At 46.3% G+C, this 72,089-nt stretch overlaps 1 long non-coding RNA gene across 2 annotated transcripts; it reads right to left on the bottom strand.

Moving 5' to 3' along the window:
- Positions 1 to 40,366: 40,366 nt before the first annotated feature.
- LOC142728044 (uncharacterized) lies at positions 40,367 to 48,196 on the bottom strand. 2 transcript variants are annotated; one of them, XR_012877446.1, is made up of 5 exons: positions 47,832 to 48,196; positions 44,770 to 44,890; positions 44,428 to 44,630; positions 43,267 to 43,361; positions 40,367 to 40,874 (listed from the first exon to the last, which is right to left on the bottom strand). It is a non-coding gene; the product is annotated as an uncharacterized LOC142728044 (long non-coding RNA). The 2 variants fall into 2 exon arrangements; XR_012877445.1 differs by lacking the exon at positions 47,832 to 48,196 and having other exon boundaries at positions 44,770 to 45,701.
- Positions 48,197 to 72,089: the final 23,893 nt, after the last annotated feature.

Below are 72,089 nucleotides of genomic sequence, written 5' to 3'. Positions count from 1 at the left end.
ATTGGTACCATTTTGGGGTACATGCAACTTTTTGATCACCTTTTATCCTATTTTTTGGAAGGCCAGGTAAACAAAAAAACGCAATTCTGGCACAGCTTTTGTCTTTTTTTTTATACAGCGTTCACCATGCGTTATAAATTACATGTTAACTTTATTCTGCGGGTCAGTACGATTCCGGCGATACCTATTTTATAGGACTTTTTTATGTTTTACAACTTTATGCACAATAAAATTACTTTTGTAAAAAGAATGTATTTTTTCTGTCGCCAAGTTGTGAGAACCATAACTTTTTAATTTTTTTGTCGACGGAGGTGTATGAGGGCTTGTTTTTTGCGAGACGAGCTATCGTTTTTATAGGTACCATTTTTGGATACGTGCGACTTTTTGATCACTTTTTATTCTAACATTTGTAGGGCAAAGTGACAAAAAAACAGAAACTCTGGTAACGTTTTTTAAATTATTTTTTTTACGCTGTTCACCGCGTGCAATAAATAATATAATATTTTGATACCTCAGGTCGTTACGGTCGCGGCAATATCAAATACATATGGTTTATTATTATTTTTCAATAATAAAGGACTTGATAAGAGTAAAAGGGGGATTGTGTTTTATTTGATTACTTGAAACTTTTATTGTTTTCAAACTTTTATTATTTGCACTTTTTTTTACACTTTTTTATACTTTTTTTACACTTTTTCTCAAGTCCCACTAGGGGACTTGAAGGTCCAACGGTCAGATTTTTTTTTTTCTAATACATTGCACTACCTATGTAGTGCAATGTATTAGATCTGTCAGTCATTCACTGACAGCAAGCCGATTAGGCTTCGCCTCCCGGCGGGGCCTACATCGGCTTCCGTAATGGCAGAGCAGGAGACCATTGTGTCTCCTGTTGCCATAACAGCAGTCGCCAGTCCTGATTGCCTGTCAGGGCTGGCGATCTGCTAGTAACCGCTACGATGAAGCAATCGCTTTCGATTGCTGCATCGAAGGGGTTAATGGCAGGGATCGGAGCTAGCTCCGGTTCCTGCCATTACAGGTGGATGTCAGCTGTACAGTACAGCTGACTTCCACCGCTGATGACGCCGGATCAGCTCCTGACCCGGCGCTATCTTGCCGGCAGCTACGGAAGCCGATCAGGCTCCGCCGCCGGGCGGATCTTGACCGGCTTCGGTGCTAGGCAGACCGGGAGGCCAGTATTAGGCATCCGGTTGCCATTGCAGCCACCGTAACCCCGGCAATTTCATTACTGGGGTTCCGATGAGCTGCAAACACCTTAAGTGCAGCGATTTTAGCGCTGCACTTAAGGGGTTAATGGCGGGGATCAAAGCTAATTTCGGTCCCCGCCGTTACAGCCGGATGTCAGCTGTTAGATACAGCTGAGATCCGGTGATGATGGCACCAGCTCATCTTCTGAGCCGGTCCCAAACATTCGGCGTATATGTACGGCAAGATGCGGGAAGTCAATGCTTTCCATGACGTACATTTACGGCAAATGTCGGGAAGGGGTTAAAGGTTATGAACACCTTTTGAAACTTTTTTTTTTTTTAAATGTCAGTCAGTGTGTTTTGTGCAACTTTATAATTAGTTTTTATTAAAAAATCTTTTTACTTTTTGAGATACAGCTGCTCTGTTACCTGTATACAGAGAAGCTGTATCCTACGCTGAATCCTGAACTTGTCAGGTCTGTGGGACTGATGGGTTCAGTGTCAGCGGGTCCTGTGTGTCCTGTATGTCTGACATGCTGGATCCACCTGTAATACATCACATCTAAGTTAGATGTGATAGATTATAGGTGGATACAGTCGACTACTCTATTGATACCGCCAATAAAACGAAAACCTTGTGAAACGGAGACAAACAGAAACCATTAGCAACGGAAGCGTTACCATTGAAATGGTAACAGAATGCTATGGTTTCCGTTTGGTTTCCGTTCGTAGGTTCCCCTGACGGAAAGGTCTGACGGAACCCATGAACGGAACCACGATGCAGGTGAGAACGAAGCCTAATTATTACTGTATGATCTTTACAGATGGTGGAGGGTACTATTTTTTGGGGTATAAGCAACTCCCAGAATATGATTACCATAATTCTGGTCATACTGGAAGCTGCTAACCTGACTTTGCAAATGATCTCTGTACTGAAATGTATTTGTACTGAGCTTTGTTCTGGTCCTGTATTCATGTACTGAGCTTGGTTCTGGTTCTGTATATATCTAATGAGATTTGTTCTGGAATTGTACATATGTAATGAGCTTGGTTCTGGTGTTGTGTATAGAACTATATTGCTTGTAAAATGTACAAATGTTTTTATGCTCGGGTTACATAAAAAAAATTTGGAAAATAAATGACACGTCATTGATTGGTAGAAAAAACAAACATGGCGAGGGTGGAAGGAGATGTCGGGAAAGAGGTTGGGGGGGCGCCAAACTGAATCTTTGCCCCGGGTACTGGAGAACCTAGCTACGACCTCTGCTATGTGTGTTGTATGTATGTGTGTGTGTGTGTGTGTGTGTGTGTGTGTGTGTGTGTGTGTGTATATGTTCCAGTATGTGTGTGTATATGTGTACATATGTCTCTATGTTAGTGTATATATATTTATGCCTCTGTGTGTGTTTATATATGTGTGGGTATAGTCAGGGCCGTCGTCAGCACCCTGCGAACCCGGGCAAGTTCCAGGGCCCATTACCCTTGGGGGGGCCCACTCGGCCGACGGGTGCTGTCGCTGCTGTCATCACGGCATCACTGTCCATATATGGACAGTCCGTGAAATTCATGGACAGTCCGTGAAATGAGAGGACTTTTGGCAACTGTCCGGAATAAAAAGAATGCGTCCGTGATTTCTATATTTTTTTGTTGTGCAAGGAGCTGCACATATGCCAGTTGTGGCTGCGTGATGACCTCTCATGTAGAACATTGTTAGCAGCCTTCCCAGCCTCCGCGCACCACGTCTGGTCTGTAGTACTAGCAGGAGCCTCCTACCCGCCAGAGAGGACAACGGAGAGGAGGAAATCCGACAGCGGAGAGAGTGCGGCTTGGCTGGGACCTGACAGGTGACACAGGAGAATCTATGCAGAGCATTACGCTGGGCTGCCGTTACTTCAGCTTGTACTGCTGATATGTGAAGCCCCTGCCTGGTGTCTTGCTCTGTATCTAATTCACTGCCCAGCAGTAGAGATGAGCGAACTTATCAAAAGTTAGGTTCGGCTAGTTCGCCGAATTTCACAAAAAAGTTAGGTTCGGACCGAACTAGTTCTGACCGAACCTGTCACTTCCGTGCGCCGAGCATGCTACTGTCCGGGGTGCTGATAGAGTTAATGGGCTGCTCTAACTCTTTCAGCAACCTTCACAGTACATGCTCGGCGCGCGGAAAATACAATTTAAATGTAATAAAAAAATAAAAATTATACGTTCGTACTTACTTTCCTCCTGTCTGGCCTCCAGCGATGACGTTTCATCCCTTTCGCCGCTGCAGCCAATCACAGGCTGTAGTGGCGGTCACGCACGTCAGGATGACGCTTCATCCCACGTGACCGCCTCTGCAGCCAATCACAGGCTGCAGCGGCGACATGGATGAAACGTCATCGCTGGAGGCCGGACAGGAGGAAAGTAAGTATGAACGTATTATTATTATTTTTTGGCATGTATGTATGTTGGCATGTATGTATGTATGTATGTATGTATGTATGTATGTATGTATGTTGTCATGTATGTATGTATGTATATCTGTGCATGTATGTTGGCATGTATGTATATATGTGCATGTTTGTATGTATATTTGCATGTATATATTTGCATGTATGTATGTATGTTTGCATGTGTGTATGTCTGCATGTATGTATTTTTGCATGTATGTTGTCATGTATGTATGTATGTATGTTGTCATGTATGTATATATGTGCATGTGTGTATGTATATTTGTATGTATGTTTGCATGAATGTATGTATGTATGTTTGCATGTATGTGTGTTTGCATGAATGTATGTTTGCATGTATGTATGTATGCATGTTTGTATGTATATTTGCATGTGTGTATATATATATATATATATATATATATGTATATATATATATATATATATATGTATGTATGTATGTTGGCATGTATGCATATATGTGCATGTGTGTATGTATGTATATTTGCATGTATATATTTGCATGTATGTATGTTGTCATGTATGTATGTATATATGTGCATGTATGTTTGCATGTATGTTGGCATGTATGTATACATGTGCATGTTTGTATGTATATTTGCATGTATATATGTTTGCATGTGTGTATGTTTGCATGTATGTATGTTTGCATGTATGTATGTTGTCATGTATGTTTGTATGTATGTTGTCATGTATGTATGTATATATGTGCATGTATGTATGTTTGCATGTTTTTATTTTTGCATGTATGTTTGCATGTATGTTTATATATATGTGCATGTATGTAATTATGTTTGCATGTATTTATGTTTGCATGTATATTTGTGCATGCTTGTATATATGTATGTATGTATCTTTGCATGTTTGTTTGTATGTATGTATGTTTTCATGTGTGTGTGTATGCATGTATGTATGATAGTTTTCATGTATATATGTGTGTATGTTTGCATGTATGTATATTTGCATGTATATATGTGCATGCTTGTATGTATGTTTGTATATATGTCTGTATGGCCATGTATGATACTGTCTGCTGGCGCCCTGTATCTAAGTCAACTTCGTGGCAGGCTTCTATACATGGTATAACAGTCAGTATCACACATTAAACTGAATCTAAGCCTACGACATGTTTTATTTCATTTTTTTTTTTACAGGTTTGGTGTTTGGACTACGTCGGTTTCGAGGACTACTTAGATGACGTTTTTTTTTCTACAATAAAATGGTTAATGAGGGTTGTGTTGGGGGTGCTTTATTTCAATAAAATATTTTATCTATATCTTTGTCTTTTTCTTTTCAAATTTTATTACTACCACTTTAGTAATGGCCGCTGTCTGAGTGACAACATCCATTACTAAGGCGAGGCTTAGTGTTAGCCGGTGCAGAGGCTAACACTAACCACCATTATTACCCCGGTACCCACCACCACCAGGGGTGCCGGGAAGAGCCAGGTACGATCCAGTACCCGACCAACTGTTGTGATGGTCGGGCTCTGGGGCGGCCGCAGGCTGGTATCATGAGGCTGGGAAGGGCCAAAAACAGTGGACCTTCCCACCCTTGTAATGCTAGGCTGCTGCTGCTGTGTTGTATCTGGCTGGTTATAAAAGTGGGGGGGACCCCACGTCATTTTTTTAAATTATTTATTTATTTAAATTTTTTTTTTTAAAAAGACATGGGGTTCCACCCAATTTATCATAACCAGCCACATACAACACAGTGTTATTAGCCTGGGAATGGACAAAACCAGTGGCCCTTCCCACCAATGTAATGACAGACTACTGCGGCCTTGTATATGGCTGGTTATTAAAAATGTGGGGGACCCGTCTATTGCTAAATTTGTTAAATTCAAAAAAAAAAACTACGTGGGGGTCCCCCCCATTTTTATAACCAGCCCGATACAACACAGCAGCAGCAGCAGCCTAGCATTACAAGGGTGGGAAGGTCCACTGATTTTGGCCCTTCCCTGCCTCATAATACCAGCCTACGGCCGCCCCAGTACCCGACCATCACAACAGATGGTCGGGTACTGGATCGTACCAAGCTCTTCCCGGCACCCCTGGTGGTGGTGGGTACCAGGGTAATAATGGGTGGTTAGTGCTAGCCTCTGCACCGGCTAACACTAAGTACCGCCTTAATAATGGACGCTGTCAATCAGCCAACTGCCATTATCTAGGCACTAATAAAGTTTAAAAAAAAACACAAAGACAATTCTTTTTTATTGAAATAAGAAATCCCCAACAAAACCCTCGTTAACCATTTTATTAAAATTTGAAAAAACGTAGATCTACGCAGTAGTCCAACGAATCGAAGATGTAGTCCAATCGGTACATCAAAATCTGCAACAACATAAAAAAACAGTTATCAATGTGAACAATACCAATACTTCTACTCACCTACACACAAACAAACAACCATACACAGACACACACATATATACACAAACACAACAAGATATACACACACACACACACACACACACACACACACACACACATAAACAGACAAACACACACACATATACACGAACTCACACATATACAAACAAAAACACACATATCCAAACACACACACACACAGTTATACACACACATACACGAACACATATACACAAACACATATACAAACAAAAACACACATACCCAAACACACATATACACAAACACACCCATATATACACACAAACACACCCATATACACACATATACACAAACACACACATATACAAAAACACACAAACATCTATACACAAACATATACACAAATACACCCATATATACACAAACATATACACAAACACATATACACAAACACACCCATATATACACACACATATACACAAACACACATATAAAAACAAAAACAGACAAAGTCACATACCCAAACACACATATATACACAAACACACACATACACAAACACGGTTTCTTTTAAATGCTGCTGGGGAACCCGCTCGATCCACTATATAAGGCTGCGCTACAGTGCAGCATTTAAAAGAAACAGGATCCTGACCTGTCCATATGGTTTAAGGCAGCACAGAGGATTTCAGGAGATGAGCGTGCAGATTCAGTGCTGCTGTGAACTCTGCTCTTACCATTACGTAGCTCTCAGTCTGTTACCTCTCCTCCACTCCTGTCCTCCAGAACACCTTCACATGATTGGCAAGTCACCACGTAATGGTAAGAGCAGAGTTCACAGCAGCACAGAGTATTTCAGGAGATGAGCGTGCGGATCTTGTGCGGGGTGGTGACTTGCCAATCATGTGAAGGTGTTATTGAGGACAGGAGTGGAGGAGAGGTAACAGACTGAGCTACGTAATGGTAAGAGCAGAGTTCACAGCAGCACTGAATCTGCACGCTCCTCTCCTGAAATACTCCGTGCTGCTGTGAACTCTGTTCTTACCATTACGTAGCTCAGTCTGTTACATCTCCTCCACTCCTGTCCTCTATAACACGTTCACATGATTGGCAAGTCACCACCACGCACAAGATCCGCACGCTCATCTCCTGAAATACTCTGTGCTGCTGTGAACTCTGCTCTTACCATTACGTGGTGACTTGCCAATCATGTGAAGGTGTTCTTGAGGACAGGAGTGGAGGAGAGGTAACAGACTGAGAGCTACGTAATGGTAAGAGCAGAGTTCACAGCAGCACTGAATCTGCACACTCATCTCCTGAAATACTCTGTGCTGCCTTAAACTCTGTGGACAGGTCAGGATCCTGTTTCTTTTAAATGCTGCACTGTAGCGTAGCCTTATATAGTGGATCGAGCGGGTTCCCTAGCAGCATTTAAAAGAAACAGGATCCTGACCTGTCCACAGAGTTTAAGGCAGCACAGTGTATTTCAGGAGATGAGCCATTCGTTTTTCCGAGTCGTGCTCCGATTATGCACACGACCGTAAAAACACCCTTTATTGCGGGTCGTAATTACGACCCGCAATAACGGGCTCATAGACTTCTGTTACCCACGGGTACCTTTCCGTTTTCTCACGGGAAGGTGCCCGTGGCGTTAAAAAAATAGAACATCTTCTATTTTTCTATTTTACGGGCCGTGCTGCTATAATTATAATGACAGCACGGTTCGCAAAAGCGGCCGGCTGCCCGTGGCCGGCCGGCCGTGCTCGTAGTTACAAGTCGTAATTAAGAGCACGGCCCGTAAAATAAAAAAATAGAACATGTTCTATCTTTTTAACGGCACGGGCACCTTCCCGTGAGAAAACGGGAAGGTACCCGTGGCTAACAGAAGTCTATGGGCCCGCTATGTCGGGTCGTAATTACGACCCGTGATAACGGGTGTTTTTATGGTCGTGTGCATGAGGCCCCGTACTGACCGGTGGCTACATGTATGCACCCGTCATTACGGCAGCGTTGCTAGGCGACGTCAGTAAGGGTATGTGCACACACACTAATTACGTCCGTAATTGACGGACGTATTTCGGCCGCAAGTAACGGACCGAACACACTGCAGGGAGCCGGGCTCCTAGCATCATATTTATGTACGATGCTAGGAGTCCCTGCCTCTCCGTGGAACTACTGTCCCGTACTGAAAACATGATTACAGTACGGGACAGTTGTCCTGCAGAGAGGCAGGGACTCCTAGCATCGTACATAACTATGATGCTAGGAGCCCGGCTCCCTGCACTGTGTTCGGTCCGGTACTTGCGGCCGAAATACGTCCGTCAATTACGGACGTAATTAGTGTGTGTGCACATACCCTATAGTCACTGTCCAGGGTGCTGAAAGAGTTAACTGATCGGCAGTAACTGTTTCAGTACCCTGGACAGTGACTACCGATCACAGTACCTGTAAAAAAAAAGACGTTCATACTTACCGGGAACTCCCTGCTTCCTCCAGTCCGGTCTCCTGGCCGTTGCCTTGGTGAAGCGTCCCTCTCGACATCCGGCCCGACATTCCTTGATGACGATGCAGCCCATGTGAGCGCTGCAGCCAATCACAGACTGCCGCGGCCTCTGCAGCCAATCACAGGCTGCAGAGGCCTCTGCAGCCAATCACAGGCTGCCGCGTCAGAAAAGGTCGGACTGGAGGAAGAAGAGGGACTCGTCACCAAGACAACGACCGGGTACGTATGAAATGCTTTTTATTTTATTTTTAATCAGCAGCCTCTTTTCTCTATCAGTGATTGATAGAGATAAGTGGCTGCCGATTTGTATAATGTTTTTGACCGGGTTCGGTCAAAACGGGTTCGGAGAACCCGGTGAAGTTCGGATTCGCTGCGAACCGAACTTTTCCGGAAGTTCGGACCGAAACCGGGTTCGGTTGTCCCGGTTCGCTCATCTCTACCCAGCAGCTGTACATGACTTGGATAAGTAGAGTAGAGTGAACCGTACCTTCTTTAGCCTCCAGAATAACACACATGACACCGAGGTTGGATTTTAATGGCCACAGCAGCCGTTTATTATAAATTTTATGCAAATAAAATTTTATAACCCAAATATTATAAAACACCCAAGAATTCCCCAGAATTGGAATTCTTCCAAAAAACACATCACAAAAAACCCTTAACAGGGTCAACATAAATAACAACATGACCAGGGAAGCCCTTGAGGTTACCGCCAAATCGAAACCAACTAGCCATCTGCCACCACCACTTGTTTTTACCTCCAGCCGTAACCCGGCTCGAAAGCACCGCTCACTTGCAGATGGCTTTTTCCATAAAGCACTTCAAAGGGGTAACACCCTAAGAAGCCTTCCACATATTTTGGGGGACGCATACCCCTGATGCGACCTCCCCCACCAGTTTTACTGACCAACCTCAAGGACTCCCCACGCCAGCCACCGTGACAACATATTCCCCCCTATATCATTCACCATACACCCTCCTGATCACACATCTTCATGCAAAACCGAAAATAAAGGGCGGGTGGGTGGGAATCCTTCTGCTGTTGTTCTTCTCGCTGTCTCCCTCGCACTGAGGAAAACAGCGGGAAGCCGTTACTCTCACCCCCTCCTCCCTCCGAGCCCCTCCCCTAACTACGCTTATGCATGCCTCCCTTAACTACCGTTATACCTATTAACCCTTTACTTCCCCCTACCTCCTATCCTGTCATGGCGGCCTCCCCTTATGTCCTGCAGTCGGCAGTGCGGCCGCTCCTTGACTTGGATAAGTAGAGTAGAGTGAACCGTACCTTCTTTAGCCTCCAGAATAACACACATGACACCGAGGTTGGATTTTAATGGCCACAGCAGCCATTTATTATAAATTTTATGCAAATAAAATTTTATAACCCAAATATTATAAAACACCCAAGAATTCCCCAGAATTGGAATTCTTCCAAAAAACACATCACAAAAAACCCTTAACAGGGTCAACATAAATAACAACATGACCAGGGAAGCCCTTGAGGTTACCGCCAAATCGAAACCAACTAGCCATCTGCCACCACCACTTGTTTTTACCTCCAGCCGTAACCCGGCTCGAAAGCACCGCTCACTTGCAGATGGCTTTTTCCATAAAGCACTTCAAAGGGGTAACACCCTAAGAAGCCTTCCACATATTTTGGGGGACGCATACCCCTGATGCGACCTCCCCCACCAGTTTTACTGACCAACCTCAAGGACTCCCCACGCCACTGCGAAATGTGCCTTGACCACCTCAAGCCCATGAGCTCCTCCACACTAACACCCCTCTTTCGATTCCTTTTGCCAGGGCCAAACTCCATATATCCATCCCAACCTCATTCAGGTGCACCCCATCATGTCTCCAGTAACACCCCACACCGGCTTCCAGGTCCCTGTGCCTGACCACTACTCCACCATGCTTTGCCACAAAAGCTGACACCGCCCTATTAACTTTTATTCTGGCCTTATTCAACCTTTCAACCGATCGAGCCAAACGCCACGACTTTCTCGGCACAATGTCCGACCAGACTATCAATAATCTCGGGTGCAATGCCCATAAGCACAACAAGTCGTGCTTAATGTCCCTAATCAGATCACGAAAACGGCGCACCCCTAAATCATTTCCCCCCACATGCAACACTAAAATGTCGGGAACCCGGTCTAACTGGGTATATATTTGTACTTCCTGTACCACCCTAGCCCAGACCATTCCCCTAAAACCCAACCAGTGCAGGACAGCCTCTTCCCGCGGAATCCTCAGTTGGCGGCCATCAGGACGAACATCTGCCCTCAGAACGCCCCAGTAAACAAAAGAATGCCCCAAGATCCAGACCAGACAAGGGCGTAAACCTGAAAAAAGAGAAAAACACAAATCTTACAATCCCATCCGCACTCCATTTTCTGACTCACACCTCCACTTCAGTAATAATTGAGCCCTGTTAAAGCAGATGAGGACGCACGTAGGTACAAAAACGGTTAGACTCCCACCTCCCGATGCGCCTCACCCCCGCTTCATCCAACCCCCATCTCACCGCCTCCGTCGCCGCGCCAATTCGAAATGAATGTGAGGAATACTCAGTCTCCTGAACCCCGATTGTAATCAAACAGCGCTTGAACACCGCACTAAACTGGAATCTAGATAGAAATGACCCGTCCTCATGTCGTAACAACGGAACCCCCGTTAACCCTCTTTCCCCCCCAAACGTAGCCACACAATGTACCGGGCACATCACCGAACCCTCTAACGCGAACAACACTATCCGCCTACCCTTGCCCGTTATGTCAGTTTTTGACCTACGCAGCACAATCTCCACCCTGTCACCGAACAATTCCACATCATCCAAAGCTATACCGCCCGCCCGTGAAACACTTGGCGACACCAGTTTGCCAATTCTGAACGCCCCGAAAAAGGCTAACGAAAACGCCAGGCGGAACAATCGGACTTCGAAACCCGAACTACAAACCCCTTCCACCGCCGATCCCAGCAGGCGAAGAATCTGAAAAGAAACCGGCCGCCGCCGATCCACCGACACTCTCCCCCTGCGAACCCCTTTCAAAGCTTGTACCGCTAAAAACTCTTTAGTCACATCCACCAATCCATGCAGTTTCAAACCAAACGCCACTGCGGACACAAACTTGTTCACTTTGGATACAGACACACCTGACTCATAAGCGTCCCCCAACCAGTACAACAAAGCCACCAGTCTGTCCCGGTCAGACCGGACGTCACCTAGGGATCTCAGCCAAAGCTCCCATTGAGCCCAGCCAGCCCTGTATGATGCCCACGTAGAGCTCGCCAGAGATCGCTCGATCAATGCTTCTGCCGCAGCGAAACCAACTCCCAGAGATGATCCGGACAAACCATGCCGATCCGATCCGCTCCTGGCGCCAGCTGACGAAAACGGTCCCACTGCGAGTGAGAAAGGGCATCAGCAACACAATTTTCAATCCCTGGAACATGCACCGCCACCACACAAGCATTTAAGGACAAACATACTAGCACCAAGTGTCGTAACAGTTGCACCACTGGAGGCGATGACGCCGAGATATTATTGATAGCAAATACCACCCCTAAGTTATCACAGTGAAAACGAATCTTCTTGTTCCTGAGCCTGTCCCCCCAAATGGTCACCGCGACCACAATAGGGAACAGCTTGAGTAAGGCCAAGTTTTTCGTCAAACCGTTGTCAACCCAGGTATCTGGCCACCCTCCGGCGCACCACTGGCCACCACAATAAGCTCCAAATCCGCCCCCTCCAGCCGCATCCGTAAACAAATCTAAATCCACTGAATCCATAGCCCCGTCCATCCAAAGTGACCGCCCGTTATATTGGCCCAAAAACTGATGCCACACGCCCAAATCCGCCCGGTGCTCACCACTCAATCTCACAAAATGATGCGGTGCCAACACCCCGGCTGTCGCCGCCGCCAGACGCCTACTAAACACTCTGCCCATGGGCATGATCCGACACGCGAAGTTTAACTTCCCCAATACTGATTGCAAACTACGCAACGTAACCTTTTTAAGCCGAGCCAATGCCTGAACTTCCGACCGAAGCCCTGTCAATTTGTCTTCAGGTAGTCTACATTCCATCAAGACCGAATAAATTTCTATACCTAGAAAACGAATAACAGTAACCGGACCCTCCGTCTTGTCCGGAGCCAACGGGACTCCAAAGTCCCTCATGACCCCCTGTAAGGCATACAAAATATTTGCGCACACTGTTGAACCACCCGGGCCAACACACAAAAAATCATCCAGGTAATGAATGACAGACTTCACACCTGCGACCTCCCGTATTACCCATTCCAAAAACGAACTAAATGCCTCAAAATACGCGCACGACAAAGAACAACCCATCGGCAAACAACGATCCACAAAAAATTCCCCTTCCCAAAAACAACCCAACAACCGTTGGCTCATTGGGTGAACCGGCAGTAACCGAAACGCCGCTTCAATATCCGTTTTTGCCATCAAGGCACCTTCCCCCGCTTCCCTAACCAACACCACTGCCTTATCAAAAGACGCGTACACCACTGAACACAACTCTGGATCAATTCCATCGTTCACCGATGCACCCCGGGGAAAAGACAAATCGTGTATCAAACGAAACTTGTTAGGCTCACGCTTAGGCACAACCCCCAAAGGAGACACCACCAAGTCATCCACCGGGGGTTCTACAAAAGGACCCGCCATGCGGCCCAAACTAACCTCTTTCCGCAATTTCTCGGTAACCACCCCTGCGTGTTGATACGCGGACCTAAGATTCCTATGAGTGACCGGAATATCATACGGGGGAGCAGGAATCACAAAACCACAACTAAAACCGTCCTCAAGCAACTTTGCCCCAGCCCTATCCGGATAATTACTTAGAAAGGGGGCCATCCTTGCTAAACTCACCGGTGTCACTCCCTTGACCAGCTGCCCCCCCCCCCCGAAACCCCTCCCCTTTTTCCTTTTCGTAAGCATTTTGACGCACCATGAGACGTCCCGCTGCAATGGGAACACACGTGCTTGAACTTGCACGTGGCCCCAAATTTACATTGGCCGTCGTTAAATTGCCAACAGAAACCAAGTTTTGAACCGGAACTCTGACCAGACTGTCCGACCTGCCCTGCAGATCCCCCGCTCCCTGGAAAGGACTGTCCCAGCTTAACCGGAGCAGTCACCCGCAACCACAACGCGATATCTTTCTGATCCCATCTAATGCTGGGTCGCACCGCCTTCCGCTGCCGAAACTGCTCATCGTAACGCAACCATGCCATACCGCCATAAACCCGATGCGCCTCCCCAATAGCGTCCATGTAACAGAAAAGGGCAGAGCAATGTTCTGGAGCTTTTTCCCCCACCACACTAGCCAATATTGCAAACGCCTGAAGCCAATTCACAAACGTTTGTGGAATAAGACGATAACGCCGCCGTTCCTCCTCCTCCTTTTTACTCTCGTCCCTTTTTCCTTTATCCAAATTAAATTTCGCCAAAGGAAGGAGAGAAAATATTTCCACATATTCGTCCTTCCAAATGCGCTCGCGAACCTCCTGTTTTAAATGCGCCCCCAACGGACCCTCGAAACACACATAGACTTCACCCCGCGCTCTATCATCCAAACGTACTCTATCGCCTTCTTGCGCCACCTCCGTCTGTACCGACACCGCTACGGCCCCCCCGGAGCCACCAGCTTGCAACCCCACCAGTGGCTGCCCTGCCCCCAGCGCTGCCGTCCCCCAAACCACCACCGGAGCCACTCCCGCCGATACCGACGCCTGTGACTTATCTAACTTATTCACCAGCTCGTGCAAACAACCTACCAAATCCGCGAAACCACTAACATTCCCCCCAGAAGTCCCGCCATCGGCCGCGCTGCTCGACACGACCCTTGCACCCCCCGACAAACCAGCATTATGAACAGAGATATAAGATGAACACCCACCTGGCTGCTCAGGCGCTGTGATCCCGCCAGCCGGACTAACTTGACCGCGCTGATGCTCTCTGACTTCTCCCTCTTCCAAATCCCTCGTCAACTGCGACCGCTGCCCACACACACAGTGAGGGCACGGAGATCCTCTTCCCGATTGTCTCGCAGGGCCGGCCTCCATTGGAGCCCTGATGCTGAGAGGGCCAACCGCCTGTTGCCCGATCCGCGGAACCCAGACCTCTGACCGCACTCCACCTCCCCCAGGACTCTCCATCCTCCCTGCAGACAACCTCGCAGCAGCCAGCCCCCTGATTGGCTCTTCATCATGCGGGGCTGCCGACGTGCCCATCTCCTGTATCACCCCCGACGGAGGGGGGGTATTTGGAAAACTGGGAGCAGCCCCCCCCCTCACCGCCAAGCACCGCCGCGGCTGGGGATTTCTGCCAGGCCGGGACCTCCTAGGGGATGCCGCTCTCCCTGGAGACCGGGCTGCAGCGACCCTGGAGGGGCTTCCCCGGCGGCGCCGTGCCCGCGGGATTTCCTCCGGGCTAAGTCTCGCCGGCGGGCGGGTACGCCTAGACCTGCGAGTAATCACCCCCTCTGTAGAAACCGGATCACTTCCCCCACTAACCGGAGTCGTGAACAGCAGCGGGCTGCCCACATCTAAGTCCAGCACTGCAGCAGCTGACAACGAGGGAGACGAGTGCAGGGGATCCGCCCCTCCCCCCTCTCTGGACACCGCGCGATGCGAGCGCCGGGGCCCTGCTGCCTGGGGCGCCGCCAGCCCCACCAGCCTTGTCACCTGTGTCTCGAACCAGCCGTCCTCATGTGACTCCGCTGCCACACGGAGCCGCTCCACCAGACCCTCGAAAGACGCCATCACCCGGTAAGTAAATTACAATGGAAAAGCGCACTCCTTCTGCTGTTGTTCTTCTCGCTGTCTCCCTCGCACTGAGGAAAACAGCGGGAAGCCGTTACTCTCACCCCCTCCTCCCTCCGAGCCCCTGCCCTAACTACGCTTATGCATCCCTCCCTTAACTACCGTTATACCTATTAACCCTTTACTTCCCCCTACCTCCTATCCTGTCATGGCGGCCTCCCCTTATGTCCTGCAGTCGGCAGTGCGGCCGCTCCTGGTCAGCAGCACCCGGCTCCTTCACTGTGTCTGCACCACTGACCTGCATAGCTGCTGCTGCTGCTAAAATGTCTACTAAACCCTGTACAGCCCAGTACTCCCTTGATAGCCCCTTCAGTTCCTAATCTCCCTCTGTACACCCCTCCCCCCAGCACTGGAGCACCACCCTGTGCTGAAGAAGTCAGAGGAGACAGAAGTTGCCGAAGAAGCAGTCTACAGGAAGGAGATAAGTGTCAATGTGTCTAAAGACAAAGAGGTGACTGGAGTGTGACTCAATGTATGTATGTATGTATGTATGTATGTATGTATGTAGTGTGTGTGTAATGGCTCTATATGTGTGTGTATATGTAGTTTGTGTGTGTATGTAATATTTGTGCGAGTGCGTGTGTATATTTGTGTGCATTTTGTATATATATGTAGTGTGTGTGTAGTGTATGTGTGCAGTATGTATGTGTGCAATGTGTGTATATGTAGTATGTGGGCAGTATGCATGTATGTATGTATGTATGTATGCAGTATGCATGTGTGCAGTATGTATGTGTGCAGTGTGTATGTGTGCAGTGTGTATGTGTGCAGTGTGTATATGTGCATTGTGTGTATATGCAGTGTGTGGGCAGTATGTTTGTATGTGTGCAGTATGTATGTATGTATGTATTTATTCAGTATGTATGTGTGCAGCATGTATGTATGTATGTATTTATTTATTCAGTATGTATGTGTGCAGTATGGATGTGTGCAGTATCTATGTGTGTATGTGTGCAGTATGTATGTGTGTATGTATGTATGTATATGTGCAGTATGTATATGTGTGCAGTATGTATATGTGCATTGTGTGTATCTGTAGTGCATGGGCAGTATTTATGTATGTGTGCAGTATATATATGTGCAGTGTGAGTATATGTAGTGTGTGGGCAGTATGCGTGTGTGCAATATGTATGTGTGCAGTATGTATGTATGTATGTGTGCAGTATGTATGTATGTATGTATGCAGTATGTATGTGTGCAGTATGTATGTGTACAGTATGTATGTGTGCAGTGTGTATGTTTGCAGTGTGTATATGTGCATTGTGTGTATATGCAGTGTGTGGGCAGTATGTTTGTATGTGTGCAGTATGTATGTATGTATTCAGTATGTATGTGTGCAGCATGTATGTATGTATGTATTCAGTGTGTCTGTGTGCAGTATGGATGTGTGCAGTATCTATGTGTGCAGTATGTATGTATGTATGTATGTATGTGCAGTATGTATGTGTAATATGGATATATGTATGTGTCCAGTATGTGTATGTGCAGTGTGTGCAGTATGTATGTGTGCAGTATGTGTATATGTAGCGTGTGGGCAGTATATATGTATGCATGTATGTCTGCAGTATGTATGTGTGTGCAGTATGTATGTATGTATGTATGTATGTATGTATGTATGTGTGCAGTATGTATATGTGCAGTATGTATATAGGTATGTATGTGTGCAGTATGTATGTGTGTGTGTGCAGTATGTATATGTGCAATATGTATGTATGTATGTATGTATGTATGTATGTATGCGTGCAGTATGTGTAGTGTGTGCAGTATGTATGTGTGCAGTATGTATGTGTTCAGTGTGTATATATGTAGTGTGTGGGTAGTATATATGTATGCAGTGTGGGCAGTATGTATGTGTGCAGTATGTATGTGTGCAGTATGTATGTGTGTGTGCAGTATGTATGTGTGTGCAGTATGTATATGTGCAATATGTAAGTATGTATGGATGTATGTGTGCAGAATGTATGTGTGCAGTATGTATGTATGTATGTATGTATGTATGTATGTGTGTGTGGAGTATGTATGTGTGTGTTTGCAGTATGTATGTGTGTGCAGTATGTATGTATGTATGTATGTATGTATGTATGTATGTGTGCAGTATGTATGTGTGTGCAGTATGTACAGTGAAGGAAATAAGTATTTGATCCCTTGCTGATTTTGTAAGTTTGCCCACTGTCACAGACATGAACAGTCTAGAATTTTTAGGCTAGGATAATTTTACCAGTGAGAGATAGATTATATAAAAAAAAAAAACAGAAAATCACATTGTCAAAATTATATATATTTATTTGCATTGTGCACAGAGAAATAAGTATTTGATCCCTTTGGCAAACAAGACTTAATACTTGGTGGCAAAACCCTTGTTGGCAAGCACAGCAGTCAGACATTTTTAGTAGTTGATGATGATGGCCCACTCCTCTTTGCAGATCATCTGTAAATCATTAAGATTTTGAGGCTGTCGCTTGGCAACTCCGATCTTCAGCTCCCTCCATAAGTTTTCGATGGGATTAAGGTCTGGAGACTGGCTAGGCTACTCCTTGACCTTAATGTGCTTCTTTTTGAGCCACTCCTTTGTTGCCTTGGCTGTATGTTTTGGGTCATTGTCGTGCTGGAAGACCCAGCCACGGGCCATTTTTAATGTCCTGGTGGAGGGAAGGAGGTTGTCACTCAGGATTTGACGGTACATGGCTCCATCCATTCTCCCATTGATGCGGTGAAGTAGTCCTGTGCCCTTAGCAGAGAAACACCCCCAAAACATAATGTTTCCACCTCCATGCTTGACAGTGGGGATGGTGTTCTTTGGGTCATAGGCAGCATTTCTCTTCCTCCAAACACGGCGAGTTGAGTTAATGCAAAAGAGCTCAATTTTAGTCTCATCTGACCACAGCACCTTCTCTCAATCACTCTCAGAATCATCCAGATGTTCATTTGCAAACTTCAGACGGACCTGTACATGTGCCTTCTTGAGCAGGGGGACCTTGCGGGCACTGCAGGATTTTAATCCATTACGGCGTAATGTCTTACCAATGGTTTTCTTGGTGACTGTGGTCCTAGCTGCCTTGAGATCATTAACAAGTTCCCCCCGTGTAGTTTTCGGCTGAGCTCTCACCTTCCTCAGGATCAAGGATGCCCCACGAGGTGATATTTTGCATGGAGCCCCAGATCGATGTCGATTGACAGTCATTTTGTATGTCTTCCATTTTCTTACTATTGCACCAACAGTTGTCTCCTTCTCACCCAGCGTCTTACTTATGGTTTTGTAGCCCATTCCAGCCTTGTGCAGGTCTATGATCTTGTCCCTGACATCCTTAGAAAGCTCTTTGGCCTTGCCCATGTTGTAGAGGTTAGAGTCAGACTGATTAATTGAGTCTGTGGACAGGAGTCTTTTATACAGGTGACCATTTAAGACAGCTGTCTTTAATGCAGGCACCAAGTTGATTTGGAGCGTGTAACTGGTCTGGAGGAGGCTGAACTCTTAATGGTTGGTAGGGGATCAAATACTTATTTCTCTGTGCACAATGCAAATAAATATATATAATTTTGACTATGTGATTTTCTGTTTTCTTTTTTATATAATCTATCTCTCACTGGTAAAATTAACCTAGCCTAAAAATTCTAGACTGTTCATGTTTTTGACAGTGGGCAAACTTACAAAATCAGCAAGGGATCAAATACTTATTTCCTTCACTGTATATGTGCATTGTGTGTATCTGTAGTGTGTGGGCAGTATTTATGTATGTGTGCAGTATATATATGTGCAGTGTGTGTGCAGTATGTATGTGTGCTGTATGTATGTGTGCAGTGTGTGTATATATAGCGTGTGGGCAGTATATATGTATGCAGTGTGGGCAGTATGTATGTATGTATGTATGTATGTATGTATGTATGTATGTGTGCAGTGTGTGAATATGTAACATGTGTGCATTATGTATAGGTATGTATGCAGTGTGTAGATGGTGTGTGCAGTATGTTTGTTTGTATGTATGTATGTATGTATTAGAAACAGGGAGAGAACCTCCAGCTCACCGGTCTGCGTCTCCAGCAGCGTCACTCGGATCCCCGCGACGGCCCGCGGTAAGGAACAGCAATGTAGGAGAAAAAATGATCCAGCGCTGATAGTAATTTAAAAGGGAAATGAGAGTCCCATGTTTATTGAAGAAAGATCTTAAAATCGGAGGGGAGACGCAGTCCCAAGGTGCAAGTAGTCAGGGTAGATACCCAAGCCTACGCGTTTCGAACGCGATCTGCGTTCTTAATCATGGCAAGTATGTAAGTATGTGTGCATTGTGTAGATGTAGTGTGTGCAGTATGTACACTACCATTCAAAAGTTTGGGGTCACCCAGACAATTTTGTGTTTTCCATGAAAACGCACACTTATATTTATCAAATGAGTTGCAAAATGACTAGAAAATATAGTCAAGACATTGACAAGGTTAGAAATAATGATTTTTATTTGAAGTAATAATTTTCTCCTTCAAACTTTGCTTTGTGGGAAAGGACACAGAGACATAAGAGACTTTCTACGCCAGTTTTCACACTTTTTAAGAAATGGTGCGTGGTAAAGGCAAAGGGGCTGTGAGCCAACAAATTTATTATGATTAACCCCAGAAAACTGGCGTCAATTATAGTGAAAGTCTACGCCAGCTCCTCGCTAACATAGATTTCACTCCATGGGGCATAGCAAGGTAGAGGCCCGTGCTGGACCTCATACTTTGCCCCCCCCCCCCCCTTCATCTGACCAAACCCTGGCCTCCAATTGGACAGTTAAATTAAAAAAATATATATACACTACCGTTCAAAAGTTTAGGGTCACTTAGAAATTTCCTTATTTGCACAGTTTTTTTCAATGAAGATAACATTAAATTAATCAGAAATACACTCTATACATTGTTAATGTGGTAAATGACTATTCTAGCAGCAAACATCTGGTTTTTAATGCAATATCTACATAGGTGTATAGAGGCCCATTCCCAGCAACCATCACTCCAGTGTTCTAATGGTACATTGTGTTTGCTAACTGTGTTAGAAGGCTAATGGATGATTAAACACTTGAAAACCCTTGTGCAATTATGTTAGCACCGCTGTAAACAGTTTTGCTGTTTAGAGGAGCTATAAAACTGACCTTCCTTTGAGCTAGTTGAGAATCTGGAGCATTACATTTGTGGGTTCGATTAAACTCTCCAAATGGCTAGAAAAAGAGAGCTTTCATGTGAAACTCGACAGTCTATTCTTGTTCTTAGAAATGAAGGCTATTCCATGCGAGAAATTGCCAAGAAACTGAAGATTTCCTACAACGGTGTGTATTACTCCCTTCAGAGGACAGCACAAACAGGCTCTAACCAGAGTAGAAAGACAAGTGGGAGGCCCCGCTGCACAACTGAGCAACAAGACAAGTACATTAGAGTCTCTACTTTGAGAAATAGATGCCTCACAGGTCCTCAACTGGCAGCTTCATTAAATAGTACCCGCAAAACACCAATGTCGACGTCTACAGTGAAGAGGCGACTCCGGAATGCTGGTCTTCAGGGCAGAGTGGCAAAGAAAAAGCCATATCTGAGACTGGCTAATAAAAGGAAAAGATTAATATGGGCAAAAGCACACAGACATTGGACAGAGGAAGATTGGAAAAAAGTGTTATGGACAGACGAATCGAAGTTTGAGGTGTTTGGATCACACAGAAGAACATTTGTGAGACGCAGAACAACTGAAAAGATGCTGGAAGAGTGCCTGACGCCATCTGTCAAGCATGGTGGAGGTTATGTGATGGTCTGGGTTTGCTTTGGTGCTGGTAAAGTGGGAGATTTGTACAAGGTAAAAGGGATTTTGAATAAGGAAGGCTATCACTCCATTTTGCAACGCCATGCCATACCCTGTGGACAGCGCTTGATTGGAGCCAATTTCATCCTACAACAGGACAATGACCCAAAGCACACCTCCAAATTATGCAAGAACTATTTAGGGAAGATGCAGGCAGCTGGTATTCTATCTGTAATGGAGTGGCCAGCGCCGTCATCAGATCTCAACCCCATAGAGCTGTTGTGAGAGCAGCTTGACAGTATGGTACGCAAGAAGTGCCCATCAAGCCAATCCAACTTGTGGGAGGGACTTCTGGAAGCATGGGGTGAAATTTCTCCCGATTACCTCAGCAAATTAACAGCTAGAATGCCAAAGGTCTGCAATGCTGTAATTGCTGCAAATGGAGCATTCTTTGACGAAAGCAAAGTTTGAAGGAGAAAATTATTATTTCAAATAAAAAACATTTATTTCTAACCTTGTCAATGTCTTGACTATATTTTCTAGTCATTTTGCAACTCATTTGATAAATATAAGTGTGAGTTTTCATGGAAAACACAAAATTGTCTGGGTGACCCCAAACTTTTGAACGGTAGTGTAAGTGAATACAGTGCAGTGAAATTCAGTGACTCACAGGTGACATCTTCTCAGAATGGAGTCGTTCATGTTCTCTTTTCTTCTTCATCCGACCCAGAACACCATGTTGACTTCCAGTCTTCTTCATCTCCAATGCCCAAGCGCGAACCACAAGATATGTCATGAAAGTGTTGATGTAACCTGTATACCACGTTCACGTGACCCAATGTGCCACGTCACAGCTTATTCAAATCATGGAAGCGTTCAGTCTACATGACTACCGCCCGTCACGGTGCGCATACCTTAGATCAAAATTTCGACATATAACTAACTCTAAACCTCATAAGCTAATTTTCTTTAGCTATTATACTAGGATGTACAATTCTATATTAAAATATTATCATATTAGTCATGTGTCCTAGTATACCCACATCCAGCGATGGGTGGGATGGGTGAAACATAAAATAGTTTTCCATGAGTTTTGGACTGCGATGTGCTGCTGATCTCCCCTTTTGGGGGTAATATACAGGGAATATGGGGGTTATATATCGGACTCCCATCATCCCTGTATATACCAGCCATCATCCCCATATATAACCACCATTATCCGTGTATGAACCAGCCTACCATTATCTCAGTATAAAATCTCCATCACCCCTGTATATACCATTAGGGCGGGCACTGTCAGCTTGCTGTGGCGTGCGGGCATTGTGGCTAAAGAAGAAGTAAATGTGGTGGGCATTGAGGACACCGTGGACCAATAGGATGCCTGAAATGCCGGTATATGGGAGAAGTCCAGCAGAATCTGAAAATATGCCTCCTGATTGCTTAGGCTGGGTTCACACGACTTATTTTCAGACGTAAACGAGGCGTATTATGCCTCGTTTTACATCTGAAATTAAGGCTACAGTACGTCGGCAAACATCTGCCCATTCATTTGAATGGGTTTGCCGACGTACTGTGCAGACAACCTGTCATTTACGCGTCGTCGTTTGACAGCTGTCAAACGACGACTCGTAAAAATACAGCCTCGTCAAAAGAAGTGCAGGGCACTTCTTTCAGACGTAATTTGAGCCGTTTCTTCATTGAACTCAATGAAGCACAGCTCAAAATTTACGGCTGTCAGAGAAGCCCCGCAAAATGCGAGGAGGAGCATTTACGTCTGAAACAAGGCAGCTGTTTTCTCCTGAAAACAGTCTGTCTTTTCAGACGTAAAAGCCTGCTATTGTGTGCACATACCCTTAAAGGCTATGTACACCTTTGCACAGTTTTTTTTTTAATTGCCTTGTATGTATTTTGTAAAATAAATCACATTTCTAATTGGTCTACCATTTGTCTTCTGTACCTGCAGTGTATTTCAGTTCATGGCCAGCTGCTGTATTCAGTTATCTCTCTAAGGCCCTGTTCACACCTACGTTGGTGTGTTTCGTTGTTCTGCTCCATCAGTGGTGCAGAACAAAGGAATAACGTAAGCAACTGTTCCGTCGCACAACGGACACCGCCACCTGCCGACAGAACCCATTGACTTTAGTGGGTTCCATTGGCTTTCCGTCAGGCGGGGGACCGTGATTTTACCAGAGACAATAGTGCAGATGTGAACGAGGACTTATCCGTCAGTCATCACCCTAATGGCAAACTGAGCAGCTCCTCCTTTGCAGGCTCATGAACAAGCATTTACTGTGGAATCTGCGCATGTGCATGGTCCTAATTACTGCATACCTCCTAACCGTCCCGGATATAGGGGGGTAGTCCAGGATTCTGGGCGCTGTTACGCTGTCCCAAGCGGCCGGTGGTATGTCTTGGTGTCAACTGTATCTGCGTCCTCAGGATGCAGATACAGTTTAATCCAATGCTAATGAAAGGGATCGTCAGCTCCCTGCTTCTGTATTAGTACCACTCGCTGAGGAATTCCCGGGCACAGCGCTACTTTAAGTGCGGAGCCCCTTGTCTCACTATCCATATATGAACATTGACGTCGGGGACTACTCCTGGAACGGAATCCACTGCCTTTGCATTGCCGATGGTCTGGCCGGGGATTCCGCTCCTAGGCGGAACCCCTGATGTCACTTTCCATATATGTACAATTACATCAAGGGCTCCTCCTGGAGAGCAATCCTTGGCCACAGCGTGGCCGACGCTCTGGACAGAGATTCTGCTCCTATAGGGAATGCCTTACGTCACTGTCCATATATGAACAGTGACGGCAGGGGCTCCTCCTGGAGTGGAATCCCTGGGGGAGTGGCACCATCTACATGTTCACTGTGTGTGACACTATCTATATGGGCACTGGCACTTTATATGTGCGCACTGGTACTAGGGGTAGCTAAGGGGGCATTAAACTGTATGGGGGCAGCTATTTGTCATTATACTGTGTAGGGGGTCCTATGGGAACATAATAATGAGTGGGCTGAACCGGGTATGTGTGGGCAGAGATTACTTAGATTAGATACTTGAAAGTTGGTAGGTATGTTTACTGGTGTGTGCTGGGGCAGAGCGAGTGTGCCTACTCCAAATTTGCAGCATAAGGCAATGAGGTTGCTTTACCACATGCCAATGCTGCAATTTTGGGAATTGCTCCCTCTAGTGACCAGCACATGGAAATGTTATAAATTAGAATCTGATTTATAATATTTCCTGACTTGTGAAAAAATTAAAAAATTAAAACAATGTTTAATCACTTATATACTAACTGTTTAACTGAAAAAAAAAAAAATTCCTAGCGACACATTCCCTTTAATACTGGCGTTTCATACACCAGTCCTATTAAACAGTTTGCTGGAGTAAGATGCAACACATTTATTAACAGGCGAACGACTCTTAATAAATGTGTCACATCTTTTAGCTGCAACGCGGCCTGTCATCAGTACTTTCTATGTGCCGCGGCCTGCTGTACATTTAAAGTACATTTTTAAAATGTATTTTATTGTCTGATTGGGGGGGCATACAGTCTGATTGGGGGGAGGTATGGGTCTGGCACGGACCTTTGCCTTGTTACGCCCCCCAGAGATAAATCTGTGCGGCATTATACATATAGATTTCTGCTATAATTTACATCAGTTACTGGCGTAAATTATAGTAAAATTGTTGGCCATTTCTGCTAAGCCCCGCTCATTTTTTGCCCCCAAAAATTATGACATTTGCGTATTTTGTGAATTTTCTACGCTAATGAACTGTTGTAGAAAGGTTAATATATTCCCCCCAAAGGCTACAGACCGTAATACAATATCTTAATGTAAGGATGTGTACACTTAATTGTGCTGCAACGCTTGTTGTCTCCATTCTATGTCAGTGTGGGAAGTAGATGTCCGGCCTTATGATTTTGTGATATGTAATAGACCCAGAATCGCAATCACCATACCAAAGAATGCAAAATAAAGACACAAAACATTATAATTGGGTGTTAAATGGTCAAAACTTTTATTATATTATATGACCAAACTCAAAATGGCAAACCTCCGACTCACGAAGAGTCACCCTCCAGCACGCAGGAAAGGAAAAACCCCCTGTGGGGGAAACCTCTAGGGAAACCATGGCTGGAGGATTGCCCTTCCTCTAGGCTTAGAAGGTGGCAAAATATAATTTGTAACAGAATTTATACGTTTTCTCAGATTTTTAAGGAAAGACAATACAATGAACGAACGAACTAACGAACTACATAAAACACATACATCGGCTGATCTGGATGGCTAGGCGGGTGTCTCTCTTCCTGGGCACCCATTAAAATTAATGGGCGATCCACGGATGAGACGGGTCCTCCAGATGCCTCCTTGTAGCATCTGTCTCCGCTCTGGCTAATAGAGGGGGATCTCCTGCTGGAAACCCCACTCTATTACAGACAACCCGTATGAAGAGGATGTGATGAAGAAGTGGTCTGGGGTGAAGGGTTTCCCTGCTAGAACCTCCAAATTACATCAGGTCGGTATTGGTGGGGGAAGTCAAGCTCAAGGTCCTCAGTCCCATCCAATATGGCGCTGAATGTGGCAGTAAAACTTTCTAATATGGAATCTTCTTTATGTCATAAACATTTGTATTTATGACATCAGCACCTTCATCATCATTACTACAGGAATTTATTACCACTGCACAACTCATACATTGTGACGTCACCCACAGTGGTCTGAAGTGTTAACCCTTTAATGACTGGAAATGAACTTAGTACAGAGGCCATAAAGCTGAAATGTGAAATGTTCACAAATGTCAGAGGCGGTGGTGAACAGCAGTTGCAGGCCGGGGCAGAGTTCCAGGGCCAGAGTGTGATGGCAGGCAGCGTAGGCCGGGGCAGAGTTCCAGGGCGGTGGGGAGAGGACTAGGCCTCAATCTAAGGAGATCCATTTGATGACCAAACAGCAGTGACAATAAAAAGGCCCAAATGTCAAAGAATGAAATTTCTGCTACTGAAAGTGAAACATTTAAAATCAAGTTAAAGTGGGGTATGTTCACAAATGTCAGAGGCGGTGGTGAACAGCAGTTGCAGGCCGGGGCAGAGTTCCAGGGCCAGAGTGTGACGGCAGGCAGCGTAGGCCGGGGCAGAGTTCCAGGGCGGTGGGGAGAGGACTAGGCCTCAATCTAAGGAGATCCATTTGGTGACCAAACAGCAGTGACAATAAAAAGGCCCAAATGTCAAAGAATGACATTTCTGATACTGAAAGTGAAACATTTAAAATCAAGTTAAAGTGGGGTATGTTCAAAAAATTTCAGAGGCGGTAATGAGCAGCAGAGGCAGGCCGGGGCACAGTTCCAGGGCTAGAGTGTGACGGCAGGCAGCGTAGGCCGGGGAAGAGTTCCAGGGCGGTGGGGAGAGGACTAGGCCTCAATCTAAGGAGATCCCCACCAAACAGCAGTGACAATAAAAAGGCCCAAATGTCAAAGAATGAAATTTCTGCTACTGAAAGTGAAACATTTAAAATCAAGTTAAAGTGGGGTATGTTCACAAATGTCAGAGGCGGTGGTGAACAGCAGGGGCAGGCCGGGGCAGAGTTCCAGGGCCAGGGTGTGACGGCAGGCAGCGTAGGCCGGGGCAGAGTTCCAGGGCGGTGGGGAGAGGACTAGACCTCAATCCAAGGAGATCCATTTGGTGACCAAGCAGCAGTGAAAATAAAAAGGCCCAAATGTCAAAGAATGGCATTTCTGATACTGAAAGTGACACATTTAAAATCACGTTAAAGTGGGGTATGTTCAAAAAATGTCAGAGGCAGTAATGAGCAGCAGAGGCAGGCCGGGGTAGAGTTCCAGGGCCAGGAGTGTGATGGCAGCACAGGCCGGGGCAGAGTTCCAGGGCCAGAGTGTGACGGCAGGCAGCACAGGCCGGGGCAGAGTTCCAGGGCGGTGGGGAGAGGACTAGGCCTCAATCCAAGGAGATCCATTTGGTGACCAAACAGCAGTGACAATAAAAAGGCCCAAATGTCAAAGAATGACATTTTTGATACTGAAAGTGAAACATTTAAAATCAAGTTAAAGTGGGGTACGTTCAAAAATGTCAGAGGCGGTAATGAGCAGCAGAGGCAGGCCGTGGGCACAGTTCCAGGGCCAGAGTGTGACGGCAGCACAGGCCGGGGCAGAGTTCCAGGGCCAGAGTGTGACGGCAGGCAGCATAGGCCGGGGCACAGTTCCAGGGCCAGAGTGTGACGGCAGGCAGCGTAGGCCGGGGCAGAGTTCCAGGGCGGTGGGGAGAGGACTAGGCCTCGAGATAAGGAGATCCATTTGGTGACCCAACAGCAGTGAAAATAAAAAGGCCCAAATGTCAAAGAATGACATTTCTGCTACTGAAAGTGACACATTTAAAATCAAGTTAAAGTGGGGTATGTTCAAAAAATGTCAGAGGCGGTAATGAGCAGCAGAGGCAGGCCGGGGCACAGTTCCAGGGCCAGAGTGTGACACTGTCCGCCGATAGATAACCCTTTGCACATTATCGTCATCATCATTATCAGCAGCAGTTGCTGTCAGCCAGCTCCAGAGTGTATGAGCGGCGTGTGCTGCCCATTGCAGCCCGGGGTAGAGGAGCCGTGTGCAAGCTGTGCATGCCCGGGGGCAACAGTGTATGAGCTCCACAGCGCCAGCGGGGGGGGTCCCACTATGTCCCAAGCCGCCTGACATGTACTTCCGGTCCGCTAGGAGGTGGCATGTCAGCTGGGCTGTCAGCCAGCTCCAGAGTGTATGAGCGGCGTGTGCCTGCACCCGTGGGGGGGGATACAGGAGCCATGGGGAAGCTGTGCAGGACCGGGGGCAGCCGTGTACGAGCTCCGCAGCGCCCGCTGTGGACTTCCAGGGCAAGAGCGGTAGGAGCGGCCACATCATGCCGACCTCCTGGAAGTCCCCGTCGGCCTCGCTCGCAGGTCGGTCCCGCTGTTTTTTTTACCTTCTTAATAAAAAAATATATATTTTTTTATGGTATTTTCGGAAGCTTCAAGCCCACCTGCAGTTGCACGAGCAAGGCCACCTCGGTGACTCCTACCGAAAGCGGCCGGGAGCCAGCTCCGTGTACGAGCGGCGTGTGCCTGCCTATTGCACCTGTGGGGGGATAGAGGAGCCATGGGGAAGCTGTGCCAGCCCGGGGGCAGCCGTGTACGAGCTCCACAGCGCCCGCGGCGAGTCCCGTTTTGTCCTCCCGGCTGACAAGCACTTCCGGTCCGCGAATGATGCATGTCAGCGGTGGGGAGCCAGCTCCGCGTATCAGCGGCGTGTGCCTGCCTTCTGCACCCGTGGGGGGATAGAGGGGCCCCGTGGGAGCTTGTGCATGCCGGCAGCTTCCTTGTGGGAGCTGGGCATCGCCCGCGGCGAGTCCTGTTGTGTCCACCCGGCTGACAAGCACTTCCGGTCCGCGAGTGATGCATGCCCCCCCCCAAGGCCACCTCGGTGACTCCTACCGAAAGCGGCCGGGAGCCATCTCCGAGTACGAGCGGCGTGTGCCTGCCTATTGCACCCGTGGGGGGATAGAGGAGCCATGGGGAAGCTGTGCAAGACCGGGGGCAGCCGTGTACGAGCTCCGCAACGGCCGCGGCGAGTCCCGTAGTTCACCCGCCCGACAAGCACTTCCGGTCCGCTGCAGACTTCCAGGGCTCAAGCGGTAGGCGCGGCCACCTCATGCCGACCTCCTGGAACTCCCCCTCGGCCTCGCTCGCGTGTCTGTCTTCATTCACGTTTTGGAGAAAAAACCCTATGAGGTTTTTATTTTGGCCTTCAGCCAAGCAGCCGTTCCAGGAGGCCGGGCATTTTGGCACCTCCCACCGGTGTAATTGGCGAGGTGACACTTTTAGGGGTGTGAACATCTCCTACGCCTGAAATACTGTGAGAGGGAGAACTTGCTCCGCCTCCCAAGTCCAACACTTCCAGGACGAGAGGAGGGCGGGAGGCGTTCCCGGCTTAGGCCGAATGATGCTTCCACGGCGATAGCAGCACCAAGCCGCCCTCTCACGCCGCTGCCCTGGATGTCCCCGTCGGCCTCGCTCGCTGGTCGGGTCCGGTGTTTTTTTTTTACCTTCTTAACAAAAATTTTTTTTTTTTTTATGGTATTTCCTGAAGCCCCAAGCCCACCTGCAGTTGCACGAGCAAGGCCACCTCGGTGGCTCCTACCGAAAGCGGCAGAGAGCCAGTTCAGAGTACGAGCGGCGTGTGCCTGCCTATTGCACCCGTGGGGGGATAGAGGAGCCATGGGGAAGCTGTGCCAGCCCCGGGGCAGCAGTGTACGAGCTCCGCTGCGCCCGCGGTCCTCGGCGGACTTCCAGGGCAAGAGCGGTAGGCGCGGCCACCTCATGCCGACCTCCTGGAAGTCCCCGTCGGCCTGGCTCGCGGCTCGGTCCCGCTGTGTGTTTTACCTTCATAATAAAAAACACTTTTTTTTTTTATGGTATTTTCTGAAGTCCCAAGCCGACCTGCAGTTGCAGGAGCTCGGCCACCTCGGCAACTCCTACCGAAAGCCGTGAACGAGGAAGTACAAACGGGAGCTGCTCCCGTTCCAAGCCGAGAAGGACTTCCATGGTGTGACCGGTAGGTAGTGGCACCTCCTGCCGTCCTCCTGGAAGTCCCCGTCGGTCTGGCTCGCGGCTCGGTCCCGCTGTGTGTTTTACCTTCATAATAAAAAACACTTTTTTTTTTTATGGTATTTTCTGAAGTCCCAAGCCGACCTGCAGTTGCAGGAGCTCAGCCACCTCGGCAACTCCTACCGAAAGCCGTGAACGAGGAAGTACAAACGGGAGCTGCTCCCGTTCCAAGCCGAGAAGGACTTCCATGGTGTGACCGGTAGGTAGTGGCACCTCCTGCCGTCCTCCTGGAAGTCCCCGTCGGCCTCGCTCGCAGGTCTGTCCTCATTGACGTTTTGGAGAAAAAACCCTATGAGGTTTTTATTTTGGGCCTCAGCCGGGCAGCAGTTCCATGAGCCCGGGTACTTTGGCACCTTACCCCGGTGTATTTGAGGTGTTGACACTTTTAGGGGTGTGAATATCTCCTTCACCTGAAATCCTGTGAGAGGGCATTTAGGTTTTGAGTTCCAAGTCCCAACGGTTCTTCCTAGAGGGAAGTCCTAACCGTTCGTGGCCGAGAGTGACTTCCAGGGTTTGAGCAATAGGTACCGGCCCGCCCTCCCACAGTGCCTCCTGGAAGTCCCCGTCGGCCTCGTTCGCTGGTCGGTCCGCTGCACCTTAACTTCCATGAAAGAACTTTGGTGCATTCTTTCTGGAGTCCCAGGCCGACCAGCAGTTGCAGGAGCTCGGCCAGCTCTGTGACTCCAACCGAGTACCCTGAAGGAGGACGTGCTGCACGTTCTAGCGGGAGCTGCACCTGGTCCAACCCGAGAAGGACTTCCATGGTGTGACCGGTATGTAGTGGCATGCCATGCCGGCCTCCTGGAAGTCCCCGTCGGTCTCGCTCGCTGGTCGGTCCGCTGCACCTGAACTTCCACGAAAGAACTTTGATGCATTCTTTCTGGAGTCCCAGGCCGACCAGCAGTTGCAGGAGCTCGGCCACCTTGGCGACTCCAACCGAACACCTTGAAGGAGGACGTGCTGCACGTTCTAGAGGGAGCTGCACCTGGTCCAACCCGAGAAGGACTTCCATGGTGTGACCGGTATGTAGTGGCACGCCATGCCGGCCTCCTGGAAGTCCCCGTCGGCCTCGTTCGCTGGTCGGTCCGCTGCGCCTGAACTTCCACGAAAGAACTTTGGTGCATTCTTTCTGGAGTCCCAGGCCGACCAGCAGTTACAGGAGCTCGGCCACGTTGGTGACTCCAACCGAGTACCGTGAAGGAGGACGTGCTGCACGTTCTAGCGGGAGCTGCACCTGGTTCAAACCGAGAATGACTTCCATGGTGTGACCGGTATGTAGTGGCACGTCATGCCGGCCTCCTGGAAGTCCCCGTCGGCCTCGTTCGCTGGTCGGTCCGCTGCACCTGACTTTCCATGAAAAAACTTTGGTGCATTCTTTCTGAAGTCCCAGGCCGACCAGCAGTTGCAGGAGCTCGGCCAGCTTGGCGACTCCAACCCGAGTACCTTGAAGGAGGACGTGCTGCACGTTCTAGCAGGAGCTGCACCCGTTCCAAGCCGAGAAGGACTTCCATGGTGTGACCGGTATGTAGTGGCACGTCATGCCGGCCTCCTGGAAGTCCCCGTCGGCCTCGCTCGCAGGTCTGTCTTCATTGACGTTTTGGAGAAAAAACCCTATGAGGTTTTTATTTTGGGCTTCAGCCGGGCAGCAGTTCCAGGAGCCCGGGTACTTTGGCACCTTACCCCGGTGTATTTGAGGTGGTGACACTTTTAGGGGTGCAAATATCTCCTTCACCTGAAATCCTGTGAGAGGGCATTTCTGCTCCGCGTTCCAAGTCCTAACGGTTCTTCCTAGCGGGAAGTCCTAACCGTTCGTGGCCGAGAAGGACTTCCAGGGAGTGAGCGGTAGGCACCGGCCCCCTCATGCCGGCCTCCTGGAAGTCCCCATCGGCCCTGCTCGCTGGTCGGTCCACTGCACCTGAACTTCCACAAAAGAACTTTGGTGCATTCTTTCTGAAGTCCCAGGCCGACCAGCAGTTGCAGGAGCTCGGCCACGGTGGTGACTCCAACCGAGTACTGTGAAGGAGGACGTGCTGCACGTTCTAGCGGGAGCTGTACCTGGTTCAACCCGAGAAGGACTTCAATGGTGTGACCGGTATGTAGTAGCACGTCATGCCGGCCTCCTGGAAGTCCCCGTCGGCCTCGCTCGCAGGTCTGTCTTCATTGACGTTTTGGAGAAAAAACCCTATGAGGTTTTTATTTTGGGCTTCAGCCGGGCAGCAGTTCCAGGAGCCCGGGTACTTTGGCACCTTACCCCGGTGTATTTGAGGTGGTGACACTTTTAGGGGTGCAAATATCTCCTTCACCTGAAATCCTGTGAGAGGGCATTTCTGCTCCGCGTTCCAAGTCCTAACGGTTCTTCCTAGCGGGAAGTCCTAACCGTTCGTGGCCGAGAAGGACTTCCAGGGAGTGAGCGGTAGGCACCGGCCCCCTCATGCCGGCCTCCTGGAAGTCCCCATCGGCCCTGCTCGCTGGTCGGTCCACTGCACCTGAACTTCCACAAAAGAACTTTGGTGCATTCTTTCTGAAGTCCCAGGCCGACCAGCAGTTGCAGGAGCTCGGCCACGGTGGTGACTCCAACCGAGTACTGTGAAGGAGGACGTGCTGCACGTTCTAGCGGGAGCTGTACCTGGTTCAACCCGAGAAGGACTTCAATGGTGTGACCGGTATGTAGTAGCACGTCATGCCGGCCTCCTGGAAGTCCCCGTCGGCCTCGCTCGCAGGTCTGTCTTCATTGACGTTTTGGAGAAAAAACCCTATGAGGTTTTTATTTTGGGCTTCAGCCGGGCAGCAGTTCCAGGAGCCCGGGTACTTTGGCACCTTACCCCGGTGTATTTGAGGTGGTGACACTTTTAGGGGTGCAAATATCTCCTTCACTTGAAATCCTGTGAGAGGGCATTTCTGCTCCGCGTTCCAAGTCCTAACGGTTCTTCCTAGCGGGAAGTCCTAACCGTTCGTGGCCGAGAAGGACTTCCAGGGAGTGAGCGGTAGGCACCGGCCCCCTAATGCCGGCCTCCTGGAAGTCCTCATCGGCCTTGCTCGCTGGTCGGTCCGCTGCACCTGAACTTCCACAAAAGAACTTTGGTGCATTCTTTCTGGAGTCCAAGGCCGACCAGCAGTTGCAGGAGCTCGGCCACGTTGGCGACTCCAACCGAGTACCGTGAAGGAGGACGTGCTGCACGTTCTAGCGGAAGCTGCACCTGGTCCAACCCGAGAAGGACTTCCATGGTGTGACCGGTATGTAGTGGCACGTCATGCCGGCCTCCTGGAAGTCCCCGTCGGCCTCGCTCGCAGATCGGTCTTCATTGACGTTTTGGAGGAAAAACCCTATGAGGTTTTTATTTTGGGCTTCAGCCGGGCAGCAGTTCCAGGAGCCCGGGTACTTTGGCACCTTACCCCGGTGTATTTGAGGTGGTGACACTTTTAGGGGTGCGAATATCTCCTTCACCTGAAATCCTGTGAGAGGGCATTTCTGCTCCGCGTTCCAAGTCCTAACGGTTCTTCCTAGCGGGAAGTCCTAACCGTTTGTGGCCGAGAAGGACTTCCAGGGAGTGAGCGGTAGGCACCGGCCCCCTCATGCCGGCCTCCTGGAAGTCCCCATCGGCCTTCCTAATGATCGGTACACTGCACCTGAACTTCCACGAAAGAACTTTGGTGCATTCTTTCTGGAGTCCCAGGCCGACCAGCGGTTGCAGGAGCTCGGCCACGTTGGTGACTCCAACCGAGTACCGTGAAGGAGGACCTGCTGCACGTTCTAGCGGGAGCTGCACCTGGTTCAAACCGAGAAGGACTTCCATGGTGTGACCGGTATGTAGTGGCACGTCATGTCGGCCTCCTGGAAGTCCCCGTCGGCCTTGTTCGCTGGTCGGTCCGCTGCACCTGACTTTCCATGAAAGAACTTTGGTGCATTCTTTCTGAAGTCCCAGGCCGACCAGCAGTTGCAGGAGCTCGGCCAGCTTGGCGACTCCAACCCGAGTACCTTGAAGGAGGACGTGCTGCACGTTCTAGCAGGAGCTGCACCCGTTCCAAGCCGAGAAGGACTTCCATGGTGTGACCGGTATGTAGTGGCACGTCATGCCGGCCTCCTGGAAGTCCCCGTCGGCCTCGCTCGCAGGTCGGTCTTCATTGACGTTTTGGAGGAAAAACCCTATGAGGTTTTTATTTTGGGCTTCAGCCGGGCCGCAGTTCCAGGAGCCCGGGTACTTTGGCACCTTACCCCGGTGTATTTGAGGTGGTGACACTTTTAGGGGTGCGAATATCTCCTTCACCTGAAATCCTGTGAGAGGGCATTTCTGCTCCGCGTTCCAAGTCCTAACGGTTCTTCCTAGCGGCAAGTCCTAACCGTTTGTGGCCGAGAAGGACTTCCAGGGAGTGAGCGGTAGGCACCGGCCCCCTCATGCCGGCCTCCTGGAAGTCCCCATCGGCCTTGCTCGCTGGTCGGTCCGCTGCACCTGAACTTCCACGAAAGAACTTTGGTGCATTCTTTCTGGAGTCCCAGGCCGACCAGCAGTTGCAGGAGCTCGGCCACGTTGGCGACTCCAACCGAGTACCGTGAAGGAGGACGTGCTGCACGTTCTAGCGGGAGCTGCACCTGGTCCAACCCGAGAAGGACTTCCATGGTGTGACCGGTATGTAGTGGCACGTCATGCCGGCCTCCTGGAAGTCCCCGTCGGCCTCTGCCACCTGTCGTTAAGCTGTGAGAGGAGCACGTGCTCCCGCGCCGTTTGAGCTTTGGAATTTGTTCAAGACTCCTCAGATCGATCTGGCTCCCCCGACCCGGCGGCGGAGGGACCACTCGCTCGGCAGTGCTTTGGAGCCCTGTCGGTTACGGCGAGCGCGTCTTCCTCCCACACCGTCCGGGTCTGTTTCGCCCCCGGCCACCTACGGCCGGTGTCCCAAAAAGCCCGGTGGTCCTGCTAAGGCGGGTGCCGGTACCTCTCACTCCCGCGAGGTGCGTTTGCTCAGTGCTGCTTCTATCACTCTAAAAGGCGTCCGAGAGTGCGCTGGTGTCGCCGGAGCCCGAGGCGCGAGAGAAAGCTTTAAACGACGGGGAGGCAGTGACCGCCCCCGTATGTCCGCTGCTCGCAAGGGCCTCTCTAGCCGAGGTGCTCCCAGGCGCACCCGCGCATGGGGCATGGTTGTTTCTCGCAAGTAGTCCAAAGCCGTCTTCCGCCTCGCCCGAGGCTGGAAGTGTCGGCGTGGCTCCCGAATGCAAGCCACACGCGGCTCCACGGTGGCTTCCCTCCCCCCCTCTCCGGAGGGGGGCGGCCCCATCCCATGTGGAGCTGCTAAGCCGCCGGGAAAGCGGCCTCGGTTCCCCGTGGGCGACAAAGGCGTCCTCCTCGGCACTTTGCGAGCTGGGCCGCCGGAGAGAGCAGTTAACCCGGATTGTCGAGGTTGTCGTTGCCTTTGTCCCATATTACCTAAGCCTGGTCATTGTTACCTTACTGGTAAGGGTTAGGGACGCTGAGCGCGCTCCATCTTCTCGGCTCTATGTTGGGCTCTCTCTAAACAGGTCCTCGACTTAAGACCGCCCGATCTTCGTAGGCGTCCTTCATCTCGGCAGGTTGCGAGCTGGGCCGCCGGTGAGAGCAGTTAACCCGGATTGTCGAGGTTGCCGTTGCCTTTGTCCCATATTACCTAAGCCTGGTCCTTGTTACCTTACTGGTAAGGGTTAGGGACGCTGAGCGCGCTCCATCTTCTCGGCTCTATGTTGGGCTCTCTCTAAACAGGTCCTCGACTTTCGATTCTGCCCCGACCGACCGACCGGTCTTCGTAGGTGTCCTCCATCTCGGCAGGTTGCGAGCTGGGCCGCCGGTGAGAGCAGATAACAACCCGGATTGTCGAGGTTGCCGTTGCCTTTGTCCCATATTACCTAAGCCTGGTCCTTGTTACCTTACTGGTAAGGGTTAGGGACGCTGAGCGCGCTCCATCTTCTCAGCTCTATGTTGGGCTCTCTCTAAACAGGTCCTCGACTTTCGATTCTGCCCCGACCGACCGGTCTTCGTAGGTGTCCTCCATCTCGGCAGGTTGCGAGCTGGGCCGCCGGTGAGAGCAGATAACAACCCGGATTATCGAGGTTGCCGTTGCCTTTGTCCCATATTACCTAAGCCTGGTCCTTGTTACCTTACTGGTAAGGGTTAGGGACGCTGAGCGCGCTCCATCTTCTCGGCTCTATGTTGGGCTCTCTCTAAACAGGTCCTCGACTTACGATGCTGCCCCGACCGACCGGTCTTCGTAGGCGTCCTCCTCCTCGGCAGGTTGAGAGCTGGCCCGCGGTGAGAGTATGTAGCCCGGACTGTTCTGAAGCGTCACAGTGGCATATTGAACCCCCCGGTTGACTTACATTCGTGTGGTCGCGAAACCTGGTTGCGGTCTCAGTACCAATCTGCGTCCAACAACGGGGCTCTTGGTTGCTCTCTTTCCATGTGTCCTCGACTCTTCCGATGCCTTGGAAGGGTCGGTCGGTTGATTGAAGGCATCCTCCTCGGCAGGTTGAGAGCTGGCCCGCGGTGAGAGTATGTAGCCCGGACTGTTCTGAAGCGTCACAGTGGCATATTGAACCCCCCGGTTGACCCCATTTGGAAACTACACCCCTCAAGGCATTTATTAAGGGGTGTAGTGAGCATTTTCACTCCACAGGTCTTTTCTATAAATGATTGCAATGCGGATGGTGCAAATTAAAAATTAATATTTTTCCCTAGATATGCCATTTCAGTGACAAATATGTCATGCCCAGCTTATGCCACTGGAGACACACACCCCAAAAATTGTTAAAAGGGTCTCCCGGGTATGAAGATGCCATATATGTGGAAGTAAACTGCTGTTTGGGCACATTGTAGGGTTCAGAGCGGAGGGAGCACCATTTGGCTTTTTGAGAGCGGATTTTGCTTGGTAGTAGATTTGTTTGATTATTGCTGGTGTTTCCATTTATAATGTGGGGCATATGTAAGCTGGGCAGAGTACATCAGGGACATAGTCAGGTGGCATAATAATGGGGTAAAAAAGCAATAAAATGATCCATAGATGTGTGTTACGCTGTGAAGCAATCCTTTCTGCACAGGCCGGTGTCGCACTGATATATGGCGTCCTTTCTTATCCCCCTTTTGGTCCACACTCCGCACCTTTGCAGTTTGGGGAATTTTGCTGGGAAAGTGTTGCACTGGTATAATACGGGCACCCTCGCTTCCAGCAGATATGTTTGGGCCCTGCCCTTCCTGGTTCCCTAATTTTAGGTCCTTGGTAAATCGCCTCTTGAAACAGAAGAAATGTTCCCCTCGGGCCGGCACAACTGCATATTTTTTCTTTCCTGACTTATTGGAGCCTTAACTAATTTTATTTTTTCATAGACGTAGTGGTATGAGGGCTGTTTTTTTGCTGGACGAGCTGTAGTTATTATTGGTACCATTTTGAGGTACATGTGACTTTTTGATCACCTTTTATCCTATTTTTTGGGAGGCCAGGTAAACAAAAAAATACAATTCTGGCATAGTTTTTTTTTAGTTTTTTTTTATACAGCATTCACCAAGCATTATAAATTACATGTTAACTTTATTCTGCGGGTCCGTACGATTCTGGCGATACCTAATTTCTAGCACTTTTTTATGTTTTACATTTTTTTGCACAATAAAATTACTTTTGTAAAAAGAATGTATTTTTTCTGTCGCCAAGTTGTGAGAACCATAACTTTTTTACTTTTTTGTCGACGGAGCTGTATGAGGGCTTGTATTTTGCGAGACGAGCTATAGTTTTTATAGGTACCATTTTTGGATACGTGCGACTTTTGATCACTTTTTATTCCAATATATGTAGGTCAAAGTGACCAAAAAACAGAAACTCTGGTACGTTTTTTTTTTACGTTGTTCACCGTGTGCAATAAATAATATTATATTTTCATACCTCAGGTCGTTACAGTCCCGGCGATACCAAATACGTATGGTTTATTATTATTTTTCAATAATAAAAGATAAGTGAAAAAGGGCGATTGTGTTTTATTTTATTACTTGAAACTTTTATTGTTTTCAAACTTTTATTTTTTTCACTTTTTTTTGACACTTTTTTTATACTTTTTTTTACACTTTTTCTCAAGTCCCACTAGGGGACTTGACGGTCCAACTGTCAGCTTTAGTTTTTTTCTAATACATTGCACTACCTACGTAGTGAAATGTATTAGATCTGTCAGTTATTCACTGACAGCAAGCCGATTAGGCTTCGCCTCCCGGCGGGGCCTAATCAGCTTCCGTAATGGCAGAGCAGGAGGTCATTGTGTCTCCTGTTGCCATAGCAGCAGTCGCAAGTCCTGATTGCCTGTCAGGGCTAGCGATCTGCTAGCAACCGCTAAGATGCAGCAATCGCTTTCGATTGCTGCATCAAAGGGGTTAATGGCAGGGATCGGATCCTACCATTTCATGTGGATGTCAGCTGTAATATACAGCTGACCTCCACCGCTGATGACGCTGGATCAGCTCCTGAGTCGGCGCCATCTTGCCGGCGGCTACGGAAGCCGATCAGGCTCCGCCGCTGTACGGATCTTGACCGGCTTCCGTGCTAGGCAGACTGGGAGGCCAGTATTAGGCCTCCGGTTGCTATTGCAGCCACCGGAACCCCGGCAATTTCATTGCTGTGGTTCCAATAAGCTGCAAACAGGTTAAATGTAGCGATCACGTTTGAACGCTGCATTGAAGGGGTTAATGGCGGGGATCGGAGCTAATTTTGGTCCCCGCCATTACAGCCGGATGTCAGCTGTCAGATACAGCTGAGATCCGGCGATGATGCCACCGACTCAGCTTCTGAGCCGGTGCCAATTATTTGGCGTAAGTATATTACATTTTGCGGGAAGCACTGGCTTTCCATGTCGTATACTTACGACAAATGTCGGGAAGGGGTTAAGCTTTCTATGCATTTAAACGTCTTTTCTCCTATCCATATGGGACTGTTAATCAGTGGATACAACAACTGGGGTAATACTATCATTTTAATTACGGCTATTCGATCTGCCATAGAAAGGGGTAACCTATTCCATATCTTAATTTTTGGGTGAGAATTTTGTAGCGGGTGTCGATCCACGTAGGGTAGTCTCTTCAATCAACCCATCGGGTTGACCACCAGATCATGGGTGCAGGGGATTTAACAGGTGAGTAATGGCTGTTTTTTTCATTTCAAAACATTCCATGCAACTAGTTTAATGTCTCGGACATTCTTTTTAAGGAAATATTTATCGGGGCACAATGCACCATTTCTGGGCGCTGTATCCAATGTTTATCTGGACAGTCGCCTGGTTATATTTCTGGACTTTGTATGCACTATTTACCTGGATGCTGGGTAATAATTATGTGAGTTAGAAACAGGAGGACCTGCAATCTCATCAACATTGTCCTTTCCTCATAAAATGTTCTTCTTGAGACATCTGATGGATTACTCTGAAAATATGGCGTAGATGCCAATCAAGGTCCAAAGGTTGACATACTCAATGGCCTCCAGGATCTGAATTTTACCTTTTTCTTTCACTAACCCATTTCTCTAGGAGTCATATATAAAGGTTGGGTCTATGGAGCCCAGATGAGCTACATTAGCAACTTTGAAAGAGCAGCCTCAGAGACATTCAGCTCCAGGATGGTCTGTGCCAGATAAGTAGTGGTTCAGAACGCACTGGACGATGTAGGTGCACGAATAGGGTCCCAACCCAATCGTAGTCAAAATAAGTATTTGGCACACAAAGCTGAAGTTTAAAGAAGAAATCTTGATTTTTTTCAAGTGGTTGTAGATGCCAGAGGCTTAGTGCGACGCTTCGGTCATTACATGACCTTCATTAGGCACTGTGCCGTTCTGGTTGCTGGTACATCCAGTAGTTGGCGCTTCGTTCCGAATGGCGGCTGACCGCTGTAGTTGGCGCACATGAGATTTCTTAAAACTTTGGCTTTGAGTGCCGAATACTTATTTTGGTCTGTGTCAGATGTTAGGGATGAAGTCTACAACTGGCCAGACCACCTATCTTTCCTTCGCTCTGGAAATATAGGACAGTCCACGAGGCAGCACATCATGTCTGGTCAATTCCCCTACTACACTGTACACTAACATCTTCAAAAGAGAAGAGGAAGGTGCAGATGTGACGTTCAGGTTAGGTATTTGCAGTATTGAAGTTGTATTGTGCTCCCCTTGGAGCGCTGTGCAAAGGCAAAACTCCTTTATTGGAATGATGTGTAGATGGTTGGTACTATATTTGGGTGCGCAGGCTTAGTTTGTTGTGTGCTCACTTGGCTAGGTCGGCATTAATGAGTGAAATGTATACAGTACCTTAGGAAAATACAGTGTGAGAAAAAGATGATAACAGGAGCGCTCCCTAGAGTAATACCTTGAAAAAAAATGTCAATTAGTCTTCTCACCTTTTAAACCTCTTTGTTGATAAGAACATCGACTGGATGCAGTTGTCTCTCTTTTTGTAGCTTCTTGTTCTTCTGACACAGAGTACAGTATGTCTCAGGCTGGGGGATTTCTTTGCTGGACTTCAATGAATCAGTGACCATGTCCACAATTGATTACACAGGTATAATATAGATTTTATGAAAGTTCTTTGGAATTAAAACAAATTATTTTTATGTATTTGTCTATCCATTTTTATTAGAAATACAATAAATACATTGAGGTATGTTTTTATTGACATGTGTTGCTATCAGCCAGACAGGAAAAAAATATGGATGGCCTTGGGAATCTGTAGAGGCAGCTGTTCTACAGGAAAGGGAGTGCAGAGACCCTACCAAACAGGACGAGGGGAGGAAGTCCATTGCCGGGCATCTGAAGAGACTTGCCATTAAACACCCAAAACCATTGTACTTCACCGCAGCCCTGCGAATCATGGACAAGGCTTCATTTTCAAAGACTTCTGGACAGTTGTCTTTTAATTAGATGGATCTTAAAAACCCCTTCTGGACAGTGGGGGATGGGAAGGAGGAGGTGTGGACGGATGACGTTCCGGCATTCTTAGATGGACATTAGTGGTTCATATCTGCTGCCTCTTTAGCTTTCAGACCTTGATCTGGCACATCCCTTTCCATGGCTGACGTTCTCGACACCAGGGCTTCCTCCTGCTGATGTTGTACGGTACATTCCCTTCAGTTCTGAAACAAGAATAAATAAAATGTCCTAGTGAAGAGTTGCTCTCTTGAAGATATTCCCCGTGACCCACACCAAGACCCTTTATCTGCCAGGTAGGTAGATAGTGCGTTCTATGTTCAACTAAGATACAAAATTCACAAGTAAATCTGCTCAACTAAGATGCGGTTAACACAAAGGTTTCAAAACGGGGACAGATAGGGCGCCAAGCGATGGTAGAATTTTATTTAAATACGCGTTTCTGGCACGACTTGTCCCTTTATCTGATCTTAACCTGACGAAGGGACCAGTCAAGTTTAGTCCCGGACCAGTCCGGTCCAGAAATACAGTCAAAATAAAATGGGTTTTACTTTACTGTCCACGTGTGAAGTATTTGTGTTACCCGCCGCTTACCAATTTTTAAAGGGGAACTCCAAGAAAAATTTGTCATGCAATCAAAGGCGCAGTGCCCACCCAAACTACATCGCAGGATTTTATTTAAAAAATTGGCTGTTATTTATTGGATTACTCCAATATGTAAAGGCCAATATCACTAACAGCTCCTGGCTCAGCCAGCAGAGGTGGGGTCCGGAGCCGAATGGGACCCAGAGCTGCTGAAGGAGCGGGAAGTACATAAAGGGGATTTGTCCGGGGGTCTGAATACATTTTAGGGTTTGGTATTAAAGGGGTTTTCCAGGCTTTATAAAAATTGTAATTCAAACTGAAAATTGCACCATTTAGCAAATACCCACCTTCTAATTCTCTGCGGCTCCAGTGCCGGCGGTTCACAATCCCCTGCCGGCCTGTTTACATAGGCTGGACCAGTGATGTCCCGTATCGGCACATGATCGCACTAGTCAATCACTGGCCACAGTGGTCACGTGCCATACTTACTTAGATCACTTCAGCAGGCGATACCCTCCCTCTATACTGTCCTTACTGCAATGTTTTTATAGTGAGGACAGAATACAGGGAATATCTGGTACACAAAGTGTATTCTCACTAACCCTGCCCCATGACAAGCCATGCCCAATGAACCACGTTCTGTCAAAGGTACGCCCTGTCAAGTCCTGTCTCAATCCATCTGAAACCGAAGTGTCCCTAGAAAGAAATTCCAAATATTGTCAACTATGCTCTATTAGGGTATAGTATGAAGAATCAGTGCAGTAGGGTCTATATACTACTATATACACAAAGCTGCCATGTGCTGAACATTGCAAAACACACTTTTCATAAAAGAGCGTTAATTCCAGTCCTGCAGTCACCCTGATGACCTTATACTGTGCCAGTACTTGAGGTAGGTGTGCCCCTTTATATATTACTTGCAGCCAGAATTGGCACCGGGATTATCAGCTCATTGACGAATTCTTGAGGTCACATTTGTGTCTTGATGTCACCAGTCTGAACCAATCCTACGCCACTTGCTCTTTATAGAATTTTCAGAAAAAAAAATACCCCTAGCAATAAATACTGCATGTAAATAATATTCTCATTACAGTACAACAACAAATAAATGGAAAAAGAGCCATATCCCTATTAGGTCCCGCGGACATCATAGAGGTGGTCCTTGACTTCCAGTCCTGCAGTCACCATGAAGACTTTGTGCTGTCAGTGCAGGCAGAATAAAGCTGACATGGTGACAATGTAATGTTTTATATGTACTACTACTCCCTGTACTGACTGATAGTAGAGAGAATGGACTAAGCTGAAGGATTCCCGACTCTTATCAATTCTTTAAATAGGGAATATGCCCTGAATACTAACCCCAAATTTATATTACATTTATAGTAGGACAGATTTACTATTCAAATTGAGCCAGAATTATGGCGTACATGTTGTGCGCCATATTTATTAATTGTTTTAGACACATTTTGCGGCGTGCTTGACAAGGGGTGTGGCCTAGAATAAAGGGGCGTGTCTTAAACTAAGCCAACCAAGAGGTGGTATAAGGAAGAGAAAAGTGTCTAACATGTCTAGCAAAATCTATCATACATCGTGCACCACTGTGATAAATTTGGCGCAATTTCTGACTTCCTTGTATCAGTTTACACTGTGTAAAACTCAGATAGTTTTAGGCCCCATGCACACTAACTTATTTTTGCGGCCGCAATTCACCCGCAAATCTGCAGGTGAATTGCGACCCCATTCATTTCAATGGGCCCATGCATACGACCTTGGTTTCCACGGTCCATGCATTGCCCAGGAACCTGGACCGCAAAAACAACGGACATGTCTTATTACGGTCGTGTTTTGCGGTACAGGCTCATAGAAAATAATGCACGCGGTCATATGCACGGCCCGCGATTTGAGGGTGGCCGTGGGTGACACTCCGCGGACGTACGAGCCGTAAGTCACGGTCAATGCACCTCACTATGGTCGTGTGCATGAGGCCTTAGTAAATCTGCCCCATGGTAATACCAGTGACAGCCCGCTCTTTCCCGGTGGGGTACAGTCCTCCGCACATCTTCATCCACGTCTCATCTTGTATGTGCCGGTTACTTTTCTCCTTATACCTGAGAAGTAACAAAAATAACATCAGAAACTAAAAAAACACAATTCCAAGTATTTCTCCCCATTTCTAAAAATAACATTTCCTGCAGGTGAATAATGGAAAATATAAAGATATAAATATATTCAGGCCTATGTGTCTGTCCAGGGGGTCAGTGAGGGTCCTGCCTGTTATATGTGGGGAGGTCTTGCTGCACAATAACGGAGGGGAAAATGTCTGTACATCAATATATATTTGTCTCTAGGAGCCCCTACAAAGTCTCAGTGAGGGCCCTGTCTGTTATACGGGGGGAGCTTGTATACAGCGTTAGTAACAGGCATGTCACTCCAGTATAGATATTTTGGGTGCCGGTTCTTCGACCTCACTGTCCATAGTTTAATTAAACACCTTAAGAAAATGGATCATCACCAAGAAGTTTTATTTAAAGGGGTACTCCCATCTTACTATTTCTCTGGGACTCACACCTATGTGGAAAACGGAGGTCTCTCCCTGACCCTGTCCTGCTTTTTTCCCACATCCCTGTCCCGTCTAATGGCTGCTGATTCCAGGTGGAGAATGACTTCGGAAAGGCCTCGCACGTCCCTCTCTCTATTCTGTTCTATGGAAGTTTCGGAAACAGCTGAGCGCTGTTGAACTATTTGCGTAACTCCCATAGTACAGAACGGAGAGAGCTGTGTGCATGCGCATAGGTGGATATCACATAAACGTCTGAGATGGAGAAAACACTCTAAAGAGATTATTTCATTAAAGGGGTTGTACATAATTAGAAAAATAGAGCTGATATCTTCCAAAAACAGAGCCACACCTGTCCACAGGTGATGTGCGGTGTGTGGACAGCTTAGCCCTATACATTTCAATACAGAAAAGCTGCAATACCACACACAGCCTCTGGACAGAGGTGGCGCAGAACTTCCATTTGGGTCATAGAGAGGGTCTCCAGCGTGATACCCCCCTCTATGATATCTAAATACCCTTATAGGGCATTTCAGGTGTAACCAGAAGTTAAGGTGATACAAAAAAATATTCCATACGTGAGATTTCCTTAATGGAGATATTGTAACAATAATTACTGAAAATATGTAATTGACTTTTTCCTCCATTGTAGGAATAGAACCCGAGAAGTGACGTTTTGGACTACGGAACAGTCGATCCTCCGGATGAAATGCTGTGTGGTTGGAGCGCAGTCCCAGGAGTGCTGGTGTTGTTGTGCTGATCCATGTTCTTCTTATCTGGAGCTTGTATACAGAACACGCGATCCTTCTGGTCCGACCTACTAACATATATAAGCACAGCCTAAACACACACGTAATGATATATAATAACATAACATTAACATAACATTACTATGTATCAGCCCTGATACGTCAGTGTCATCATATTTCTGGGGTCCCCGCACACAGGATATACGTTACCTCCTGTGATGATGTCACTTCCCGGTATTTCCTGTATGACATGGCTGCTCTTCCTCTTCCCGTTTCCCTTTCTGATGTATTTCCTCTTCCTGTGTGATAAGACGTGTGCTGTTGCCTCCTGCTGTGTATAACACGAGATGTAACATGTCTTATAAAACATGTAAATAATAATCGCAGAAAGCAAAAAAGATTTTGTTCATTTCCATTCACATCAATGGTTATTTGTTTGCAGCCGTTTTTCTGAGCCGTACTTGTCTGTTTTTAGAATCAACTACAGGGAGATTTGAGATGTGGTTTGAGAATTTCTTTCCTATGTAAACCCCACCGATAAGGACAGCTAAGAAGCCTCAGTTATCAGCGAGCGACCCCATCATTAGACTAAGCAGAGTGCCCCCATACAGTGCCAGCAGAGTATTGTCCCTTACACAGTGCCAGTATACTGCCCCCTCATAAACAACCCTACCAGCAGAGACCCCTCAATAAACCATATTGCCAGCAAAGTGCCTCCAATAATTAGTGCCAGCAGACTGCCCCCAATAACCACTACAAGCAGAGTTCCCCCTCACAAATAGTCCCAGCAGAGTGCCTTCCTTTATGCAGCTACATCATGTAAGATCTTCCCTAGTTTGGAAGTCTCCAGGACAATCTGGGAGAGAAGACAAGTGTGATGTAACCTGGTTGCAGTGTGTAAATGTAGCCTGAAACATCACGTGTAGCCCCTAAGTCTATGTTCACATGTTACATATTTATTGCAGATTTCCATGGTCAAATTGACACATAAAGTATGAATGTGAATAGGGTTATAGAAAACTGCATAAACTTGCAGCAGTAACAATCTGCAGTAGATTGTAATGCAAAGGATGCACAGCCAAATATGCTGCAAAAGCCACATGTAATATATGGAGAAATATTAGGCCTAGTTCACACAGAGTTTTTTGGAGCGTTTTTTTAAGTGGAAAACGCATCGAAAACCGCACCAAAAAACGTCCGAAAACTAATCTTATTGATTTCAATGGGATGCAGAGGCGTTTTTCCCATGAGAAAAAAACACTCACAGGAAAAAGCAGCGTCAAGCCCTTTCTTCAAGCGTTTCCGTCTCTGACCTCCCATTGCCATCAATGGGAGGCAAAGAAAATGGTTTTCGCAGCATTTTTGCCTGCGGTGCTCAATGGCGGTGGTCGAAAAATGCGTAAAAAAAGCGGCAGAAGGAATTTTGAGGCAGATTTTTCCACCTGCAAAAAACTTGGTGTGTAAACAGGGACTTCGTGTCCACATGTGACCTACTCTATCCAATCACAGCTGTAATTCCAGCCAAGGCTGCCTAAGATTATGTTCACACCCCCCACTTCTCCTGCGGTTTGGCCGCTGCAGCCCGATGAGGAGGGATTATAACTAGAAATTGTGGATATAAAGAACATGCAGAGGTTTCTGTGTGACAGTCTAAGGGCATGACCAGACGTGGCGGAGTTCTGCATACACTGTCCGCATCAATGCCGCACATAATCTGCGTTGCAGATTCTGTCGCGGCTTTGCCTAAAATGGGCATTAAATTGATGCGGACTGGCCGTTGCGTATTGAGTGCAGGATAGAGAGAAGGGACAGCCCTTTCCCTAGTAAAAGAAAAATAAATTCATACTTACCCGGCCGTTGTCTTGGTGACGCGTCCCTCTTTCGACATCAAGCCCGACCTCCCTGTATGACGCGGCAGTTCATGTGACCGCTGCAGCCTGTGATTGGCCTGTGATTGGCTGCAGCCGTCACTTGGACTGAAACGTAATCCCGGGAGGCCGGACTGGAGGAAGAAGCAGGGAGTTATGGGTAAGTATGAACTTCTATTTTTTTTACAGGCTGATGTATATTGTGATCGGATGTCACTGTCCAGGGTGCTGAAACAGTTACTGCCAATCGTTTAACTCTTTCAGCACCCTGGACAGTGACTATTTACTGACATCGCCTATTAACGCTCCTGTAATTACGGGTGCACACACGTAATCACCCGTAATTACGGGAGCCCCATTGACTTCCTCAGTCTGGCTGTAGATCTAGAGATACATAGGTTTAGCCAGAATGAAGAACTATCATGTTAGTAAAACCAGTACGCTCCGCAGCAAACATAACATCTGCGGACTTCATTGCGGAATTTTCACTCTCCATTGTAGTCAATGGAGAAATTCCGCAATGAGTCCGCAACAAGTCCGCTACACGTCCGCAACAGCCAGTGTATGCTGCGGACACCAAATTCCGCACCACAGTCTATGCTCCGCAGAATTGTCCGCAACGTGTAAACGAACCCAACTAAAAAGCTGTGGAAAGCAATGGAGAAATGTGTACGCTGCGGATTTCCGCTGCGGACTATCCGCAGCGGAATTGCAGAGCAATTCCGCCACGTCTGGTCATGCCCTAAGGCTCTGTTCACATCTGCATTGGGGTCCCGTTCTGACGTTCCCGTCAGAGGTTTTCGTCAGAACAGGACCCTGAGCAGACACAAACTGACACCGACGGAAACCAGGGGTTTCCGTTTCCATCACCATTGATTTCAGTAGTCGACTAAGCTATTGCTTCCGGCAAAACGAAGGGTCCGGAGCACAAAAGAGACAAACGGAAACCACGGGCACCGGCTCCGTCACCATTGAAATCAATGGTGATGGAAACGGAAACCCCTGGTTTTCGTCGGTGTCTGCTCAGGGTCCCGTTCTAACGGAAACCTCCGACGGAACGTCAGAACGGGACCCCAACGCAGATGTGAACAGAGCCTAATATGGATGAGAAAGGGGAGGTGGGACTACTCATTTATTATGCCCTGATACTGAACTGGTATTACTAGTATTATACCCTGTTCTATGAACTCTACCCGCTGGAGTACCCCAAAGATGCTTGTACCACTGATCGAGGTGCTATGTGTTTTGTAGTAAAATTAAATTGGTATTTGATTATTTTTTTTACAGTTAATATTTATTAAAAATTCTGTTTTAAAGTTTTTTGCCTGGCAGTGATAGTTTGATATTTGTCCAAAACCTATTTAGTTCAATTTTTCATGGATATTATGAGGTGGGACTACTCACCTAACCAGTATGTTCCTGACGGGAGCTGCATGCGTCCATCTCATCAAGTCCCCGATCTCCTGGCAGCTCCACTTTGTACAGATCCTACAATGAAAATCTATGCAAAAAGTTTACACCAAAAAAACTGAACATTCTACTGCGGAACCAGGATTGTTGTTGTGTGGCAGGGCTGCACCTCGCCCTTCTGCTGCCGGAGGTAAACAGTGAAATAGCGCCCCCACCTGCATCACCATAGAGTGGCCATGTGGGGTAGAGAAAAGATAGCAAAGAAAATATAGAAAACCTTTATGTTTACATGTAGTAGAAATCTATTTAATACAAGTGAATAATATTTATAAAAATCGTAATCACATGCTGCGTTAGGCCTCATTCCCACGACAGGGTTTCCAGGCCGGGTGCCGGCCGTTCATAAATCGGCCGGCACCCGGCTGCATTAGGAATAATAGACCCCTAATGGGGCTATTCACACGACCGATTTTTTGACGGCCGGGGAAACCGGCCGTCAAAAAATAGGACATGCTCTATCTTCGGCCGGGTGCCCGGCCGCCCGGCTCCTATAGAAGTCTATGGGGCCGGGTAATACCCGGCCATCACCGGGATGTGTCCCGAGTGATGGCCGGGTTTTTCGGCGCTTGCGCTCTATCTCCTCCTCCTCACAGCGCAGAGTGCATGTGAGGAGGAGGAGTTGATGCCATTCTGACGAATGGCATCGCTGTACACTGTGTTGCAGGGCCGGGGTGTACAGCAGGTGGAAGGGAGCGCTGCGCTGGCTCCCTTCCCCTGCTTGTTTTAAAAGCACCCTGGCCCGGCGACACCTTCGATGGCGCCGCTAGCAGCTGCTGCGGCTGCTACTACTGCAGCGACGCCACTATCGCAGAGCAAGGAGGTATCTCCCCGCTCTGCTATGTGCTAGCCGCACTTTAGCTCCTTGAAGGAGCGGAATCCCCGTGTTTTTGGGGATTCCGCTCCTGGACAGAGCGCTTGATGTCTCTGTCCATATCTGGGCAGTGACATCAGGGGAAACTCCAGAAGCGGAATCCCCGAACACATGGGGATTCCCCTTCAGGAGTTGCCGATGATGTCACTGTCCGGATCTGCCCGGCCCGGCACGGATGCATAACTTTATGCAAACCGGCCGGGCAGAATGGCCGATTTTACCGCCCGGCACTCGGGCTCGGGCGCGACCCGGTCGCGTGAATCCCGCCTTAGGCCTCATTCACACGACAGGGTCCGAGTGTCGGCCGGGAAAATCGGCCGTTTTTGGCCGATTTTCCCCCGCCGTTTGCATCCGTTCCGATTCCGTTCCGGGCCGTGTTGCTGTTTTTACCGGCCGATTTGGACCCGATTTGCATCCGGTTTTTTCCCTGACCGTTTTTTAATCGGATTAATTTTTTGCACTTTACTTATTTTTTTATTATTATGTTCTGTCCCTCAAAGGTCAAAAAAGACCTTTTTGGAACTTTTAATATTTTTTTTCTTTCTTTTACACCATGTTTTTCCCTGTAACTGGAGCTGCACAGCAGCCCCAGTTACAGGGGAAATCAGCCCTCTCACAGTGACGATTGTCACTAATAGGATTGTGCTAGGTCTAGTAAGACCCAGCAGCAGTCTGTCACTAACGGCACCCGGCGATCATGTGACCAGTCACATGATCACCGGGAGGAATAGAGACAGCACCGCTGCTGTCTCTATTTCTATACACAGCGTTCATTGAGCGTTGTGTAAAAAGACATCGTAGAAGACAGAAGCAGTGAAAGCTGCTTCTATCCTCTCCGTAGGTTCCCCGGCAGTCACGGACAGCCGGAGACCCGACACTCAGCTGCCCGATCGCGCGGGCAGCAAGTTAAAACCCGAGCCGTAAAAAGTCTATGGCTCGGGTTTTAAGGACCCTGACCACTGGCCGTAAAAACACAGCCAGCGGTCGGGAACCGTAACAAGCAGGGGAAGGGAGCCAGCGCAGCGCTCCCTTCCACCTGCTGTACACCCCGACCCTGCCACACAGTATCACCAGCGTAGCCATTCGTCCGAATGGCATCAACTCCTCCTCCTCACATGCACTCTGCACTGTGAGGAGGAGAGAGTGCGCGAGTGACGGTTGACCCGGCCATCACTCGGGACACATTCCGGTGATGGCCGTGTATTACCCGGTCCCATAGACTTCTATGGGAGCCGGGCGGCCGGGTACCCGGCCGAATATAGGGCATGTCCCATTTTTTGACGGCCGGTTTTCCTGGCCCGTCAAAAAATCGGTCGTGTGAATAGCCCCATTAGGGGTCTATTATTCCTAATGCAGCCGGGTGCCGGCCGATTTATGAACGGCCGGCACCCGGCCGGGAAACCCTGTCGTGTGAATCCCGCCTTAATTCTGCAGTGTATTACTGACATACCTACCTACCTGCACTCATTATATTACACTCATCCATTATATACCTACCTGCACTCATTATATTACACTCATCCATTATATACCTACCTGCACTCACTACATTACACTCATACATTATATACCTACCTGCACTCATTATATTACACTCATACATTATATACCTACCTGCACTCATTATATTACACTCATCCATTATATACCTACCTGCACTCATTATATTACACTCATCCATTATATACCTACCTGCACTCACTATATTACACTCATCCATTATATACCTACCTGCACTCATTATATTACACTCATCCATTATATACCTACCTGCACTCATTATATTACACTCATATATTATATACCTACCTGCACTCACTATATTACACTCATCCATTATATACCTACCTGCACTCATTATATTACACTCATCCATTATATACATACCTGCACTCACTATATTACACTCATCCATTATATACCTACCTGAACTCACTATATTACACTCATCCATTATATACTTACATGCTGGCCCTTTAAGAAACGGCCTGGGCCAGCGCACACTTGGGAACCGGCTGCCGTGAGCAGGAGACATCAGTGGACGTTAGCGACCTCGTGGTGGAGGAGGCTGTCAAGCAAGGTACAGGATCCAGCGACGGAGACCACTGGCAGGAGAGGGACCTGCCGCCAGCGTTACAATAACTTTACCCCAGTCCTCTGCAGTCCAATCAATATACTTAAAACAGGATGTCAGTCTGTCCTTGATGTTTTTCTTGGAGAGAAGTGGCTTCTTTGCAGCTCTTCTTGACACCAGTCCAGCATCCAAAAGCCTTAACCTCACTGTGCGTGCAGATGCACTGACAGATGTCTGAGGAAGCGCTGCACTGCTGTTGAACCGATCCCATAGCTGAATCCTCTTTAGGAGAAGGTCCTGGTACTTGCTGGAATTTCATGGACACCCTGAAGCCTTCTTCATAGCAAATGAACCTCTCTCCTTGAAGTACTGGATGATCCGATAAATGGTTCATTTTGGGGTAATCTTACAAGCAGCAATGTCTTTGCCTGTAAGGCTCTTTTGATGCAAAGCAATGATAAGCAAGTTAACGACATCCACCGGGATCCGTTATATGTCAATGTGGTGATGTATCTAGACGACATCAAGATTTTCTCACCCGCTTTGACTACACATTGGAAACGTGTTCGACAGGTCTTTCAACGGTTGCTGGAGAATAAGCTCTGTGCAAAGTTGGAGAAGTGGGTCTTCCAGAAATCCTCCCTTCCCTTTCTAGATTATATAGTCTCTGACCAGGGATTGAAGATGGACACCAACAAAACATCTGCTGTGTTGAACTGGCTTTGTTCTCAGGGTCTCCGTGCAATTCAACGCTTTCTGGGATTTGCACATTTCTACCGGCAGTTTATTCCCCACTACTCTTCATTACTGGCGCCTATTTCAGCTCTTACAAAGAAAGGAGTGAATGCCAAAAATGAGACCCAAGAGACCAAATTGGCATTTCTTCAACTCAGTCTATCTCTGCCGCCCCTATATTGCAGCATCCGGACATCTCCAAGCAATTCTTCTTTGAGGTGGATGCCTCTACTATCGATGCAGGTGCAGACCTGACGCAAAAAGGTCTTACCGGCAAGACTGTCACCTGCGGCTTCTTCTCCTAGTTATTTTCTCCTGCCGAGAAGAATTACTCTTAGAGATCAGATTCTGGCCATTGAATTGGCATTGGAAGAGTGGAAACATCTGCTAGAAGAGGTCATGCATCCTGTAATTATTTTCAGACCACGAATATTTGGTCTATCTACAGACCGCTCAGCGGTTAAATCCGCGCCAGGCCAGGTGGGCGCTCTTCTTTGCCTGATTTGAAATTCTGCTACATTTCCGTCCTGCCGAAAGGAATACTAAGGCTGACGCTCTGTCTCGGTGAATTGAAATTAACTTGGTTTTTATTTTTCCAAAGTACAATACAAAAGTATACAACATCCCAATGATACAGTCTCACAGTGTTGTATACAGAACACAGAAAAAGCTTGCACCTTTAGATATCAGAAACGTGCCTCGGACGTTGACATACTGACATATTAACAGACAAACAAACATAAAAACAGACATACAAAGAGTGGTGGTGATAAATACAAGCAATTATACATATGAGATGTCAAAAAGGAACAGGATGATGCAGGATACGAAAACCATGTATAAGTTAGCACAGATACATTCACAGAGTGACAGAGTTCTTGCGGAGCAGAAGTTGAACATGGGGTAACTCTGTCCAAGGGGCCCATTGAGACAAACACTTCTGCCTATAACCTTTAGATGTAGCAAAGTGCAATACGTAATAGAAGTGAAGATAAACCCTGTTTAGCACCTCCGAGAGATTCAGAGCCTCAGCTGTTTTCCATCTCTTGGCTATATGGAATCTGGAAGCGGTAAGAATATGGCTTATTGGCCACCTATATTCTAAAGGGATCTCATCCATCTGCATATCAGTTAAAGCCAATGCAGGGGAAGGTAAAAGTTCTGCTCCCATTAATTCTGATATGTAGCGGAAGATAGGCTTCCAGAATGGGTAGACTGATTTACATGTCCACCATAGATGAAATAATGTGCCCCTTGCTCCACATTCCCTCCAACACAAAGGAGAAGCCCTGGCTTGCATATGTTGTAACAGGTGTGAGGTACCAACGAAACTGAATTATCCTAATGGCTTCTATATGATTGACACATTTGGATATCCTATGTGAGTGATGTAAAGCAGCCCTCCAGTCCTCCTCCGAGAACTCCCGACCCATATCCGTCTCCCACTGAGACATGTATTTCAATTTGAGAAATGAGCTGTGGGTGTTTAAGGACAAGTAAGCTGAGGCCAAACCTTTCAGCGATGTAATATCCGAATCTGTCTCGGTGATTTGATGACTCTGATCAAGTGAAACATATAATATCGATCCTTCTCGCATCATTCTGGTGGCTCCAGTCCTACTGAAGGATATCCATCATCGTAAAACCTTTGTTCCCTCAGCCAGAAGAAGGACAGTGCTTTCCTGGGGACATAACCCTAAACTGGCCGGTCACGCAGGAGTGCGTAAAACCAGAGAGCTCATTTCTCATCAATTTTGGTAGCCAGCCATGGTCCAGGATGTTCAGGACTATGTGGCTTCCTGTTCCTTCTGCTCCCAGAACAAGACCTCCAAGTCCAGACCACCTGGTCTTCTTCTACCTCTTCCAGTCCCTGATTCTCTGTGGCAACATATTGCGATGGACATTGTGAGGGATCTACTCCTTTCATCCAAATGCAATACCATCTGGCCGGTGGTAGATCGCTTATTCAAAATGGCACATTTTGGTCTTTTGTCTTGTTTGCCTTCTGCTCCTCATCTTGCCGGTCTCTTTATACAGCATATATTTCGCCTGCATGTTCTTTCCCATCATATTGTTTCAGGCCACGGTGTACAGTTCACCTAAAGATTTTGGAGAGCTCTGTGTGGCCTGCTGGAAGTCAAGTCAGATCTTTCTTCTGAATACCATCCACAGTTCAATGGCCAAGTGGAGAGGGTCAACCAGATCCTAGAGAACTTTCGACACCATTTCAGGCAACGTGTCCGCTAGTATCAATTGTATCAGTTATTACAAAATGTTTCTTCACATTTAAGTGTTTTATCTGCTGCTGGGGCGCAATCGCCACCTCCTCAATTTGCTGCCTTCAGTCCTGGATTGCATCTTCCAACTCCTCCACGTTACAAAGGCGACTCCAAGCCTTGTAGAGGATTAAATCAATGCACAATCCGTTTTGAGCTAGTAGCGCAGCAATTAGCTTCCGACCACGCTAAGGTAGCCAACATCTTGTCTCTACTGTCTGGTGAGGCGCAGGCCTGGGCTTCACCTCTATGGAAAAGGAAAAACCCATCATCTTTGTTATCCAAGAATTTTTCACGACTTTTAAAAAAGTCATCATCTGCTTCTTTGTCACTACTCCAGTAGGACAATATGCCATCCAGTTTTGCACATTATCCACAGAGTTACAGTGGAACATTGATTCTCTTGTCGCTATGTTTTGGAAAGGTCTGGCAGACCGCATCAAGGATGAACAGGCCCTGTATTAACTACCGAGGTCTTAATGAAATCACGATAAAAAAAAAAACACGTTCATTTCCAAGCTCTTTGACTGACTGCAAGGTGCTAAGATTTTCACCAAGCTAGACTTACGTGGTACTTACAATTTGATTCACATCTGTGAAGGGAATGAGGGAAAAATCATGTTTAACACTAGAGATGGAAACCATGAATATCTAATTGTGCCTTTTGGTCTCAGAAATCCCCCGGCTGTCTTTCAAGAACATGTTAACGACATTTTGCAAGATCTATTATACGGCTGTGTTTTGTTATATTTGGATGCCATTTTTGTTTTCTCCCCAGACCACTATACTCATCGCAAGCAATAGAGTCTTGTTCTGCACCGACTTACAGAGAATCATCTATATGCCAAGCTTAAAAAATTGCTTTTTGAGTGATCCAGACTGTCTTTTGTAGGATATATCTCTGATCAAGGAATTCAAATAGATCCAGCAGTACTTAAATTGTCTAGTCCCCATGGACTCAAAGCCATACAACGACTTCCTGAAGTTACTAATTATGATCGACAATTAATTCCTAAATTTTCTTACCTGGTGGCACCCATCTCTGCTATCACCAAAATGGGTTTCATTGCCAAAATTCGGACTTCTAAAGCTGTTTCTGCTTTCCTCAGCCTTAAACAGGCCTTCTCCTCTGCCTTAGTTCTCCATGGACCGGACTACAGTAAAACCTCCATCTTGGAGAAGCAGGTCTCATCTGTAAGGAGCGCGTGCTGTTCTTTTTCAAAAAAATTATAAAGCAAAAACGCTTTCCTGTGGATTCTTCTCCAATGCCTTGTCCCCTACCCAGAAAAATGATGGCATTGGAGATCAGGAACTCTTGGCCATAAAATTAGCTCTCGAAGAATGGAGACGTTTGCTAGAAGGTGCTCATTATGCCATCACTGTCTACACCGACCACAAAAATGTATTGTATCTGCAAACGGCATATTAACTAAACCCTCATCAAGCAGGTTGGACTTGGCTTACCAAGTTGCTCTGGTTGTACTGTAATCTGGTTCATAGTTGACTGTTTTTTGAAGATGGCACACTTTATTCCTCTGACCGGCCTTTCTTCTGCTAAAAGTCTGTCTAATCTCTTCAGTAAACACATTTTTCGTCTGCGATGACTCCCTAAGCATATCGTGTTCGATAGAGGAGTGAAATTTACTTCAAAGTTCTAAAGGCCACTCTGCAAGTTGTTTGAAGTTAAGTTGGATTTTCTTTCCGCCTACCACCATTAATCTAATGGAGAATTGGAATGGTTCAACCAGGTTTTGGAAAACTTTTTCAGCAATTTTGTGTCCGCACTTCAAGATGACTGGACTAGTCTCCTTCCCTGGGCAGAGTTTGCTTATAATAACTACACCTGGGAATTCACACCTTTTTTCTTGATTTATGGACAGCATCCAAGAATCCCTCTGCCAGTTCCAACACTGTCCAAAGTTCCAGCAGCCAGTTTCACTCAATTCTTGCACAAAGGGCAGGAGGCCAAGGAGTCTATAAGTAAAGGAGTAGGCCGATTGAAGGGAAATGCATACAAGAAGTATAGAGTTCCTCCACAATTCCACCCAGGAGACAAGGTCTAGTGATCCACCAAGTACATTTGTTTGAGGACCCACTGTTTTAAATTGGATCCTTGGTTTTCTACAAGCTCCGACTCCCACAGTCTTTGAAAACTCCCAAATGTTTTCATGTGCCTCTTCCCAAGTCTCTGTTCCGGAATCACTTCTCCAAGAAGTTTCCTCATGCTTCATCTCTCCTCTGGAAATGTTGTCTTCACTTTCCCCACAAGGCTAAAAAGAGGGGGCATAAGGCTCTCTGCGGCTGCCATATACTTACCTCTACATGACGTCCTCTGGCTCCTGGCCACCACCACATACCTCCATCACTACGTGACATACACCTACTAACCCACACTTACTATATTGCACACATCCATTACATACCTACCTTCCTACCTGCACTCACTATATAACACTCATCTATTATATACTTCTTTGCACTCACTAAATAACACACTAAATAACACACTTCCATTTTACACAAACCTACCCACACTCACTATATTATACTCATCCATTACCATTTATTTTAGCCTCTTTAGGGCTCTATGTGCTCTGACCCTTCTAGGGCATCTGTTTTTGGCCCCACGCAGGCACCATTTCAGTGGTCCTCGGGCACTATTTATATAGTCCTTACTCGGGAACCATTTCTATGGTCTTCATCTAGGTACCATTTATTTTGCCTCTTTAGGGCTCTCTTTGTTTTGGCCCTTTTCTAGGGCATCATCTGTTTTTGGCCACACGCAGGCACCATTTCAGTGGTCCTCGGGCACTATTTATATGGTCCTTTCTCGGGCACCATTTCTATGGTCCTCATTTGGGTACCATTTATTTTGGCCTCTTTAGGGCTCTATTTGTTTTGACCCTTTTCTAGGGCATCTGTTTTTGGCCACACGCAGGCACCATTTCAGTGGTCCTCGGGCACTATTTATATAGTCCTTTCTCAGGAACCATTTCTATGGTCTTCATCTAGGTACCATTTATTTGGCCTCTTTAGGGCTCTCTTTGTTTTGGCCCTTTTCTAGGGCATCATCTGTTTTTGGCCACACGCAGGCACCATTTCAGTGGTCCTCGGGCACTATTTATATGGTCCTTTCTCGGGCACCATTTCTATGGTCCTCATTTGGGTACCATTTATTTTGGCCTCTTTAGGGCTCTATTTGTTTTGACCCTTTTCTAGGGCATCTGTTTTTGGCCACACGCAGGCACCATTTCAGTGGTCCTCGGGCACTATTTATATGGTCCTTTCTCGGCCACCATTTCTATGGTCCTCATTTGGGTACCATTTATTTTGGCCTCTTTAGGGCTCTATATGTTTTGACCCTTTTCTAGGGCGTCTGTTTTTGGCCACACGCAGGCACCATTTCAGTGGTCCTCGGGCACTATTTATACAGTCCTTACTCGGGAACCATTTCTATGGTCTTCATCTAGGTACCATTTATGTGGCCTCTTTAGGGCTCTCTTTGTTTTAGCCCTTTTCTAGGGCATCATCTGTTTTTGGCCACACGCAGGCACCATTTCAGTGGTCCTCGGGCACTATTTATATAGTCCTTACTCAGGAACCATTTCTATGGTCTTCATCTAGGTACCATTTATTTGGCCTCTTTAGGGCTCTTTGTTTTGGCCCTTTTCTAGGGCATCATCTGTTTTTGGCCACACGCAGGCACCATTTCAGTGGTCCTCGGGCACTATTTATATGGTCCTTTCTCGGGCACCATTTCTATGGTCCTCATTTGGGTACCATTTATTTTGGCCTCTTTAGGGCTCTATTTGTTTTGACCCTTTTCTAGGGCATCTGTTTTTGGCCACACGCAGGCACTATTTCAGTGGTCCTCGGGCACTATTTATACAGTCTTTATTCGGGGACCATTTCTATGGTCTTCATCTAGGTACCATTTATTTGGCCTCTTTAGGGCTCTCTTTGTTTTAGCCCTTTTCTAGGGCATCATCTGTTTTTGGCCACACGCAGGCACCATTTCAGTGGTCGTCGGGCACTATTTATATAGTCCTTACTCAGGAACCATTTCTATGGTCTTGATCTAGGTACCATTTATTTGGCCTCTTTAGGGCTCTCTTTGTTTTGGCCCTTTTCTAGGGCATCATCTGTTTTTGGCCACACGCAGGCACCATTTCAGTGGTCCTCGGGCACTATTTATATGGTCCTTTCCTTGGCACCATTACTATGGTCCTCATTTGGGTACTATTTATTTTGGCCTCTTTAGGGCTCTCTTTGTTTTGGCCCTTTTCTAGGGCAACATCTCGTTGTAACCCGTCATCTACAGCGTAATCTCGCAAGATTACGCTGTGCTTTGCTGTAACTACCATAGACACATTAAAGAAGTGCAGAGATTGTGAATAGACATCCCGTGGAATGTCTATTCACTGTCTAAACACTTCAGTATTGTTAATGTGTTAGTATAAGACAGCACATAGCGATCTAAAAGGATCCCTATGCGCTGCCTAAATGAATGGAGAGGAGTGCATGACGCTGATTGGTCAGCGTCATACACTCCCCTGTACAATGCCCACTTGGTCTGAAGTAAAAACACGCCCACTTGGGCATTATGACACTCATTAGCATAAATCTAAAACCGCTAATAAAGTGGTGAAAATAGATCATGTTTTTTTTAATAGAAAGCATTACTGTCACCTACATTACAGCGCCGATCTCCCTATGTATGAGATTGGGCACTTATAATGTGGTGACAGAGCCTCTTTAACCCCTTCCTGCTGTGGCCACTTTTGACCTTCCTGACAGAGCCTCATTTTTCAAATCTGACATGTTTAAATTTATGTGGTAATAACTCCGGAATGCTTTTACCTATCCAAGCGATTCTGAGATTGTTTTCTCGTGACACATTGGACTTTATGTTATTGGCAAAATTTGCCCGATACATTCAGTATTTAATTGTGGAAAAACACCAAAATTTTGCGAAAAAAGGCAAAAATTAGCATTTTTCTCAATTTAAATGTATCTGCTTGTAAGACAGGCAGTTTTAACACACAAAAATTTTGCTAATTAACATCCCCCATATGTCTACTTTAGTTTGGCATAGTTTTTCGAACATCCTTTTATTTTTCTAGGACGTTATAAGGCTTTGAACTTTAGTAGCAATTTCTCACATTTTCAAGAAAATTTCAAAAAACTATTTTTACAGGGGCCAGTTCAGTTGTGAAGTGGCTTTGAGGTCATTGGCTTTTAGATATTAGAAACCACCAATAAGTCACCCCATTTTAAAAACTGCACCCCTCAAAGTATTCAAAACAGCATTTAGAAAGTTTCTTAACCCTTTAGACATTTCACAGGAATTAAGGCAAACTAGAGGTGAAATTTACAAAGTTCATTATTTTTTTCCAGAAATTCATTTTGAATCCATTTTTTTTGTACCACAGAAGGTTTTACCAGAGAAATGCCACACAATATTTATTGCCCAGGTTCTGCAGTTTTAGGAAATATCCCACATGTGGCTCTAGTGTGCTACTGGACTGAAGCACCGGCCTCCGAAGCAAAGGAGCACCTAGTGGATTTTGGGCCTCCTTTTTATTAGAATATATTTTAGGCACCATGTCAGCTTTGAAGAGGTCTTGTGGAACAGTGGAAACCCCCCAAAAGTGACCCCATTTGGGAAACTACACCCTTCGAGGAATTTATTTAGGGGTGTAGCAAGCATGTTGACCTGCCAGTTTTTTTTCAAAATTTTTTGGAACTAAGCCATGGTAAATGAAAATCCACATTTTTTCAAATAAAATGTAGGTTTAGCTAATTTTTTTTCATTTCCAAAAGAACTAAAGTAGAAAAAGCACCACAACATTTGTAGAGCAATTTCTCCCGAGTAAAACAGTACCCCACATGTGGTAATAAACGGTTGTTTGGACACATGGCATGGCTGAGAAGGGAAAGAGCGCCATTTGGCTCTTGGAGCTCAAATTTAGCAGGATTGCTTTGCGGAGGCCATGTCGCATTTGCAAAGCCCCTGAGGGGACAAAACTGTGGAAACCCCCAACAAGTGACCCCATTTTGGAAACTACACCCCATGAGGAAATTATCTAGGGGTACAGTGAGCAGTTTGACCCTACAGACGTTTTACAGAACTTATTGGAAGTAGGCCGTAAAAATGAAAATCTTCATTTTTTCAAAGAAAATGTAGGTTTAGCTATTTTAATTTTTATTAAGGACTGAAGGAGAAAAACCACCGCAAAATTTGTAAAGCAATTTCTCCCGAGTAAAACAATACCCCACATGTGGTCATAAACATCTGTTTGGACACACGGTAGGGATCAGAATGGAAGGAGCACCATTTGGATTTTGGAATGGTTTCTGGGCGCCATGTCACATTTGCTGAGCCCCTGTAGTACTAGTAGTCATTTGTGTTGCACATGATTAGAAATTCCCATGTAGCCCCAACCTAAAGCATAAAGCTCCTTCATGGGCAAAGTTGCCAACAAAAATAGGTATTTCCCATGATGCAGTAAAGTGATTTGGAAGGATATGGGGGCTGTAGATGGGATCTGCTCCCAATCGTACACGCATTCTCATATGTCTCACTATAGAGACTCTCTTCATGTAAGGGGCAGACATTACAAGATATCTGCAACCCCGGCATTATTCCCCATGTAGAAGATCATTCCCACAAAAATCCTTCATGTGTCTATAACTGTCCATAAAAGAGAGTCATTCATTCCTAAATATGTCACCAATCTTTCCTGATTACGCCATTTTATGGGTGCAACACGTCGGGCCATGTGTAGCAGTATACATATATACTCTATGTGAATAACGCAGACAATACATTCATATTAAATAGTCACCTACCTCTTGTAACTTACCTGTTCACCACATAGGAGTAGGACTGATGACATCATATGAAGGCACGTCATCTCTAAAAAGGGAAGAAAAAACAGTAAATAGATTGTAAATAAAAATAATAATTCTCAGTTAGACCCCGTTTACACAGAGTTTTTTTGCAGGCAGAAAAATCTGCCTCAAAATTCATTCAGGAATGGAAAATCTGCCTGCAAATTCTTGCCGCTATTTTCATGGCCTTTATCGCTGCATTTTTCGGGTAAAAAACGGCTCGAAAAACGCTTTCTCTGCCTTCCATCGATTTCAATGGGATGTAGGAGGCGGAACCGCGGCAAGAAAGAGTATGCCGCTTTTTTGTAACACGAGCGGCTGAAAGCCGCCGCGGAAAAAAACGCCTCCGCCTCCCATTGAAATCAATGGGAGGCTGTTTGGGACTTTTTTTGACACTGATTCTGATACGGTTTCCGCATCAAAAAACTTTGTGTGAACTGGGCCTTACAGATGTGTTAACCCTTAACTTGAATCAAGTTATACAATGTATCATAATACCAATTCAATACAATCTCGTGCCATCTAGGAAAAAAAAGCAACGTACACTTGTTTTTAACATGGGAGTCTATGGGCGACATATGGCATCCGTCGGAGTAAATACTTTCTTTTACATCTTCGTTTAACATCTCGCGCCATATATCTCGGGTTAGGCCCCATGCACATGACCGTATTTTCATCTATCCGTAAATACTGTCGGTAAATACGAATCCGTAGTCAGCCGTATATATATATGGAACGGTATCCGCAAATATGGTCTGTAGTGCATCCGTATTTGATCCGTATATACGGATACGTAAAAAAAAAGGGAGGCTGCAAATGATGTCACTAACCTGTTGCTTAGCAACGCTTCTGTAAATACGGACGATTTATGCATACACATCCGTAGCCGTCCGTATATACGGAAGCGCCCATAGGCTTCTATGGGAGAGTGGCAGGTTCTATCATTTTTTCAGCAAAAATACAGAAAGGTGTCCGTGGCCAATAGAAATGAATGGGTCCGTAATTACGGATGAAAAATACGGTCGTGTGCATGGGGCCGAAGACATAAGTTAAGGAAGGACAACCCAGACAACTGTTGTCACCCAAATTGTCCACACTCCTGAATGGCAAGACTGCTCAGTAATGTAACGCTACAGTATGGTGAGGTGACATATCACTTCATAACTAGACAGATTTACTATTTATATAGAGATGTGATAAAATCAATGCTACGGGGGCTGAAGGGAGGCAGAAAAGAAGAACGTTTTGCTTCTGAGTTATTTCCTGTTAACCCTTTCCTGTCGCTGCACTGGCTATTTATGTAAAGGAAAGGGTATTTAAATATGGCGCCTGCTCAGAAGCAGAGCGGGCGTCATAGCCGCTGGGTCTCTGCTGTGTAACACCGGCTCACACGCGGCAAGATGGCGGGAGCCGGTGTGTTCCTCTAGCAGCTGGCCGCCTTGTGAACGCTCCCAGCCCTGCTATAGGAAGATTGCTATTAGGACCTGCCTGTGGCAGGTCTCAATAACAAAGTACTGATTTCACCATAGACTGCAATACTGTGATATTGCAGTCTATGGCACAAGCGATCCAATGATCGCAGGTACAAATCCCCTAGAGGGGCTAAAAAACAATAAAAATAATTCCCTAGATCACAATATAAAAATAAACATAAACACATTAGGTATCCCTGCGTCCGAAAATACCCAAACTATAATAATATAAAAATATTTATCCAATATGGTGAACACCGTAGCGTGAAAAAAAATAAATGTCTGAATCGCTATTTTTTTGCCAATACAACTACCCGCAAAATTGAATGAAGTGTTTGAAATGCCCGATATTCCCCAAAATGGTATCAATAAAAACCACATCTTTCCACGTACAAAAAGACGCCTTACACAGCCCTGTACACAGAAATATAAAAACGTTATTATGGGGGTCACAATATGGTGCAAATATTTTTTTCAAACTTTGTCGTTTTTTTAAAAGGTAATAAAACATAACAAAAACTATATAAATTTGGTATCACCGCGATCGTACTGACCCTCAGAATAAAGGTAACACGTCACTTTCACTGTACAGTGAACACCGTAAAAACGAAATCCATAAGAAAATGCCGGCCTGCTGTTTTTTTCCAATTCCACTCCATTCTAAAAAAAAAATTCCAGCTTCCCAGTACATCACACATAATATTAACCCCTTCCCTCTTTAGCCACTTTTGACCTTCCTGACAGAGCCTCATTTTTCAAATCTGACATGTTTCCCTTTATGTGGTAATAACTTCGGAATGCTTTAACCTATCCAAGCGATTCTGAGATTGTTTTCTCATGACACATTGGACTTTATGTTACTGGCAAAATTTGCTCGATACATACAGTATTTAAATGTGAAAAACACCAAAATGTAACGAAAAATTGCAAAAATTTGCATTTTTCTAAATTTAAATGTATCTGCCTGCAGATAGTAATACCACACACAATTTTGCTAATTAACATCCCCCATATGTCTACTTTAGATTGGCCTCGTTTTTTGAACATCCTTTTATTTTTCTAGGATATTACAAGGCTTAGAACTTTAGCAGCAATTTCTCACATTTTCAAGAAAATTTCAAAAGGCTATTTTTACAGGGGCCAGTTCACTTGTGAAGCGGCTGTGAGGTCCTTAGATCTTAGAAACCACCAAAAAGTCACCCCATTTTAAAAACTTCACCCCTCAAAGTATTCAAAACAGCATTTAGAAAGTTTCTTAACCCTTTAGACGTTTCACAGGAATTAAACAAAAGTAGAGGTGAAATTTACAAACTAAATTTTTTGTTGTTGCAGAAATTTATTTTTAATCCATTTTTTTTGTAACACAAAGTTTAACCAGAGAAACGCAACTCAATATTTATTGCCCAGGTTCTGCAGTTTTAGGAAATATCTCACATGTGGTCCTAGTGTGCTAATGGACTGAAGCACCGGCCTCAGAAGCAAAGGAGCAACTAGAGGATTTTGGGGTCTCCTTTTTATTAGAATATATTTTAGGCTTCACGTCAGTTTTGAAGGGCTCTTGTGGTACCAAAACAGTGGAAACCCCCCAAAAGTGACCCCATTTGGGAAACTACACCCCTCGAAGGAATTTATTTAGGGGTATAGTGAGAAATTTGACAAGAAATTTCTTGGAAGTAGGCTGTGAAAATAAAAATCTACATTCTTTCAAATAAAATGTAGGTTTAGCAAATTTTTTTGTATTTCCAAAAGGACTAAAGGAAAAAAAGCACCGCAACATTTGTAGAGCGATTTCTCCCGAGTAAAAGAATACTCCACATGTGGTCATAAACGTCTGTTTGGACACATAGCAGGGCTTAGAAGGGAAAGAGCGCTATTTGACTTTTGGAGCTCAAATTTAGCAGGAATGGTTTGCGGAGGCCATGTCGCATTTGCAAAGCCCCTGAGGGACCAAAACAGTGGAAACCCCCAACAAGTGGCCCCATTTTGGAAACTGCACCCCTTGAGGAAATTATATAGGGGTATAGTGAGCATTTTGACACTGCAGGTTTTTTGCAGAAATTATTGGAAGTAGGCCGTGAAAATGAAAATCTATATTCTTTCAAAGAAAATGTAGGTTTAGCTAATTTTTTCTAATTTCCACAAGGATTAAAGGAGAAAAAGCACCGCATAATTTGTAAAGCAATTTCTCTAGAGTAAAACAATACCCCACATGTGGCAATAAATTGCTGTTTGGACACACAGCAGGGCTTAGAAGGGAAAGAACTCCATTTGGCTTTTGGATCTCAAATTTAGCAGGAATGGCTAGGACACATTTTCAGAGCCCTTGAGGGGACAAAACAATGAAAACGCCAAAAAAGTGACCCCATTTTGGAAACTACACCCCTTGAAGATCTACGTGTGTGGTGATCATTTTGACCCCCACAGGTGTTTCATAGAATTTATTAGAATTGGGCAGTGAAAATAAAAACAATCCTTTTTCATCAATAAGATGTAGCTTTAGGTCAACATTTTTAATTTTCTCAACAAATAAAGGAAAAAAAGAACCCCCCCCCCCCAATATTTGTAAAGCAATTTCTCCTGAGTACGGCAATACCCCATTTGTGGTCATAAACTGCTGTTTGGGCACATGGCAAGGAACAGAAGAGAAGGAGCGGCATTTCGCTTTTGGAGCCCAGATTTTGCTGGATTGGTTTCTTGACACCATGTCACTTTTGCAAAGCCCCTAAGGTACCAGTACAGTGGAAACTACCCAAAAGTGACTCCATTTGTGATACTACACCCCTTCAGGAATTAATCTAGGGGTGTAGTGAGCATTTTGACCCCACAGCTGTTTCATAGATTTTATTTGAATTGGGCAGTGAAAATAAAAATTACATTTTTTTTCCCAATAAGACGTAGCTTTAGCTCAAAAATTTTCATTTTCTCAAAAAATAAAGTAGAAAAAGAACCCAAAATTTGTTAAGCAATTTCTCCCGACTACGGCAATACCCCATATGTGGTTATAAACTCATTTTTGGGCACACAGCAGGGCTCAGAAGGGAAGGAGCGCAATTTAGCTTTCGGAGTACAGATTTTGCTGGATTGGTTTCTGGTCGTTATGTCGCATTTGCAAAACCCCTGTGGGACCAAAACAGTGGAAACCCCCCCAAAAGTGATCCCCATTTTGGAAACTACACCCCTCAATGCATTTACATAGTGGTGTAGTGAGCATGTTAACTCTGCAGCTGTTTTGCATAAATTAGTGTGCACTCAATATTGCAGAGTGAAAATGGGATATTTTCCATAGATATGCCAATATGTGGTGCCCAGCTTGTGCCACCATAACAAGACCGCGCTCTAATTATTATGCTGTGTTTCCCGGTTTTAGAATCACCCTACATGGGGCCCTAATCTTTTGCCTGGACATTTGACAGGGCTCATTGCGAGAGTACCATGCGAAATTGAGGCCTAATTTGGCGATTTACACAGAATTGGTTCACAATTGCAGAGGCTCAGATGGGAAATAATAAAATAAACCCCCCAGAAGTGAGCCCATTTTAGAAACTACACCCCTCGAGGCATTTAGTAAGGGGTGTAGTGAGCATTTTCACCCCACAGGTTTTTTCCATAAATAAATGTGCTGCGTATGGTGCAAAGTAAAAATTACATTTTTTCCCCAGAATTGCCAATTCAGTGGCAAGTATGTCGTGCCCAGCTTAGGACACTGTAGACACACACCCCAAAAATTGTTAAAAGGGTTCTCCCGGGTATGGCGGCGCCATACATGTGGAAGTAAACTGCTGTATGGGCACACTGTAGGGCTCAGATGGGTGGGAGCGCCATTTGGCTTTTGAAGCGTAGATTTTGCTTGGTAGTAGTTTTGTTTGAGTATTACTGGTGTTTCCATTTATAATGTGGGGGTACATGTAAGCTGGGCAGAGTACATCAGGGGCATAGTCAGGTGGCATAATAATGGGGTAAAAAAACAATAAAATGATCCATAGATGTGTGTTACGCAGTGAAGCCATCCTTTCTGCACAGGCCCGTGTCGCACTCATATATGGCGTCCTTTCTTATCCCCCTTTGGTCCACACTCCGCACCTTTGCAGTTTGTGGAATTTTGCTGGGAAGTGTTGTCCTGGTATAATATGGGCACCCTCGCTTCTAGCAGATATGTTTGGGTCCCCCCTTCATGGTTCAATAATTTGAGGGCCCTGATAAATCGTATCTTGAAACAGATGAAATGTTCCCCTCTGATCTGCACAACTGCATGTTTTTATTTCCTGACTTATTGGAGCCATAACTAATTAGATTTTTTCATAGACGTAGTGGTATGAGGGCTGTTTTTTTGAGGGACAAGCTGTAGTTATTATTGGTACCATTTTGGGGTACATGCGACTTTTTGATCACCTTTTATCCTATTTTTTGAGAGGCAAGGTGACCAAGAAACAGCAATTCTGCCATAGTTTTTTTAGGTTTTTTTTATACAGTGTTCACCATGCGTTATAAATTACATGTTAACTTTATTCTGCGGGTCGGTACGATTCCGGAAATACCTAATTTATGGCACTTTTTTATGTTTTACAACTTTTTGCACAATAAAATTACTTTTGTAAAAAGAATGTATTTTTTCTGTCGCCAAGTTGTGAGAACCAAATATGTATGCTTTATTTATTTTTTTCAATAATAAAGGACTTGATAAGGGAAAAAGGGCGATTGTGTTTTATTTTATTACTTAAAACTTTTATTATATTTTTTACAACTTTTTTTACACTTTACTTTAGTCCCGATAGGGGACTTGAAGGTCCAACTGTCAGATTTTTTTTTCTAATACATTGCACTACCTACGTAGTGCAATGTATTAGATCTGTCAGTCATTCACTGACAGCAAGCCGATTAGGCTTCGCCTCCGAGCGGGGCCTAATCGGCTTCCGTAATGGCAAACAGGAGGCCATTGTTAGGTCTCCTGGTGTCATAGTAGCAGTCGGCAGTTGTGCGATTGCAGGGCACAGCTGCCGATCTGCTAGCAACCACAAAGATCCAGCGATCGGATATGATCGCTGCATCTGAGGGGTTAATGGCAGGGATCAGCGCTAGCTCCAGTTCCTGCTGTTACATGTGGATGTCAGCTGTAACATAAAGCTGATATCCACCGCTGATGGCTCCGGCTCATCTCCTGAGCCGGCGCCATCTTGCCGGCAGCTACGGAAGCCTTTCAGGCCACGCCTCCGGGCGGAGGCTGGAAGTTTTCCGTGCTAGGCACACCGGGAGGCCACTATTAGGCCTCCGGTTGCCATTGCAGCCACCGACACCCCAGCGATTTCATTGCTGGGGTGTCGATGAGATGCAAACACCTTTAATGTAGCCATCACTTTTGACGGCTGCATTTAAGGGGTTAATGTAGGGGATCGAAGTTAACTTCGGTCCCGCCGTTACAGCAGGATGTCAGCTGTCAGATACAGCTGACATCCGGGGATGATGGCACCGACTCAGCTTCTGAGCCGGTGCCAAACATTTGGCGTAAGTATACGACATTTTGCGGGAAGCACTGGCTTTCCATGTCGTATACTTACGACAAATTCGAGAAGGGGTTAAATAGCACCATTAGAAAGTACAACTTGTCCCATAAAAATGAAACCCACACATGGCCGTGTCAACAAAAAAATAAAAAAGTTATTACTCTTTGAAGGCAGGGCGGAAAAAAAAAGCATAAAAACGAAAATCAGTCTGGTCCTTAAAGGGTTAAAGGGCTATTCCAGTTTCTGCGAATAAAAATTATTTTTTGTATAAAGGAAAGATATAACATTTTTCAATATACTTTCTGTATTATTTCCTTACGATTTTAAGATCTCTTCTTGCTGTCATTGAATAGTAATGTACATTTTTTTTACTTACATTGGATAAAAATCTGTCAGATGTCAGACCCCAAAATTAAATTCAGACCCCAGACCAGAACCCTAAATTAATTCAGAACCTGATATTAATACTGTCTCTAGACCAGACACCTGAATATATTCAGACCCCTGACTAGACCCCAAATTCAATTAAGACACCAGACCCAGAGCGGCTATTAGTAGTATCTGGGCCCTGTACTGACAAATGGTTAGGGCCCCTTTGGCTCCCAACCTCCATTGTTTACTTTTGGTGGAGACTTGGGTATTACATGATCCTGCTCCAGTATAATAATTGGGGGATCCCCACACACAGTGCTCCTTGATTTGTGGGTTTATATTGCAGTTCTGTGCTAGAAACAAGTGCTGAATTATCAGAGTGTCTGGATTATTGGATGCCGGATTAAAGGAATTACACTCTATGTTTATATTAACACACAACCTGTAGACATATGAACATTATATACACAACATATATACAGCGTGGCTGCGGGGGAGGGGGGGCTGCTCTGTGTAATGACGGCCATGTGGTGTAATAGAGTATATGGACAGGGGGTGTATAAAGCAGATAGACCCTATAAGTGAGCAGGTGAGAGGGGTAAAGACAAGGAGAATTGTGGGTAAACCAGTGGGTGGACAGGTGTGAAGCTCCACCCCCGCTCTCACCTGTCTTACAGGAAACCTCCGGCCACAGATGAAGACTTCCCAGCGCTCCTGAATCCTCCGCTGCGGTATCTGGGTGACGTCTTTCTGTTCAGGGCTCGGCCGTTTGCTGTACTGACGTCTCCTGCCTCCTAATGCAGAAGCAGGAGGGTCTGTCACACGGGAGGACTTGATGGAGGGGCTGCTCGGTCCTCTGGTCTGGACGCTGCTGCCGTCCCCTCGTCCTCATTTCCATGGAGTGATTGTCACCCCCAGAGTCATGGAACTGCTGAATAGTGACGTCACTGGGAGGTCCTGAAGCTCCGGCGTCTGCAGAAATGGAGGGATCGCAGGTCCTTGTGCAGCTTCACTCAGATCCAGATAAGATAAAACCGCTCTCCTGCAGGAGTGTCCCCATAATCCAGCGCTTTTATTATCTCCCCTGTGGACATGTCCTGGCGTCTTCTTGTTATAGTCACCGGACGTCTGATTTACCCTCTAACACTGAGATGTCGGCTTCTGATCAGAGTTATGGCGCTCTACCTGCCCCCGATATGTCACCTGAATGGCGCCGTTCTGGAGATCCCCCGCTGTCCTCTACTAGGCCGCAGCTGAAGCCGGTAATAACCATGACAACAGAGCAGCGTTGCCATGAGCCACCCAGGAGCTCGTATAGGAAATATTACAACTGCCATTACCAGTGAGCGGAGATATTGGAGGAGATTTATTATTAGTGTCATGAGGAACATTGTACATAATAAATGACTTGTGACACGTTTCTCTTCTTTACGACACCTCATGACTGACATTTATATGCACCCCAAAAAATTGGACAGCTGCGTGTATGGTAAAATAAAAAAAAGCCCATAGTCCCCTGGAAATTCCCCGCTGCTCCAGCGCCGATGACCCTGTGGTCTCCCGCCAGTCTCTGTTTTTTTTCCTCAAAACCTGGACAACCCCTTCATTTGTGAGAATTGAGAACCTCCAAGAAGAAAGGCCGAAATAAAGAGCTTAAAGAGGCTCTGTCACCACATTATAAGTGGCCTATATTGTACGTGATGTGATCGGCGCTGTAATGTGGATCACAGCAGTGTTTTTTTATTTAGAAAAACGATCATTTTTGGCGGAGTTATGACCTATTTTAGCTTTATGCTAATGAGTCTCTGAATGGACAACTGGGCGTGTTTTACTATATGACCAAGTGGGCGATCACATCATGTACAAGATAGACCACTTATAATGTGGTGACAGCGCCTCCTTAAGGTTTGTCTCATGAAGAACAGCCTCTTCTGCAATCAGGGTATGATCACACGGAGTGTTTTCAGGCGTATTTTGGGGCGTTTACGCATCGAAAAATGCCTGAAAAAAATGGAAGAACGCCTGCAAACATCTGCCCATTGATTTCAATGGGAAATACGGCGTTCTGTTCCAACGGGGCGTTTTTTTACGCCTCGTTTTCCAAAATAAGGGTATTCCTTTAACATGGAATATGCTGCGATCACTTTTTGAGTCATACCTGCCCACAGGTTGTGTGTGTTATTGCAGCCCTGCCTCTTTTACTACAATGAAGCTGAGCTGCAATACCAGGCACGACCCATGGACAAGTGTGGCGCTGTTTTTGGAAGAAAGCAGCCATGTTTTTCTAATCCTGGACAACTTCTTTAACCCTTCCCTGTCAAGATGGGAATCTCATACGTCCCGGCAGGAAGGCACCTTGGTAGACAAGGACGAATAAATCAGGAACCAACATGAAGTTTAACCCCTTCCCGACATTTGACGTATCCATACGCCAAAGTCGGAAAGGGGAAGTATGGAACAGGCTCACGGAGTGAACCCGCTCCATACGATGCCGGTGTATATGTATATGACACTCGTGCACGATCCCGCTTGTTTAACTCGTTAAATGCCGCGGTCAATAGCGACCACAGAATTTAAATCGTTAGAAAGAGGGGGCGACCCCCTCTAACAGCTCATCACGCCCCCCCGCAATGCAATCGTGGAAAGCGGCAGTTATGGGAGCACTCGTTGGCACTTTTATGGGAGCACTGGATGGAAGTGTTATGGGAGCACTGTGGTTGGCACTGTTATGGGAACACTGTACTTGGCACTGCTGTGGGAGCACTGTGGTTGGCACTGGTATGGAGACACTGTGGCTGTCATTTATTATGAGGGCAATGTGGTATTTCGTTGCACTGTGAATGTCCTTAACCCCTTCCCGCTCCTGGACGTACTATTAGGTCATGGTAGCTGTATCGTTCGCGCTCCATGACCTAATAGTACGTCTCGGGAGTAACGGCTATTTCGGCCGTCCTCCCGACACATACAAGAGCTGTGACAGCTGCTGTGTCATACAGCAGCTGCCGCAGCTCCTACAGCGGCGACCGATCGCTGTGTCCCCGCTGATTAACCCCTTAAAAGCCGCGTTCAATAGGGATCGCGGCTTTTTAGGGGTTAAGCTACAATCGCCGGCCTGCTACACGATAGCGGCCGGCGATTGTAACTATGGCAACCGGACACCAAACAATGGCGTCCGGCTATGCCATCGACAAAGTCAGGACCCACTATGCTTGCTGTCAGTGAGTAGATGACAGCTCTAATACACTGCACTACGCATGTAGTGCAGTGTATTAGAATAGCGATCAGGACCTCCTGCCCTCATGTCCCCTAGTGGGACAAAGTAATAAAGTTAAAAAAAAGTACAAAAAAGATGTGTAAAAATAAGAAAATAAAAGATGCAAAAGTAATAAAAGTAAAAATCCCCCTTTTTACCTTATCAGTCCTTTATTATTAATAAAAATAGATAAATAAACAAATAAACTATACATAATTGGTATCGCCGCGTCCGTAACGGCCTGAACTACAAAATGATTTCATTATTTATCCCGCGTGGTGAACGCCGAAAAGAAAATAATAATAAACCGTACCAGAATCACAATTGTTTGGTCACTTCACCTCCCAAAAAATGGAATAAAAAGAGATCAAAAAGTCGCATGTACCGAAAAATGGAACTGATGGAAACTACAGCTCGTTACGCAAAAAATAAGTCCTCGCACGGCTTTATTGATGGAAAAATAAAAACGTTCTGGCTCTTAGAATAAGGTAACACAAAAAGTGAATGATTTTTTACAAAACGTATTTTATTGTGCAAACGCCATAAGACATAAAAAAAACTATAAACATCCGGCATCGCCGTAATCGTATCGCCCCGCAGAATAAAGTGAATATGTCATTTATAGCGCCTCTACTTTGCTCTAAATTCCAGTGAAACACCTAAAGTGTTCATAAACTTTCTACATGCTGTTGTGAATACTTTGAGGGGTCTAGTTTCTAAAATGGGGTGTCTAATATATAGGCCCCT

The sequence above is a fragment of the Rhinoderma darwinii genome, unplaced genomic scaffold, assembly GCF_050947455.1.
Source record: "Rhinoderma darwinii isolate aRhiDar2 unplaced genomic scaffold, aRhiDar2.hap1 Scaffold_66, whole genome shotgun sequence".
NCBI classification, from domain to species: Eukaryota; Metazoa; Chordata; class Amphibia; order Anura; family Rhinodermatidae; genus Rhinoderma; species Rhinoderma darwinii.
This window is presented reverse-complemented; position numbering and strand designations above follow the sequence as displayed.